At 36.9% G+C, this 64735-nt stretch overlaps 3 protein-coding genes across 5 annotated transcripts; 2 read left to right on the forward strand and 1 right to left on the reverse strand.

The window, feature by feature from the left end:
* The first annotated feature begins 636 nt into the window (after positions 1-636).
* tyms (thymidylate synthetase) lies at positions 637-6997 on the forward strand. Its single transcript, XM_058395535.1, has 7 exons — positions 637-985; positions 1481-1554; positions 3061-3235; positions 3939-4040; positions 5099-5274; positions 6567-6638; positions 6722-6997. The coding sequence occupies exons 1-7, from the start codon at positions 769-771 to the stop codon at positions 6857-6859; spliced, it is 954 nt and encodes a 317-aa protein (XP_058251518.1). The 5' UTR covers positions 637-768; the 3' UTR covers positions 6860-6997.
* A 118-nt stretch (positions 6998-7115) lies between these two features.
* On the reverse strand, positions 7116-14683 carry enosf1 (enolase superfamily member 1). Its single transcript, XM_058395534.1, has 15 exons — positions 14525-14683; positions 14192-14297; positions 12858-12973; positions 12703-12789; positions 11922-11948; positions 11708-11780; positions 11570-11608; positions 10772-10854; positions 10545-10667; positions 9437-9571; positions 9262-9303; positions 9052-9181; positions 8821-8920; positions 7783-7864; positions 7116-7520 (listed from the first exon to the last, which is right to left on the reverse strand). The coding sequence occupies exons 1-15, from the start codon at positions 14606-14608 to the stop codon at positions 7410-7412; spliced, it is 1338 nt and encodes a 445-aa protein (XP_058251517.1). The 5' UTR covers positions 14609-14683; the 3' UTR covers positions 7116-7409.
* Positions 14684-21677: 6994 nt separating this feature from the next.
* adcyap1a (adenylate cyclase activating polypeptide 1a) lies at positions 21678-26886 on the forward strand. Of its 3 annotated transcripts, XM_058394008.1 has the most exons (7): positions 21867-22156; positions 22485-22568; positions 23246-23380; positions 23612-23716; positions 24471-24602; positions 25161-25266; positions 26313-26886. In XM_058394008.1, exons 2-7 carry the CDS (start codon positions 22486-22488, stop codon positions 26319-26321), a joined length of 570 nt encoding a protein of 189 aa, XP_058249991.1. In that variant the 5' UTR covers positions 21867-22156; position 22485; the 3' UTR covers positions 26322-26886. The 3 variants fall into 3 exon arrangements, with proteins under 3 accessions (XP_058249990.1, XP_058249989.1, XP_058249991.1); XM_058394007.1 differs by lacking the exons at positions 21867-22156; positions 26313-26886 and adding an exon at positions 21678-21834 and having other exon boundaries at positions 25161-26306; XM_058394006.1 differs by lacking the exon at positions 26313-26886 and having other exon boundaries at positions 21864-22156; positions 25161-26305.
* The last annotated feature ends 37849 nt before the right edge of the window (positions 26887-64735 follow it).

Raw genomic sequence — 64735 nt, forward strand, 5'->3', positions numbered from 1 at the left:
TCAAATGCAGTATAAAGTGCAAAAAAAAATATTGTAAATAAGGAAATCAAACACAGGAAGGAGCAGAGACATATGTGACAAAAGGAGTTAAAAAATAAAGTAACAAAGAACTATTTAAGTAAATTCCAGGATTAAAACTGCATAAATGTGCAGGGCATAATAAAAAAGATGGTATGTTGGTGTTTTTATTTTTTTTATTGATTTCCGACTACAATCAGTATCTATTATTATTATTATTATTATTATTATTATTATTATTGTTGTTGTTGTTGTTGTTGTTATGCAAAAGAAATATATTGTAAATAAGGAAATCAAACACAGGAAGGAGCAGAGACATAAGTGGCAAAAGGAGTTAAAAAATAAAGTAACAAAGAACTATTTAAGTAAATTCCCGGATTAAAACTGCATAAATGTGCAGGGTCTAATAAAAAAGATGATATGTTGGTGTTTTTAAAAATCAATATCTATTATTATTATTATTATTATTATTATTATTACTAGGAACGAATCTACGTAGCTTATTATTATAAGCGCAGCCAAACCACCACGTGATCTGAAGCGGGCCAATCAGAAGGCTTCCCGCTGTCTGCTGACGAAGAGCGAGCGTACAATGCAAAGCTGCAATCTTATTGGAAGACGTTATTTACCGCGAAAGAGGAAAAAACCCGCGACTATTTAATTCACCGAGACATTCAGCAGTCTGTTATTTGCGCTTCTTAGACATTGCACTATTTTAACGCTAACATTTGTACTATTTTCCCTGACACAATGCCAGCCACAAGTGAGATACACCCAGGCGGAGAGTTTGCAGCAGAGGAAAAGAAGAAGACCCCTGATGATGCGGCTCCTTTCTCTCTGTTCTGTGATGAACGCGGATATCTGAACCAGATCAAATATATTCTCCAGAATGGAGTGAGAAAGGGCGACCGCACAGGAACAGGAGTCGTCTCTGTGTTTGGTTTACAGGCCAGATACAGCCTCCGAGGTGGGTTATTATTATTATTATTATTATTATTAGTGTTATTATTATTATTACTTCTTTCCAGTTTACCACAGTCTCTGAGATGGGAGGAGGACTAAACTTTCAACATCTTAGAGGAGATTACAGTTTCTGCTCTGAATTTTGTTCATTGTTTTTATACAGCTTTAACATTGCTGGTATTTGAACAAAACTCCAAAATAAGAGTCAAATTTGGGGGGGAAATGGGTATGAATGAAACTGGGGTCGTCCATGTTCTTTCTGACCACAAAAAAAGTGAAGAAGACATGATTGTAACTTCAGAAATGGGAAATAGGATTATTTTGATAGCGCATAAAGGGAGCAATAGTCTTGACAGTCTGAGACAAAGGCAGAAAAGGCTTGATCCAGATGCGTTATGGGTGATTATGTAGCATGGTGTTTGAGCTCCTGTCAAATATAACCCCAGCTTTTTAACCATAACATGTCCATTAGTTGTTTGTTTTTGTTTGTTTGTGTTAGATCAGTTTCCTTTGCTAACAACCAAACGTGTTTTCTGGAAGGGGATTTTGGAGGAGCTACTGTGGTTCATCAAGGTAAGTGATGATTTCATGATCACCGCTCTGTTTCCCAGACCACAATTATATCTATATATAGATATAACATAACATATAACATATATATAGCACTCACCTTTACCATTTTGAATTGTAAATGATGTTTACTTAAAGCATAAATTCAACCTTTGAGTTATATGAAATATAAATAATAAATCATGTCTATATTAATGCTTTTTATGCAAACCTGATGTATGTGTAGGAAAAGATCTAAATCAATGGAAGGCCCTGTAGCAATTAACATGTGACAGTCAGTGGTTTTCATGTTTTACTGCACCAATAATGTGGAAAATAATGCAGAAAGGATAAAATTACTATTATAATAGTTTTGTAATAGTTAAAAAAAAATATTATTAAAGTTTAATCCATTGTCTTAGAACATGTGTATTATATACCTTTGGAAACCCACCTTCTTGTCAGTCATTTTATAGACACGCCCCTAACTCCTCTTCACTTTCTTATAAATAATTTTGAGGCAAATTCGCATATTAACAGAGTTAAAACTTGGCCTTCAAATACCTCAAATATGCTTGAAAGCAATCATATGAATTGCTCAATTACGTGATTGCTGCTGTTGCTGTTTTTGCACAAGTTTCAAACTCCCACCAACTGCTGCTATACAGAAGTGTATATGTTTACAAGAACCCCTTTTCTTTATTTTGCACATTGTATTCTATAACACATTATACAGGATGTATACAGGTCAGTGCTATTCTGTATCTGTCCTGTACTGTTTTGTTTTGTATTGTCTGTTTGCACTAGGTTGTGCACGGTGCACTTTGTGTAGCTAGAATAACTTACTTTCCATTCTTAGTGTTTTATTTTGTAGCTCTATGTTTTATGTAGCACTGGGATCCTGGTTGGTCTCATTTCACTGTGTACTGCGTCAGCTATATATGGTTGAAATGACAATAAAAGCGACTTGACTTGATGAAAGTCTTTGTTCATTGTTACTCTAGTTAGTGTGCTAACCACTGAGCCTCTGTAAGTTTCAGGGGTGGAGCTTTGTGTACAAGGCTGGAAATGGGGGTTTAAAAAAAACTAGAGACCTTAATCCATTTGTTTTTGTGTTGTATTTACACACAGCTAACATTAGGACACACATTTTGGCTTGGAAAAATGAAAGCTGCCTAAGAGTCAGTGCAGTACAGCTCTTGAATTAAACGACTACTTCTGACTTTTTACAGTAAAATAATATCAAGGCTACAGCAAATTTAAGCCACCATGTACCAGGTATCAGTGTCTGTTATACTGTGGAAGATGTTGTGACTGTGCACACCCTAGTTTAAGAATTGTAATGAGAAATTAAACCTAAAAAAAATTTTTTTGGTGGTCATTGTTTGAGTTTGCTTAAGGTTCTTTGAGCATGACCTAGTCAAACTTGTTTACACGGAACCTTAACATCTACAGAAACGTAACTGGTGGCCATGTCATAATCTGAGATGCCAATAGAGGGCAGCAATCTAACACAGATCTTTCTTGTAGGGTTCAACAAATGCGAAAGAGCTTTCTGAGAAAGGTGTGAAGATTTGGGATGCCAACGGCTCACGGGAGTTTCTCGATAAGAACGGCTTCACCGAGCGTGAGGAAGGTGACCTGGGCCCTGTGTATGGCTTCCAGTGGAGACACTTTGGAGCAGAGTACAAAGACATGCATACTGGTGGGTATTATACCCTATAAAAACTATTGCAGCAGAAAAATGAAATATTTGCCAATTTGAAATACAAAAAGTTTTCTAGTCAGAAAAATGATTTGGTTTACAATTGGGAAAAAATGTGCATATTTATTTTCTGAACAAGGACAGGGCAAGGCACAGTGTGCAGGATGACATGATGTACAACACAGTGAGAGAAATACACAGGATAACAAAGCCGTATTTAGATCATTGATTAGATGGGTTAGCTGAGAAAAAGCTACACTTATGTTTATGTAGCACCAGGTCCTGGAGAAACGTTATTTCATTTCTCTATGTACTGCGTCAGCTATATGTGGTTGAAATGACAATAAAGCTTCTTGAATCTTGAATTATCTGTGCAGTTGTATAGTTACTGTTGCAGATAAAGAAATACTAAATTGATTTGAACATTTTGAAGATGATGAGCTGATTTCTTTGCATGTCTGCAGGCTTTAAACCAGGAACTTCATCTTCTTTTCATTTAAAAAAACTTTCATTTCTTTTCTACAATGGCTTCCAGATGGTTTAAAAACAGTGGCATGCCATTTGCTGATTTTAATAAAATTCATATCACGGACTGCTAGAGTGAATAACCACGACGTTAAACAGGAAGTGCTGTGCGTTTCATTAAATGCAACGTGACTTGCTTATGTATTGCAATCTATTCTGTTCTGCCTCTTACTATCAGATTACACTGGCCAAGGTGTTGACCAGTTGCAGAAGGTTATTAACACCATCAAATCCAATCCCGAGGACCGGAGGATCATCATGTGTGCCTGGAATCCTAAAGGTAAAGATTTTGACCATGCATAGTATGTAAAGTGTGGTATATTGAGCAGAAGAATCTCAAAGTGCTAATGTCTAAGGAATACCGACTTGATGTTAGAATTGGAACTCAGTAGAGGATCCACAAACACTTAAAATTCTGGAAAGTTTTCTGGAACTTTTCTCATGAACATTTCATATCGACTGAGATCAGGGGACTGAACAGCTTCCCTTGCTCTTGGGTAACATTTTTTAGGTTCCTTCATGACCTTGCTGGCTGATGATAATATAATACAGAGGTTTACTTATCGATCTTATTAACATCCCGTTAATGGGATGATTCTTAAGAGATTCTCTCTAGTTAGTATGCTCAGCATTTCTTATAATAACAACTAGATGATCATGATCACAGTAATTTGTGACTTCTCTGCACATGAAGTGCTTTTTGAGTTGTTTTCATAAAGGGAAAGTTGCTCTGACATGATTGTGGTAGTCAACAGGACCATGTACATTCACCATCCACTCTATTACGAACACCTGGTGCATTTACGCATTTAACCAATCATGTGGCAGCAGCACAATGCAAATTAAATCATGCAGGTCATGTGAAGAGTTTCAGTTAAAAAAAGTGATTTATTTATTATGTTTTTCCTGGCAGATCAAACCATTCTGGTCATTTTCATCTGTTCTGTCATCAACATGGTGTTTTCCACCCATAGAACTGTCACTCACTCAATGTTTTTTTCCCACAATTTTTTGTAAAATCTTTAGATTGTTGTATGTGAAAAATCCCAGGAGATCCCAGCAGTTTCTGAAATACACAAATCAGCATCCATGCCACAGTTAAAGTCACAGATATCACACTTTTTCCCCATTCTGATGTTTGATGTGAAGATTAACTGAAGCTCTTAACCTGTATCTGCTTGACACTGTGCAGCTGCTACATGATTGGCTTATTTGGATAACTGCATAAATGAGCAGGTGTTCCTAATATAGTGGACAGTGAGTAGAAATTCAGAAAATTGATTCATTTGGAAGGTCATAAAGTCATTTCACTTTTGTGATCTTTCTTCCTCATCTCAGATCTGCCCCTGATGGCTCTTCCTCCTTGTCACGCTTTGTGCCAGTTTTACGTCTCTGAAGGTGAGCTGTCATGTCAGTTATACCAGCGCTCTGGAGACATCGGCTTGGGTGTCCCCTTCAACATTGCCAGCTATGCCCTACTCACATACATGATCGCCCATATGACAGGGCTCAAGGTAAACATAGTATAAATAAATTACTTTCTGAATCATCAGTGTACTTCATTAAAGTCCTTTGATTAACATTCTAGTTTTTTTTTGCACATAGCATTTTTTCTGTCATCCACACATTTCATTCATAAGTTCTGTCATATGTAAGATTTTTATAAATATTGATTTCTTTAACTATAACAATACACTACTGTCAACGTTCAGAAAGCCATAATACTTCCTACTAATTTAGCAGTAAGTAAGATTCTGAATCATTTGTGCTTAACCAACCATATAAAAAGTGAAACATATGAAAAACTAGAGAAGAAAATTTATTTAAATTTATATTTTCAGATATTTCAGCATTACAATTCTAACTTAAAGATATAATCCTTCTGGACAGTTTTTGTCTTCTTATTTGTGCATCATGAAAGGTTAAATGATGCACTCATACACCGATCAGGCATAACATTATGAGCACTGAGAGACACCTGTTAGTGGGTGAGGTATATCAGGCAGCAAGTGAACATTTTTGGTCTCAAAGTTGATGCGTTAGAAGCAGGAAAAATGGGCAAGTGTAAGGATTTGAGTGACTTTGACAAAGGGCCAAATTGTGATGGCTAGACCACTGGATCAGAGCATCTCCAAAACTGCAGCTGTTGTGGGGTGTTCCCGGTCTGCAATGGTCAGTATCTATCAAAAGTGGTCCAAGGAAGGAACAGTGGTGAACCAGAGACAGGGTCATGGACGGCCAAGGCTCATTGATGCACGTGGGGAGTGAAGGCTGGCCCGTGTGATCCGATCCAACAGACAAGCTACTGTTGCTCAAATTGCTGAAGAAGTTAATGCTGGTTCTGATAGAAAGGTGTCAGTATATACAGTCCATCACAGTTTGTTGTGTATGGGGCTGCATAGCCGCAGACCAGTCAGGGTGCCCATTCTGACCCCTGTTGCACTGCTGACAGTGCCAACAATGGGCACGTGAGCATCAGAACTGGACCATGGAGCAATGGAAGAAGGTGGCCTGGACTGATGAATCACATTTGGCCGGGTGCGTGTGCGTCGTTACCTGGGGAACATGTGGCACCAGGATGCACTATGGGAAGAAGACAAGCCGGGTACCACGGCACACCTTCAGGGATCTAGTGGAGTCGTTGCGTCAACAGGTCAGGGCTGTTTTTGAAGCAAAAAGGGGACCGACACAATATTAGGCAGGTGGTCATAATGTTATACCTGATCGGTGTATTGGTTCTATTCTTGTAGTGTTTGTTGTGTATTTGTTGCGCATATTCATTTAATTTGTCTTCCATCCTCTTCAGCCTGGTGATTTTGTACATACTCTTGGTGATGCTCACATCTACCTCAACCACATTGAGCCTCTAAAAGTGCAGGTGAGGTGGATATTATATTAAAGTGTGTGCACATAACCAGCACAAATGTAGGTCTATGTTCACATTTTCTTCTCTCCTTATAGCTTGAGAGGGAGCCACGTCCTTTCCCTAAGCTGAAGATCCGTCGCAATGTGGAACGTATCGATGAATTTACAGCAGAGGATTTTGAGATATGTGACTATGATCCATATCCCACAATCAAGATGCAAATGGCGGTTTAATCAACACAATTTCTGGGTGAATGTAAGCAGCCATGGTTTTGTAATAGTTCATGTTTACTGTACTGTTAGTGTAAATATTTGTTTGTCTCCTAAAATTTGTTTTGTTAATATAAAATTCTAAATAAACACTCCATTAAAAAAAAAAAGTACAGTTATAGTGGTATATAACTAAGAGTAGACTCACTATGCTTGAATATGAATGAAATGTCATTATCAGCATGGGTGTGAATGTAAAACTTGGTCTAAAAACTGTAAATGAGATTAGAATGTAGTTTATTTTGTGACAAATTCCTAAGTAGAAAAAAGTAGCTCACATTTTCCATAGTGTCAGTCATTCAAGTTACAATTAAGGTCTCCCTTATTGCTGCCGTCATATAATTAGGATAGTAGATAAAGTGTCAATCAAACAAAATTTAATTTCTGTTAAAAACTATTCGCCTTCAGAGTATTTAGTACTTTGTAAACAATTCTGTTCTTATTGAGGAGAAAAATCTAGAAAAATGAAACATTTGCCCTTTGTTAATTGTTGTTTAGTTAATCAGCAGTCACCCTAGATTATCGGTGAGTGTTTCTGCCCCAAAACGTGCCTCCACACCTCTCCATGAGGAAACTGATGTTTCTGCACCGATGACTCCAGCATCTCACATGAAAACCCAGGATCCTAATGAGACCCAAACCAAACATGAGCTAAAAACACTGCAGAAAATTCATACTGGATTTGAATATTGAAAACCTCGATGAATAAATCGGTGTACTCTAAAAGTAACAGCGAAGTAACACTTTAGATCTGAATCACACATGCGTTATGCTAATCACAACGAGTGGCCATCTGTTGTGCATAACAAGTTAAAGATGCTTTTGCAAATTTTATGGGGATGACCTGTCACAAGCCTGCTGTCTTAGAGTCTAAAATATTGACTCACCTTAGGAGGAATGTAGCACGCATTTCTGATTACGGTAGGACTTTGGAAATGCTCGTGAAGGTGGTCCACATATTCACACATCCTTTCATAAGGAACAGTGAATGTATTAAAAACCACATGAACAATACACAAAGTTTCAGAAGTCTTATTAGTGATTTCTATCTATATTACAGAAATGCTCTGGGCTTATTAAAAGAGTACACAGTAAATATTAAGATCAGCACACAGATGTAGAGGACATACATTTTTCATATACAATCATAAATAAAATATCAATGCAGAGTCAGTAAAGTTGCAGGATAACAACAAAATGTTAATAATTGTAATAAAGTGCTTTCTGAGCACTACATTAAAAATCATTTTACTTTTTAAATCATTACAATCAAATGTACACCAACCTGCAGATAAAAAGAATCAACTCTCAGCTGGAAGTCAAAAGTCACCCCATTTTAAAGGAAAATGCACAACGTATACTTCCAATGTATGCTTAGTACACAAAGTGGCAACACAAAGGTTTATATACCGATCAGACATAACATAATGACCACTTGCCTAATATTGTGTTATCACCTTTTGCTGCCAAAACAGCCCTGACCCGTCAAGGCATGGTCTCTACTAGATCCCTGAAGGTGTGCCATTTGTCACCAAGATGTAAGCAGCAGATCCTTTAAGGCGGGGCCCACTTACACGACGTAAAGGATACTTTTGATACATAATGACCACTGCAGACCAGGAACACCCCACAAGAGCTGCAGTTTTGGAGATGCTCTGATCCAGTCATCTAGCCATCACATTTTGGTCCTTGTCAAACTTGCTCAGATCCTTACACTTGCCCATTTCTCCTGCTTCTAACACATCAACTTTGAGGACAAAATGTTCACTTGCTGCCTGATATATCCCACCCACTAACAGGTGCCATGATGAGGAGATCATCAGTGTTAATCACGTCACCTCTCAGTGCTCATAATGTTATGCCTGATCGGTGTACATGAGGCCTGTCTCTTGATCTTACCCTCATTTAGTGAATCATCCACTCACCTGTTGTCCAGGCTGGCAGACACTGAGATGTAGTCAAACAGAATGAGATGCTGAACAAGCTCGCAAAGTCCCACTCCACCAGCATGAGGACACACCGGAACTTGAAAGGGAAAGAATTTTAAACATACAATCTCTCACTACCCACAGGTCTAATAGGATCTTTATAGAAATTTTTAGAATATTGAGAGCCATATTAGAAAATTCTGAACACCATTTACATACAGATCTCACCTTTAAACTTGGCAGCCATTAACATGATGGCAAGGTTTTCGTTGACGCTGCCCACCCTACAGCTGTCAATCTGAACAAACTGCAAAGCAGAGGCTTGCAGAAATTGCTTAAACATCACCCTGTTGTGGCACTGACGCACAAAAACACACAATTACTCCTTCTTATTAAACTATACATTACAAAAAAAAGGGTTGAATCCCTCTTGCCAACCTGTTCTCCAGTAGCAACACCAATACCCAAAGGTGCGAGAGCCTGAAACACAGATATGAATGTTAATGTCATGATAACTGACTACATATCTGGGGCCACATAAAGAATAAGGTTAAAATCAATAACAGACACTTTCTCATTGTTATTCCCACACATGCTGACACTTATTGATTACCTTTGAGATGGCAGCATGTCCAAGGATGTCATCCGGAGAGGTGGGTTCTTCAATCCACAGAGGACGGAACTCTGCTAGGCTGCTTACCCAAGAAATGGCCTCATTGACATCCCATCGTTGGTTGGCGTCAATCATCTAACAGTAGTTAGGTCATGAGTCACTGAACTATTTCAATCACAAAGACTCTGTTTAGACAGGCGTGTCTTGTTGATGCAGGAAAGGAAACTATATGCTCTTGTTCTTTCCCTTGGATTCAAGTTATTCTTTTATCTTCTTCATATATAATCTTTAATAATGCAATTGGAATCTTCATTCACTTTCCAGGCCTCAGATATGTGAAAATGGATAAAAAGCTACTTGAAGAGAGAACACCTCAGATCACGATCACAAACATCACTGCTTTGTCTTGGACATTTATATTAAACATAAGCCCCCCCAAAATTTTAATTCTCTATGCAGAAAAACATTTCTGCACTGAAATAATTTATTTTAAACAATTCATTTAAAGGAATATTGAAATTATGTTTCCTTCTTATGATTTTCTTTGCTTAAGAATTATCTTTAATGGTAAGTTTCATGAATCTAATTAGGATTCTGTTTGTTCCAAATAAAATGATAGGATAATTAATAATGAAATGGATCTGAATACCAAACGTGTATTGAATAATAATAATAATAATAATAATAAATTTTATTTATAGGCACCTTTCTATTCACTCAAGGTCACCAGTTTTAAGCAAGTAATAAAATAGCAGTAAACAACAATAAAACAAAAAGCTATATTAAATGAAACAGTCATCTAACACTTAAACACATAGCCTATAATCATGTGGAGTAAGCACTTCTGAATAAATAGGTTTTATGAATGTGATTTTTTTTAATCCATATGGAGCTCTTTTACCTCCTCAGCACTAAAGGAATGCACATCCCTGCATTATTATTATACTATAACAACCAAAGTTGCTGTATGAGCAGATGTTCATGCAGTCTGAGCAAAGTAATCAGATCTGCTCATGTATAACTTGCTGTGCAACAAACAACCATATCAAATTCTGCAATATAAATTAGACTAAGCCTGCAGTCTGAACAGAAGAACGTTAAGATTTACCAGCGTGTTTTCAGGGCCGATCATTTTTCGAATGAGCCTGCATCTGCGGATGTCGTCCTCCAAGTCCGCCCCTACCTTCACTTTAAACCTGGTCCATCCTTCACCTAGTGCAGCAGAACACAGCTACACACACATACACAAGTATAATTAACCTGAATACATATGCACACTCACATTTTTCATTCCGCAGTGTTTCTCATTAATCAATGATCAAAACACAGACACACCTGTGTGAGCTGTTCATCTGAATATCCTAGCCAGGCACAGGATGTGGTGTAGGCTGGATATCCTTCCTTCAGCATCTGGTCCTCTACAAGGATCAAAGGGGTCATAATGTCATGATTAGTAGAAACTTGCTGATATGGTTGTACGGTATGGTCTGAATGGTAAGCTGCTAGTGGAAGTCACAAATGAAGTTAGACGACTGCGTGATTCCACTGTACTCTACTGTGAAAAATTCATAATAGTTGTGATTTAGGAAACTTCAGGCAAAAGTGAATGAAATTAGAAAATATGCCCATAATAGCTGTGTAACAAAAATATGTTCATCACAATGGTTATCTCATGCAGGAAATCTTGAGATTTTAGCCCGGTTTTAATAAGATGATTAAGAATTCTTGCTCATGATTTATAAGCAGGGCTGAATATATTGATGACCAGTTTTTTACTTCAATTCTCATTTTTTGCAGAGAAGTAGTTCACGTAGCTCTTCTTACACTTTGCTCTGGACTTCTGATCTGTAGAACATCAACTTGTAGCTTAATGTCATGGGTTTTGGTTGTTTGAATGGTCCAGGATTGTCCAGGATGATGAATGTGTGAATAAAGGGTTTTACATAACAAATATGAACTAACAAAGCTTGAAATTCAAAAATGAATGACTTCTGTCAGAAGCCATTTTTTTTCCCTCTCCAAGTATGCATACTCTTAGTGTGACGTCATGTTTGGTTCTACATGTATGTGATAACCTAACGTCCATTAGATATCTGTTATATCCAAAAATTAATCAGAACATGATTTTCCTACCTCTCTCCTGCTTTCCCTTGTTGGCCTTTTCCAGGATATCTATTCCCCAAGAGACAGAGAGAGAGCACAAGCTTTCTAAGCCAAAAAGGGGTCACATCATTCTGTGTAAACATCATTTAATAATACTAATGACCTTACCTAATGCTTCCTGTTCAGTAAGCGCATCAGTGATGTAAGTGAAATCTATACAGCGGATAAGCTGCCTTGGGTCCTGTGAAACCACACACATACACACACCACACACCACTTCTACAAATCTCTCTTTACATTCTCATAATATGTTAACACAAACAGAAACAAGACTGTCATATCCTGAGGATATCTGAATACTAAGGTTATACTGTCTTCTTACCATATCCACAAGGAGCTTCCAGAGGGGCTGCATTAATGAAAACAAAATGATGGGTTTAAGTTATAGATATTTAAACATCATCATTTAATCAGAATCTTGTATTTTTACTACTGCATATCTGCAATGGGTTCAGTGGCATTGGTACATACACCAACCAGGCATAACATTATGACCACCTGCCTAATATTGTGTTGGTCTGCTTTTTGCTGTGAAAACAGCCCTGACCCATCATGCACTGTGTATTCAGACACCTTTCTATCAGAACCAGCATTAACTTCTTCAGCAATTTGAGCAACAGTAGCTCGTCTGTTGGATCAGATCACACGGGCCAGCCTTCGCTCCCCTTGTGTATCAATGACCCTTGGCCGCCCATGACCCTGTCACCGGTTCACCACTGTTCCTTCCTTGGACCACTTTTGATAGATACTGACCACTGCAGACCGGGAACACCCCACAAGAGCTGCAGTTTTGGAGATGCTCTAATCCAGTAGCCATCACAATTTGGCCCTTGACAAACTCTTTTTCCTGCTTCTAACACATCAACTTTGAGGACAAAATGTTCAATTGCTGCCTAATATATCCCACCCAATAACAAGTGCTGTGATGAGGAGATAATCAGTGTTATTCACTTCACCTGTCAGTGATCATAATGTTATGCCTGATCGGTGTATTAAGAGTATAAGAAACTTCACTCTATGGTATCTTTCTGGCAAAAACTACAGAAGTTATAGAAAATTAAAAAAAAAAAAAAGGATATAATGCATGAACTGAAAAGTTTCACCTTGCCCTCTGCACGTGCCCACATATCCCAGATAGCGTTTAGGATGGCAGCCGCTGCCAGCTGGATAACCCCCTTTTCTGGACCAATCTGCACAATGTAAAGTCAGTAAATGTGGTTCTAACTGTCTATATGCCCTCACAAGGATGGTTACTTACCCATCTCATTTGCCCATCATTTGTCAGGAGTCTGTAGAATCCTCTAAAGTCACTCACTATCTCCTCCAATGTTTTTCCAATCACCAAAGCTGACAAGGCCTTTACTGCACACACAACTACACAAAGACACAATAATAACCTGAGGTGGAAAATCCTATTTCAACCTGAATAGGACAGAACCACTAAAAAACTGTTTATTTTTATTTTTTGTGACTCTAGTATTTAGACAGCATTTTAAAAAAGTAATAATAATAATAATAATAATAATAATAATAATAATAATAATAATAACAACAATAATAATAATAATAATCAGATGTTTATAAAATGGTTATAATAATCATTGCTACTACTAATTATTATTATTGTTATTAAATGATATATGTTAATCGAATGTATTCATTTATTATTATTAATAAATTATTTTTGTTTTTTATTATTATTATTATTATTATTATTATTATTATTATTATTATTATTATTATAGTGTGAGACAGTGGTTCAGCAAGTGGTTCAGTGTTCCTATGATAGGCTTAGAAATCCACCCCAAACCTGAGCAGGATAATGTGGTTAATTTATATAAATGAATGAATAATTAAAATAATTATGTTTGGAATAGTGACGAATAATATACATATGTATAATTATATATTTTTTTCTTTTGTACATAGATTTTTTTTTTATTTTCATTGAAAACAGTATGCTTACAGACATTACATATTATTATAATTATTATTATTAATAATAATAATAATAATAAAAATAATATTTATAGATTTTAGATTTTTATTTCATATGTGGTGTCTACTTTTGTTCAAAAAAACAAATATGCAGCAATATTATATTATAATAATAATAATAATAATAATAATAAAGATGTTTATAAAATGCTTATAATAATAATAATGACTACTACTAATTATTATTATTATTGTTACTTATAGATTTTTATTTAATATGAGGTGTCTACATTTGTTAAAAAACAAATATGCAGCAATATTAAATAATAATAATGATATTATTAATAATAATAATAATATGTTTATAAAATACTTATAATAATGTCTAATACTAATTATTATTATTGTTAATTATAGATTATAGATTTTTATTTAATATGAGGTGTCTACATTTGTTCAAAAAAACAAATATGCAGCAATAATAATAATAATAATTATTATTATTATTATTATAGTACCACTAGATGGCGCTTTCTCACAGACAAAGCTGTATGCTTGCAGAAACAGGAAGCAGGAGCTCTACACACTGCCAAAATGTTGCCGTAGGCTATATTTAATATAATAAAGGCAGATTTATTATTTTCCGGAGCTCACCGATCTCAGTGCCTCTTCCCACCGTGAATGTCAACCCAAATCCTTTAAGACTTCCAGAGTCTGTGTCAATCACCACATAAGCCACAGAGTAGTCCGGGTCTGTGTGCTGAAACAGATCACATGACACAAACACTTACAGTCCAAATGTTCAGCGCAGTGTACTGAAAACCTTTCAATGATCGTACCTCGATGAGTAACACATAAAACCTGCTTTTTTTTCTTTACATAATTCCAATGAACTCATACGGCTATTTATATGACTCCCGTTTTTTTATACGGAAGTAAGCTGAATCTTGTGCTGAATCTGCAAAAAGTGCGAGTGTTTATACAAACCATGGCGTCTGATCCATGCTGCTCCAAAGACGTGGGAAACCTCACGTCGCTTACTGTCACTTTGGTGATGATGGACTCCATCATGTCGCAGTCTTGTCAAGAGTTTGAAATGCTTTGGGAAAACATGTGAACTTGGACCACAGATACCGCCCCCTCCCCCCCATCCTAACACGATGATTGGCTAGTCTATAGCTGTCTCAGGGTCAGGGTTATTATTTAGCTGTAAACGCATAAATCAGCAGTTTTTCTTGCCCTCATCAAGTTATCATTGGTATAGCTTCAGGACAAAGAGAACATACACCGATCAGGCATAAAATTATGACCACCTGCCTAATATTGTGTTGGTCCCCCTGTTCCTTCCAAAACAGCCCTGACCTGGCGAGGCATCTCCACTAAATCCCTGAAGATGTGCTGTGGTATCTGGCACCAAGATGTTAGCAGCAGATTCTTTAAGTCCTGTAAGTCACAACTTACAAGACTTAAAGGATACGTACAGGGCTTAAATGACACTTTTGATATATACTGACCACTGCAGACCGGGAACACCCCACAAGAGCTGCAGTTTTGGAGATGCTCTGATCCAGACGTCAAGCCATCACAATTTGGCCCTTGTCAAACTCACTCAAATCCTTACACTTGTCCATTTTTCCTGCTTCTAACACATCAACTTTGAGGACAAAATGTTCACTTGCTGCCTAATATATCCCACCCACTAACAGGTGCCATGATGAGGAGATCATCAGTGTTATTCACTTCACCTCTCACTGCTCATAATGTTATGCCTGATCATTGTGTAAATCTTACAGTAGAGATAAACAAAAGTTATACTTTGAAAAAAAGAAGAAGAAGAACTGAAACCGTCTCTCTTAAGATCCAAATATGAGTAGTATGTTCCACTACTAATTTATTTATTTACATTAGCTGGAAATAACATACTTAAGCTGATTAGAGCAAGAAGAACCTTAACATGTCCAGGACAAATGCACCATTATGCATAACTATCCTGTTATAATATATATAGATAAATATATCATTACATCTCGTGTCTCAATGTAAAATTCCCATTCCAGCAACAGCCCCACTCAAGCGGTTCCTACAATAGTGTTAGCAGCATTGTCAGCAGACATAGGAAAATAAATAAAATATATACATTTTTTATGGATATAAGTTCTGAATTCAATTATCAAAACTCTTCAGTTAAAGATGAAAAAAGAGAAGCCAATTTCACCAGATGCACCTTTAATAGGAACGTACAAATTGTTGTAAGTTAACTAGCCACCTTGCTTTCAATGGGTGTGGCTTATTTAGAGTCTCTTTTCATTAATAGAGCAAAAATAAACAAACTATTTGGCCACATTGTGTCTGAAAGTTCATTTATTCGATATTAATTTCTTATTTCTATTAAAAAAATGTAGTTTAAAAGCAATATGCCACACACAATCATACACACATACACTATATTGCCAAAAGTTCTGTGACAACACTCGAAATCACTGAATACAGGTGTTGTTTTTCAGGGGATGGGCTTGGCTCCTTAGTTCCAGTGAAAGTTCCAGTTAATGCTTCAGCATACCAAGACTTTTTGGATAATTTCATGATCCCACAGTTTGGGGATGGTACCTTCCTGTTCCAACATGACTGTACACCAGTGCACAAAGCAAGGTCCATAAAGACATGGATGAGTGAATTTGGTGTGGGCCTGCACAGAGTCCTGACCTCAACCCAATAGAACACCTTTTGGATGAATTAGAGCAGAGACTGCAAGCCATTTCAAAACTAGGACGTCTGCCTTCACATGCACATGAATGTAATATGGAGTTGGCCCACCCTTTGCAGCTATAACAGCTTCATCTTTTCTGGGAAGGCTTTCCACAAGGTTTAGGAGTGTGTTTATGGGAATTTTTAACTATTCCACTAGAAGTGCATTTGTGAGGTCAGGCACTGATGCTGGATGAGAAGGTCTGGCTCGCGGTTTCCGCTCTAATTCATCCCAAAGGTGTTCTATCTGGTTGAGGTCAGGACTCTGTGAAGTTCCTCCACACCAGACTCTCTCATCCATGTCTTTATGGACCTTGCTTTGTGCACTGGTGTGCAGTCATGTTGGAACAGGAAGGGGTCATCCCCAAACTGTTCCCACAAAGTTGGGAGCATGAAATTGTCCAAAATGGCTTGGAACTAAAGGGCCTTGGAACTAAAGGGCCTTGAAAAACAACACCTGAATACAATGATTTGCAGGGGTGTCCCAAAACTTCTGGCAATATAGTGTACATTCTAGGATAATGAATAATGGCATGGCTGTGATTACTTCTTGATATTTAATATAACTGCGCTCTTGTGAGTGCAATATTGCTTAAGTAATTTTTTTTTGCTTGTCATGATTCTGGTGGATTCGAAGCCTACCACAGTAACACTGGGCATGATGTAGGAAGACACCATGAATGGTCTGCCATTTTACTATACACACACATTTACACATTCATTTCAGCTGGAACCAGATGCTGGAGGATTAATATAAAAAGGATACAATTATACCTTTCCTTAGCTTGATCATAAAATATCAAGAATCTGTTTCAAATGAAACTGATTGGACATGATGAAGAAGGTCCCACAATTCACAGTGCATGTCAGGCTAACTCTTAAATGACCTCCACAAATAAATAGTTTTTATAAATCTTGGAAAGGGTACAGATCCATTACTAAAGCTTTGAATGTTACCAGGAGGTTACACAGCAGGCTACATTGTTGTGAAATAGAAGAAGCTGAAACCACCACAGAGCTCATCCCAGACGTAGTTGTCTGTCCAACAATGGAAGCCTCTCCTGAGTAAGGCATGAGGCTTAAGGCAGGCACTTAAAAGACACTGAGAGCATGAGGAAGACAATTCTCTTTATGGACCCTAAGTGCTACTTCTTGCAAAAACCAGGTGGATGGGTAATGCCACCAAGAGACTATTCAGAAATAAGAAAAGGATGGTCCTTGAAGAAAACTTACTCCAGAGTGCACACAAATTCATATTCATCTTTCAGCATGACAACAACCCAATGCACACATCTATGAGAACAATGAAAATTTACTTGGCTTTAAGACAGGTTTCTGAATTTCCTTAAGTAGCCCAGCCAAAACACAGCCTGAGCCCTCAAGATGGCAGTTCACTGATTCTTCATATCCAGTCTGAGTCGGATGAGCGGATCTGCTGGGAGGAATGGGAGAAACTGTCTAGATGCAGGTATGCAAAGCTTATACAGACTTGGCCAAGAAGACTTGGAAGCTGAAATATCTGCCAAAGCTGCTGCCACAAAGTGTCTGAAAACGTATGTAAAAGATTTTAGTTTTTATTTATTTATATATATATTATTTTTTTGGTTGTGTTTCTAGATTAATTCCCAAAATCATTTAATTCCTAAAATTAATTTTGTCAATTTTTGTTTAGATTTTACATCCTTTACATCTATAATGTTCAGAATGTTCTAGAGAATAAACAGAAAAACAAGTCAGTAAATTTGCTGCCAGGTTGTGGGAGCCTGCGGTCTGACTAACACACTCACAGCTTTCTTCAACCTGTTCATTGTACACATTGACCAGCGCAGCATGCAGATAATTCCAGGTAGCACACTCTGATTAGATGTTTTTTTTTTTTTTAAATGTTAGTCATAGCTGTGTGAGAAAACGACAAAAACAAAATAAACTGAGTGCTTAATAGGAAGTGGTCTCACAGCTTTAAACCAATGCTCACTGAAGTGGTGAGAAGCATGAATATAAAAAAGATCATCTCGATAAATAATTTTTTGTCTTTATTAAAAGAAATATAGAAAGAAAAATTAAAATAAAATGGTGGTGGTAATAAAGTGGTTGATACAGTGATACAGTGGATAGTGCAGCTGGCTCACAGGTCTAGGGTCTTTAGTTTATTCCTGAATTCAGGTTATTACCTGTATGGAGTTCTGTATATTCTTTCAGTATTTATGTGGGCTTCCTAAAGGTTCACCAGTTTCCTCTATTCTAGCCAAAAAATGCATGAAAGTGCATACACTAAACTAAATTGTCCATGTGTGTATGTGCACAGAGTCCTTAATGGGGGACAATACATTGAACTGTACATAAATAAGCCACACTCAGTTGACTTAAAGTTAACCAGAATAACTAGATGAACCAGTTGCATCTGATCCCATTGCTTTCACCGTTCTAATTGTAAGTGGACTTAAAAAAGGACCAGTTTCTTTTTTGTTCCTCTTTAGCATTGTTGTGGCCTCAGACCCCTTGTTGTTTACATCGCAACACTAAAGATCTCTGACCCCAGCTATCTGTTGATATATTTTTTCTGTACTTCTGAAGTAACTCCTTTACTTTGACACAACATTGCGGTGCCATTCTGTTGTAACCTCTGTTTGCACAAATGGGGAACACTTTCATATTCTTTTAGGATCACTGATTCATAAAGGATAGCTTATGTGTAATGCAAACCTCTCTCTAAATATCAAGTGCAGTGGTGTCCTGCTAAGACCATACAACCCTACAAAACATTGTAAAAAGTTTTGTTTTTAGTAGTGATGGAAGACGACAGGTACTTCTGGCATAATGAAAAGCAAAGCAAACTGGTTTGTCTTTGCGTTCATACCTAACGAACTACAAAAGTGTTCACAAATACAAATGTTATTTGTTGTGCTCAAATGAACTAGGTGTAAATATGAGCTTCAAAATCAGTTAATTTTATTCGAATATAAGTTGCTTTTGAATAATCTGAGAAAAAAGACTGTGGAGTATTTTTTAAATGCTCTCTTAACTCTTCTCATTGTCACACAAATGCACAAAGGACAGAGATAGTCAGTATATACCTGTATAGTAAGCACCGAACAAGTCAGAAATGGTTGATTAAAGCAAAGAGCTAGAAGGAATGACTTGGGGTTCTGCAGATCCATCTTAACACAGACCATACACACAGACACCTAGCATCTTCTGGAAGATTCACCAATATTCCCACAGACCCAAAACACAAAGGCAGTTTGTGAATGTGTAAATCTCATTCTACCCTCTAACACGTAGCTATAATGCACCAATTAAAGCTTCCACTGTATTCAAGCTACACAACAAAATGTTTTAAAAGCAGCAACATAATCTGACAAGCACGTTGATTTTTGTTCTTTGTTTATTTTGTCTGTTAGGAAACCACAGTGATGATGTCATAGGGCATCTTTGGGGTGATGGATGAAGTGATCACATTCCAGTATTATGATGACTGGACATGATGTAATGAATATTCCTCCGTCCGAGCTCACTCTAATCCAGCAACATGCATAATTTAGAAAGACCTCCTACTATTCGTAGATTTTCTATTCATATTATACAGTTTTCCTCCAACAGAATCAGTATCAGTAAAAGATTAAATGGGTTAATTCTACTGTGTATCTGTTTAATGACCTCTGAGTAAGTAAATAACCTTTCTGACTTGGCTGTGGCATGTAGCACTGACAATTTCTTGGCATCCAGCAGTGACAAGCCACAAAAGAAGATGCCTGTGCTAAAGTTGAGTCACAGGAGAGAGAGAAAGAAAGAGACACCAGAGAGAGAGAGAGAGAGAGGGAGAGAGAGAGAGAGAGAGAGAGAGAGAGAGAGGGAGAAGGCGGAGGATGTAAGATCATTCTTTTCCATGGTGCCAACCAAAATGCTCTCAATTATACAATTAAATATTGCACTTAATTACGCAAACCTGCAATTACTTTCATTCAAACTGTGTGTGTGTGTGTGTGTGTGTGAGAGAGAGAGAGAGAGAGAGAGAGAGTCTACAGTTTACAACAGATTACAGTAGCTCATCTTATTGCTCATGAACTAGCTCACATTTACAAAATTCTTAAGTAATCTAATCTGGGACTGTAACCAGATCCTATCTGAAAAGTCTCTACACTAAACATCCTTGTGTGAATCAAAAAATAATGAAGTAAATATAGTCTTATCAGTTGCATGACAGGAGTCCGGCATGTTTACCGCTTCCCTGTTTGAGGTCGTCATGCCACTGGGATATTGATGGTGACTCCAGTATTAGATTTGGGCTATTTACCGGTGCGGTTTTATTTCGGGGAAGAGCAGCTCACAGAGTTCTCCAGGGATTTAGGCAGAACAAGACTCTAGAGCAGGGCTGTTGCTGGAAAACATGATATGATACAGCATAATGTTTTATAGATTTTGCCTAGGCTTATCAGACAATTGGAATAGGCTACAAAGCACAGAGCTCACTTCCTGCAACTGTATCATCCAGTTTTATTAAAAAAACAAACATATATATATATATATATATATATATATATATATGTGTGTGTGTGTGTGTGTGTCCATCATTACTAGCACACCTCCCATGATTGATATACCCATGTACTCATATGCATATGTATATATACATTCAATAAAGTATTTATTAGTGTAAAACACTGGATGGCGCGCGCGGTCAAGAAATTTGAGCCCTATGTTATCTGAGAACTGAAGAAAAAGATCGTTCCCAGAGTCCAGAGGCGTTCCTAGAACTTTAGCTGAAGTTCTTCACCTAGTACTCGGGAATATTCGTCACATGACCACATGACGTAAGAAGCCGAGTGATTCATTCACTAAAGTCTCAGCAGTATAACGGAATTAAAACAAAATCCTTTCATCAGTATGAGGACCTTTAGGAAGCTTGACAGCTACACTCACATCAGACAGATCTGTAAAACATATGACCATGGACTTGAGCTCAATTTATAATTTATAAAACTCATTTCATCTTTCTTTCTTTCTTTCTTTCTTTCTTTCTTTCTTTCTTTCCATCCACCCTTCGTTCTTTCTTTCTTTCTTTCTTAAAATAAATTGTCCTAGAACTTCCATTTAGTCTGACTAACAACTAAAGAAATTAATTAATGAATACAAATAAAGCTGAAAATCTACCTGGAACAGACAGGCTGTTGCGCATGGTATGCTTCCCTGATGTTTATAAAATCTGTTACACCAGTTTCCCCCCTAGTGTAGCCTATGCTTTCTGGTGTATGAAGCACGGGAAATACTACTTTGTATACTATCCTAATAAGATTAAATTAGTTTGAGTATCCCAAAAGGACGATTTCCAGAATGATGGACAGCTCCAAGCGCGGTACACCGGGCAGGCGGTGATGAGTCATTGAGCGTCTACCTGAACCTGCTCACGAGGGACACCACCCCATCCCCCCCAAAAAAAGAAAAGACAAATATTAGCATTCACTTGTGGTGTCAAATGATCGCCTCTGTTTTTTCTTCTACACGTACAGCCTAAGTAAATGACGAAGAAAGCGCGTCGGTCCTGGTGGAAGGAGGTGAGTGACGTCGATAGGGAGTGAAAAGGGCTCGCCTCGCCACAGCTCAATAAAACTCGCACTGCCGTCGTGATCGTGGGACATATGATGGCGATCTTTCTAGCGTCCAGCGTCGCGGAGAACTCTGAGTACCGCCGCTTATAAGTCTAGAAGTCTTGTGCGCTGCTGGTGGGCAGAGAATAGGGAGCGCGACAGATAAGTTTTATAAGAATTGGGGGGAAAGGCTGTACCGAGAGAAAGAGAGAGAGAGAGAGAGAGAGAGAGAGAGAGATTTTATCTCGCAGCCTCACCGGACTGCATCCCGCAATTTGCACCGCTGTAGGTATGTCAAAGCCCGACAAACTTCTTGCGCAAAAAAGAAGACTTGGATGAATATTTTTATACATATTTTAGCTTAAACTTATTGGATAAGATTTGAATGGTGTTAGTGATTTAAACACTAACACTACCCGCTTATCCATTCGACTTAATTGCTTAATTTCTCCTCTCTCCGCGTGGTTGAACCCGGGACACCTGCTGCGCTTTATCCATTCAACTTTAGACCGTTTTCCGATACTCCTTATAACCGTTTATAACAACATTCGCGTTAACACCTTAACGACGTGTGTGTAATGATATAGTGTGGTCTGATCTTTTTTTTTCTCCTACAGAATGATCATGTCGGGGAGTAGAGGGACTTTGGGCTTCCTCATCTACGCGCTCCTGGTGCAGTGCAGTGCGTCCTCGCCGCTCAGGTAGGACAAGACGACCGCGCGCGAGGCAAAACGGGGCAAAGTGGTGTGGGAATCAGGGGGAAATTAAGGACAAAGGATGGAACTTTCTTATAAAGTTACTTACGGAGGTTAATACGGGACCAAAAGCATAATCGATGGCGCATCCTTATAGCCAAAGAGAAATATATTTTTGTGAGATTATTTTGTGGTGCCCATAAAAGTGGCAACAGGAATCAACGCTTCTTGTAAAGGGAATAGTTCCAAACAGTGCCCTAATTTCAATAGGAAATACAGGAAGGATTATATTATTAATATATATATATATATATATATATATATATATATATATATATATATATATATACATTTCTACCTGAAAGCGATTTATCGTTTTAATTTTCTTATACATCAAAATTACATAAAAAGTAACGTGAGTTAAAGTTAATACTGTAATATTATAGTAAATAATTAATAATTGAATGAAACAATTAATTTGTGGGATGTAACACTTAGTCATTTCAGCGGCTTACGTTTATTAATCATCAGTGTCAGGTTTTTTTATAGCTTGACAGACGGAATCCCTTGGTTTTTCGATCCTGAGTCACAGATCTGTCGCGGATCAGATTAATTCTATAAGGCAAGCATTTCTCAAAAGCAGGTAAAAGCAGCATCCTGTAATGCCATGTGGTTTATTGCAGGCTGGAGACTGCAGCTTATGATGAAGATGGCACTTCATTAGCAGACATGGCCTTTGACTCAGAGCAGATCGCACTCAGAAGCTCTCCATCAGGGACGGATGATGTCTACGAGATATTTTCTCCTCCAGAAAAAAGGTGAAGTTTCAACACACTTCTCAGTTAATTTCATTCATTTAAACATTATTCGTCTTGTCCTTAAGTGTAGTATTGTCACTGATTGTTTTTGTTCACCGGTGTGTTTTGTGAAATGTCAGAGATTGTTGTCTTGGTTTTAGAAAAGTCTGATTAAGTTATTGTGGTCCAGCATGTCGATTTCGGCGTGCAGGGAATGTGACCATGTGTGTGTTTGGCGTTTTGTCACCCCAGAACGGAAAGACATGCAGACGGGATGTTTAATAAAGCCTACAGGCAAGCGTTGGGTCAGTTATCAGCCCGGAAATACCTGCATTCTCTGATGGCAAAACGCGTAGGGTAAGCGCGTAATCTCTCTCTCTCTCTCTCTCTCTCTCTCTCTCTCTCCTTCCTTGCACTCTCTTTCTATCTCTCTCTACCCTGAGAGAGAGAGGGTAGAGAGTCCCTGCCTTCTCTCTCTCTCTCTCTCTCTCTCTCTCTCTCTCTCTCTCACTCTTATTTGTTATTTGTACTTTTTGATCCTTTTTTGTTCGTCCTTTTGCTTTTTTTGTGGATGCTCACACCGCCATTCCATGTTTCAGTGTTTTCTTTCTGTCCCTGCCATACGATGAAATAAAGAAAATTCTAAGAAAAAAGAGGGAAAAAAACTGGATGTTGATTGACAGATAGATAGATAGAGAGAGAGAGAGAGAGAGCTTTGAGTTGCTTTGAATAATTTATAACAATTAAGCATTATTCTAAGTAATTAAACGTTTCCCTTTCCCACCAATCACCCAGACCTGAAGAAAACTGATGGAAAAAAAAATCAAATTGTACATCACAGTTACATTAGCGCTATGAAAATCGATTTGTTTGATTGTTATTGTGTTAGAGGCTGAATAATACGGTAGTACAACCAACAAACAATGAACCAACAAGTGTTTGTTATGATGTCCCAGGCGACTGACGTAACACTGGGCTTCGGGTGTAGTCTTAAAGCCATGCACACAAGAGCAACAAAGTATTTTCATTATTTTGCTTAAGATGGAGTGTGTATGTCGCACTAACGTGCCTGCGTTCTCTCTCTCTCTCTCTCTCTCTCTCTCTCTGTTAGAGGAGGCAGCGCTATGGAGGAGGCAGAAGCCCTGGCTAAGCGCCACTCGGACGGCGTGTTCACTGACAGCTACAGCCGCTACCGGAAGCAAATGGCCGTGCGGAAATATCTGGCCGCAGTCCTCGGCAAAAGGTACAGACAGAGAGTTAGAACCAAAGGACGACGATTCGCCTATTTTTAGTGCTTTCAAACACACACACACACACACACACAAAACAAACAAACCCACAGCCGCTTAAATCCACTGTTCTGTGCTGTCCCGGGTCAGTCAAGAGTGTTGAGATGAAGAGTGCGACCTTTGTTTCTTTCAAACATGTACTTTATGTATGAAGTAAAGACGTTGAAATGAATATTTTGATAATGACACTGTTTCTTTCTTTCTTTCTTTTTCTTTCTTTCTTTTTTGTACTGAAGCACTTGAGAGCGCACAACACTACTTTGTGGACCAATCGTTTAGTCTGACCAAATATAGTCTATATTTCCTTATTTCTTTTTTTAGACCTTTAACAAAGTGTATGTGCACTTGAAGGGTATGCTTCCGATATTTTGTCTTTTAAAATATATCAATCTACCATGATGAGTATGAGTAAATAAATTTGTCTTAAAGACAATCATTGCACTGAATGTTACCTCTCTTCTTTATTTGTTGGAACTTGAAATTAAGCGTGTAGTCTTCTTTATTTACAACAGCCCTGAAGACTTAGATTTGCACCAATTTCTACAAGGCATAGACATTGGGGAGCTCCCGGATGGGGATGAGTTTGAGGCATTTATGAGCATCTGGCTGAGGCTCCTGGTGAGTGGCTTTGCGGCTCTGGTCCATACCTTAGCCCTTTACTTTTTGGAAAAGTGCCTCTCACTCTTCCTTCTTTCTCCCGTGATGTTCTCCCCTTCTGCCATCTAGAGCTTAAATTTCATGAGCCAACTCCTTTCCTTTCTCACCTGTTCACACTCTGCTTGATAAACACATTAATTTTCACACCTTGGTATGTTCTCACTTCAGAAGATTGCTCTGAAAATAGCTCCTGGGTTCTTTTCATGAAGTAAATACGACACACTCTCTAGTACACAGTAGAATAGAGGACTCCTCAGATATGTCTGTCACTGAGTCACTACACAGCCTTTCCTATTTCTGTAAAAGTATATCCAAGCACCTGATCTACCGTTTTTCCAAGCTGTTATTCCTCACCTTTTTATCGTGTGAGTGGGAGCTTGTGAATGTGTTTACTCATTTATTCCAAGCATACAGTTCAGCTGTTATAAGTTATGGAGTTTGTGTATGTGTGTAAAATGTGTCTTATGAATTTGTGGTGGTGGAAAATTGGATCTGGGATTTTTTTTCTATTCTTTTATTCTGTATTTTTTCTTCTGTGGCAAAAAAACACACTGGGCACTTATAGATTTACAGATTAAAGTCTCTCCTTCCTGACCAAACTGGCCCTGAAATCTGCTCTTGTTAATGCCAGATATCCGCATTGTCCATGTTCATGTCTCCGTCTTCATCTTACTGCTTTGTGTCGAGATGTGATTTGGGATTTCTGGGTACTTTTAGTGTAACGTCTCTCTCTTTAGTCTTAATTAGGATGTCACAGCTGTATGAGGCTACGTACAGTCTTACTTGCAACCATATCACAGTCAGTTTGCTAATGTTAATGTTTATGTATGCAACAAGATGAGAATGAATTGAGTAAAATTGCAGAGTTAGGAAAGGATGTTGGGTGGGGGCTTAGGGGGAGCTGCTTAAAGCACACCTCAAAACTGCAGTGAATGTATGTGTGAAAGTGTAAGAGAGAGGGTGTGAGTGTGAAATCAATGTTTGTTTAATTATGCATTCTCCTGCAGGCTTTGTGACGCAGGAGGGCAGCTTGCAGCTCGGGTGCCTTTGCTTCGACTTTAAAAATGGCCACCAATCTCAGATGGCACGTTAGTGGCCCTCCAATGCTGCACATCACCTGCTCACACTCTTTCCATTTCACTGGATCACATAACTTTCATTCAGTGGTCACCTGGCCCACTCGATTTTTTGTTTGACTTCCTGCACCATTTCCTGTTCTTTGTCTTAGCTTCATTATGCCTAGTGTGAGATTGATAGCCGAGTAGAAATCATAGGACACTCACCCCTGAAATTCATCCTGTGTGTAACGTCTGAGAGCGCCTGAAGCCTTATTTTAGATGAATCTTAAATAAAGAAATCTATTTCTTGTGTAGATAAGTAGTAGATTAGAAAACAATGGGAACCGCAAAAGAGATCACCAGTAAAAAAAAAAAAAAAAAAAAAATGTCAAAAATAAGGTGTTGTAAGATTTGTATGAATAAATTTTTGTAAACAACAACAGTTTGTCTAATCTTTGAAACTTGACAAATTAAATTCATGAATTAAAAAAACAAAGAAGTGAGAAATAATAGCAATTCCAATCATGAAATGAATCATATTTATATATATAAAAAAAGCACTTCTGTTGTATCAGGAAGTGTGTATAACCATCTACATTATGCATGTAAAGCATATGGATGGAATTTCTATCTTTACGCTTTCTCTTTAGAGATAAACGTCTTACACAATATAAAACATACAGCCATTAACATATCTCCCTGTCAGATTTAGATCTTATGAAATACATGAAGAAATAAACCTCAACCTGAAGGTACAACAAGGCCATGAACAAACATGCCAGAAAGGTGAATGAAAATAATCAATGAATGAAAAGAATGTTTCAACATTCATAATTCATGAACCAGCTTGGGATATTTTCTGTATTTCAAATCTGCCAGGAAACCAAAGTGAAGGAGGATACAGGCGGATAGTGTGTCTTGTCGTGTGGTAGTGACAGACCACCCAATTATCCCCTGATTAGATATAGTTACTGTAAACTGTCTCTATTTTTTATTGGATTAGGAAGAGTATTACTAAAGACTATATACAATACAAGAGATTAATTTCAAATTAAAGCAAACCTACATTGTAAGAAGCTAAATCTAAATCAACTAACTATCATAATTTAATGAATGATTGCTATGCATTTGAATAAAATGGTTGGGATTTGATTGTGTTCATATCAAGCAAGTGTAAATAAAAAGTGCTAACCTTATCACTAACCCTAATATTAACTCTCATATCTATGTAAGGCAAACAATTACAACATAGAACCCAAAGATTATTTATATATTAATCTAACTGAGTATCTACATCTCTGTCTATCTACGTATCTAATCCATCTATCGCTAGCTATATTTTGTTTTTCAAAATAAACTCTTACATAGCCATTAGCATCACTCTCGACTTCTCTGTATGTGTGCATGTGTGAGAGAGAAAAGGAAGAGAGAGAGACGGAGAGAAAGGAGGTGTGTTGTCCTGCACATAGACTTCTACAGGTGTAAAGACCCTAGGAGTTCAGGAGAACCTTTTATTGTCTGTCAGATTCGATTAGGGTTATTAACACTCATATCACTACATCACAGTGGGAAGAACACATTGAACTTTACCTACCAGCCCACACACACACGCACACACACACAGACACACAGACACACACACACACGAAAATGTATGTATGCAGATCTAACCATGTTTAGTGTTTCATAAACTACACAAAGTATCAGGCAGTATTTCTAAACATTTATTAAATAAAAAATGTAATGTCTATGAGTACGTTTTTAATAAGTTTACATCATAGTAGTCGGTGTACACACACACACACACACACAGACACACACACACTTGCACACACATCCAACGAAACTCAATCAGCCCTCGTTGCCAGGCAACGGCTCCAGAAGGACACTGTGTCTCTGGGTGTGGCAGTGATGGACGATGCGCTTATGACCTGATTGGATCGAGCCATATGAAATTTTTCCTAAAAAGAACCACACAAAATGAATATTTGTCTGATAAGTTTTGTGAATGTCTAGACTCTTCCTTCCCGTTCCTTCAGTATTTCTCCTTTACCCACATGCACACACATACGCGCACACACACACACATGCACACATAGTACAAAGATCATTTTCACTCAATTAACCAGTTTCGCCTCTATATAAATCTTTACATGACTAAATTGTGCAAAATTAAGAAATCATGAAATTTATTACACTCCATGTCAAGATAGAAGTTAATCATGATTTAAAATAGCTGTTGTACACTAGACACTAATTTAAAAAAAAGAAGCTAAATACACTGGAGCTATTTTTGCCACAAGGAGGAAAATCTTAATTTATTGCACAAAATAAAAACAGCCAGTGAATGTTTAATAGCCATGTTTTCATCATTATAAGAAACTGTAGTGAGATCCTGTTATATGCCACACACACAGGTCTGAGACATGCACACTAACGTATGCTCTACAGTAATTAGAAGTATTGGGTTCAGGATGGATACAATAGATTTGATTTAGAAATAATGATGAACAGGTTTGGAAAGGGAATGTGTGGCCTAGAATTTTGTTGCAATGCATCACTACTTGGTACTTGGTAAAGAAGCTAAGCTAGTAAAACATTAATAATTGAATACAAAAATGAAAAAAATATATACATAAAATAATTTTTTATATTTATAATAAAATTTATATATATATATATATATATATATATATATATATATATATATATATATATATATATATATATATATATATATATTTGAATTAAATAAAATAAATTACAAAAATCTCTGCCTCTCTTGGCCCAGGTTCAGCATTGAATTTCTTGTTATGTCACACTCCACAGTGGTGTTTAAAGGCTTATATAAAATTAGAAACTCGGGGCTTTAAGAATATTTAGCTTTTTAGAAGTATTTCTCTTTTTACCTAGCCTACTAGGTGCAATATATTCTTCTAAAATCTATCATCAAAGTAAATAGTGAAATCAAACCCACTGCTGATCTCTGCGATGCCCCAAGTACATGTTCACACGCATCTAAAATTTGAAGGTGTTATCTTCAACCCACTAAAATTCTGTGTAAGGTTATCCAACAGAGGTAAAAACATCTCACACTGAAACGCCTGAATTGAGACCTGAGTGTTTTAATATGTACAAAAGTGCTATTAAGAATGTATCACCCCTTGAAGGTAGCGATGTCATTGTGTCACCAGGATAACTGACACATGGTCTGACATGCGTGATTCCTCATTAACCTGGAGTTAAATAAAAAATAATGTGTTACTAATCATAGGGTAGGAGAGAGTAGAAAGCTGACGGGGCTGAAGGAGCAGGTCTCTAGTGGTCAAAAACAACGTGAGTGGGAATTGTTTAAGCTGTCAGTTAAATTTACGCTGAATTTGACATACACGTATTACTCAAACTAACAAAATTAAGTTCATCAAATATCATGATCATGATTGTTTTATTTTCCTATTATACAAATCCATGAAGTGGGCTATTTAGAAAGATTAAAGTAGGCATTAGGGTTTCACTCATGTAGTGGTTATGATATTGTGTTTGGATTTATCTTGATCCGATGAAAGTGGATCATTAACATTTAGATCATATTTATATCTACACAAATCTAAACAAATCTAATGTTTGCCAACATATAGCATGTTTTGCCTGTTTCTACTTTAAAAGTTCATGAAGAACATACATTTTGGAGTCTGTTAAAGAATTCTCCTGGGGACCATGCCCTTCATAAAGGCACAACCCTCTATCAATAAATCTCTAGTGATGACCCTGGCTATAAAAGATTAAGCCTTAATTAATATTACACATACATTACAGCAAGATTCTTTTCTTCACATATCCCAGTTGAGGAATTTGGGGTCAGAGCACAGGGGCAGCTATGATGCAGCACCCCTGAAGCAGAGAGGGTTAAAGGGCCTTGCTCAATTGCCCAACAGTGCCAGCTTGGCTTGAACCCTGACTTTCTGAGCAACAACCCAGAGCCTTAACCACTTGAGCTACCACTGCCCACACAACCCCTGAAAGCCTTGCAAGAGAAAGCATAAGAGCTTGCAAATAAAGGATTTCTTCAGAGGCTCAGCAAAGATACATTTATGAAGCCTATTTTATTTGCTGTCAACATATTACAGTTTGTTGATCCCTGGTGGTGTTTTTTAAACTGAGTAAAAAAAACAACCTAATATGATTCTCTTTCAAGATTTTCTTCCTTATTTCCTAACCAGGGCTTCAGCAGAGAATGCTAAGCACTGGAGTCTAAAGACTAAAAGCAGACAGCTTCATATGCTGCATAGCAACATGGTAGAGCTGGACCTTAACATGAATGTAGCTAAGGATGGTCCCAGAGACCCCAGAGCCATGAAACAACATGGTATACTGGCACTCTGAATGCAAATCCCAGCTGCAGAGGGCACCTTTGCACTGCTAAGCCCTAAAGGGGTACAATAACACTGTATAGTAAAACGTGGCAGGCATAACCAATAAACACTGATGCATTTGGCCCCATCTTCTTCTGGTGCACTGACATGCCAAGTATTTGGAAAACTGCCCAAGGCCCGAGAATATGAGCACATTAATACTGTTCAGATGTATATTCCTGCATGGTCTTAAGAAGATTTACATGCAATCGATTAGCCTGATCAACCTGGGTTGGTGTATACAGTGTGTGTGTGTGTGTTTGTGTGTGTGTGTGTTTGTGGAAATCCATGCGCATATATTTGCACACATGCATTGCCCAGGTCATAATATATTATCCCAATGTTAAGCATTTGTCAAATCTACAATTTGATTAAAAATGTATACACAAGACCTTTATGCGTCTAATAATTTTCCAATTACTACAACAGATTAAACATGTCCATACAATTAAAAACGGTCATCTTGAATGAACAACTTAGGGGGGAAAAAAAACCTTAAAATCAGATGACTGCATAATTAATTATTCAGGTTTGGCTTTTTTGGCATCTGCTATTTGTTACCCCTCTATTTATCATGATGACAATGAGGAGTGTGAGCACAGTGAGTTGTGAGAGCTGCTACGACTCGTGCGAGGGAAACAGAAATGAGAGAGGACAGAGAGATGTGGATGAAGAGGCGCAGAGACCAGGAGCGAGGTCTCGGTAGACCATTGCTTTATGGCTTCGAGACATTCATTTTTAATTTAGACGAAAGGAGAGGAACAAAACAAAAAGATCATTTGTTCTCTATCACCTAGTTCTTTCTCTCCTCCTCCATGTAATCATCAGCTAAATGAGAACTTAAATCTTTAATGCCTATAGCCATGACTTCTAATGAGTGTGTGTGTGGTCATGTCTTTATATCTTAGTGGGGAGTAAGTATTCCCACAGCAGTGTATATCTGTCAATGTTGCAGTAAAAACAAGCAAACAAACTAAAAGAAAGATTCGAAGGACTAGGTTTATGTTTACATTTATGTGTAGTTGTAAAATTAATCAGCTTCATTAATAACTATGTCAGTAGAAAGTCCTCACAATCTTGGGTGTGTAAAGAAAATGGTGAAACATCCAAGAGCCAGAACATTTTGTTAACTGTGCGTACCGACTAGTGATAATTCAAGAAGCTGACTTCACAGAACTGTGAATTTTCTAAATTTGGTACAAGGTCCACTTCAGTTATTTTCAGTTCATTAATGTTATTGCAACCTAAGCATTAAGCCAGAATAGATGTTGCCTAAAGCCAGCAGCTTTCCTTTTCAGTTAAGCCTTTTGTTTAAATAGTCTCCATAAGCACCATATGGTGTTAGTATCACACACACACACACACACACGGAGTAGTGAAGCAGCAATCATTCATAGGGCTAATTGTTCCTCCCCACATGCTACACTCCTAGATATAATTAGTGAAACGTCATATAGTGATCGTGTGTGTGTGTGTGTGTGTGTTTATTGTACACTGTTAGGGCTTTACAAGAAGGTTTAGTAGAATTAAGAATGAGTGACTCAGCCTGTCACTAAACTGTACTGGATTTTTTATTTTTTTTTTGCTCCTCAGAGTGTGTTACAGTGTTAAGCTGAATGAGGTAAATGCAGTATCAATGAATTCAAGTGAAACTCTCTTGGTTCCTACTAAAGCAATTTGCACTTGATTATCGCAGCAGGATTCAGACTGCCAGACTGTTAAGAGCCTTAAAATAGCAAGAGTCTTATTACGTTTTATCAAGTCTTTACACTCAGATCACAGGAGCTGTGAATTATAGAAGTTCAGTCTTTTTTACTAAGTCATTGATTGGATTGGTTTCTGTAGGAGAGATCAGGTTTACTGTACATTAATATATACTGCATTGTCACGTCTGTGTATCAGGTCCTCTAGAATATTCAGACATCGCTGACAGAAGGTCATAGAACATGAAAGTACGGACCCAAGCGAAGTGGAACAAACAAAGAGCTTTAGTGCAGAAGGATGTAATGTACAGTAGCTGCGGATGATTTATTCCACATGTATCCAAAACACAGATGCATTTTAGACAAAGAAAGAGGCACAACTGTTGATTTTTTCTATTTTTTTGCAACAGCAAAAAAAAAAAAAGAAGATTTTTTTTTAGCAGCTGCCACCATCTGGTCTTTTCCATAAATAAATACGGGTTCTCAGCGCTTTCATCAGTGCTAGCTACAACTGCCTTGGGTAGTGAAAGTGTTTTCTGCATTTTGACTGATGTGTTTTTTCTCCTTTCTATCACATCTAAATTTATTCCCCACTTTGAGCTGATGTGAGGTCTGTATTAGACTGGATAGACAGAACAAAGAAAGTGTTGAAGAGCAAGACAAAGAAGGACTGGGGGATAAAAAACGAAAAAAACTAAACAAAAGGTCAAAAGCAAAATTAGGAAGTGATGATGTCATTCCTTCACACATATACATATCTGAAGCAAAAGGTTGTGCGGATAACGTGTCAAAAGGAAGTTGAAAGACCTGTGTGTCTGCAGGCCTGAAGAGGGGGTGATGTCACAGTTCTCCTGTTAGACTTTATTTATTGGTTGGCATGGTGCAACATCTAATATGGTCCGAACATTAATACACACATTTACTTTCTCACTAAAGTTTCTCTCTCTTCTTTATTTTGTCCTTGAGGACGACGGTCCAGATGGTAGCCGTACCTTCTGCCCACTAATTATATTGACCATTTTGTGCCATTTGTGCTTAGCAAATTCTGCTTATTCTCTTTTTCTCTCGTTCTTACTGAACCTTTAATGGATACAAGTTAAGAAGTCACGGTTCCTGTTGTTAATTAATAAAATAATTCTTTCATTTCTAAATACAGTGTCAATCTGAGATTAGCAGATTCATCTGTTCAATAAAAATGCTAGAAAAGTACGTAATTCCCATGGGAACGCATTACTACACAGATATTCTACTGTATAAATGAGTTTTAATAAGCATATTTTAGGCATGCAATACGGTTCATTTCAACATAAACCTCGCCTGAGCCGCATACAGTATATTAACATTTATAATTGTAAAATTGTGTCTCAAAACTGGGATAAGATGACAAGCGACCATTTCAAGATCAATGTCAAGGCCTCAGGTGTTTCTGCAACTTCACTGTCAGAACATTCAAGGTATCTATGCAGTTTGTTTATTGTAGATTTATCCTCCATTTGGTAATCCTTTGTATTTCTTATTTCTTTTCATATTTTTCTATTAAACCTAATAAACCTTTGTTGAACATTGACCCTTGTTTCATATTATGATCTTGATTGAGCTCAGGTTATAATCTGTAAAAACCGATCAGCCATAACATTATGAGCAGTGAGAGGTGAAGTGTATAACACTGGTTATCTCCTCATCATGGCACCTGTTAGTGGGTGGGATATATTAGGCAGCAAGTGAACATTTTGTCCTCAAAGTTGATGTGTTAGAAGCAGGAAACATGGGCCAGCTAGACTACTAAACTAGACGACTGGATCAGAGCATATCCAAAACTGTAGCTCTTCTGGGGTGTTCCCGGTCTGCAGTGGCCAATATCTATCAAAAGTATCCTTTAAGACTTGTAAGTCCTATAAGCCCTGTAAATATCCCTAAAGTCCTGTAACTTACAGGACTTAAAGGATCTGCTGCTAACATCATGGTGCCAGACACCACAGCACACCTTCAGGGATCTAGTGGAGTCCATGCCTCGATGAGTCAGGGCTGTTTTGGCAGCAAAAGGGGGACCAACACAATATTAGTCAAGTGGTCAAAATGTTATGGCTGATCAGTGTAAATACCCCATTGTCTCTGTTCTTGTAGGGTTCTCTAATTTCCCACCACTTCAAAAACCTGATTGAAGGTGTGTTGTGAAGCAACATGTACTCTCACATCCAGTGTTCCTGGGACCTTTAACTCCAGACCCACTGTGACTCTGACCAGTATAAAATTGGAACTAAAGGTGAATGAATGAATGAATGAATGAATGAATGAACATACATTAAACATACACGGTTGGTTTCTGGGATTTTCATGCACATCTGTTCCTGAGTTTATACAGAATGGCGCTACAAATAAAAACCTTTTGAGGACAGAACTTTGTTGTTGATGAAGGTTAGAGAAAAATGATCAGACTGATTTGAGATGACAGAAACGTTTGACAACACAACTCACATAACCACGCCTTACAACCATGATAAATAAATGGTGTTAGTACAACAAAAACTTTGTGTGAAACACACACACACACAGAGTAGTGGGGCAACAATCACTCATAGGTCTAAATGCTCCTCACCACATGCCACACTCCTAGATGTAATTAAAAAAAAGTCATCTAATAAAAACACATTGCATGTACATCTATCTGGCTTCCATGTGTAACAATCAGTGATTTCCTTGTTTTATTGCATGCTGTTCTTTCTAAATTAATTTTAACGGATGCAGTGTTCCCCTCTAAATTACTCCCACAGTTGTAGATGTAGATTAATTAGGTTGGATATCGAAACCTATCTCTGGAAATAAACACTTGTTCATTAGGGGTCTGTACTCTGGTAACATATCAGATGGTTAAGGTGTTTAGGAGTCTGGATGTGTGTGTGTGTGTGTGTGTGTGTGTTTTTAAAAAAAAAAAAAAGAAAGAAAGAAAGAAAAAAACAAATTAATTCTACTCATGCAACCTTAATTACCATTAAATCAATAAGACAGTTTAGGTTATAGGTAAACATCCATGTTTTCTGACCTTGTCTGATCATCCACAAAACACCAATAACTCCACTGACACAAGTAATAGCCAGCAAAGACTTTATTTTGTAATAAGCAATTTACATTCAATATAGCATGTGAATTTAAATAAACACTTTGGAGACCTACACATAAATAAGCCGATGCAAAACATTCAACTGCAAGTCACATATAGTACATTTTTCTTGGTATTGCTACACCTTTATTTTTGCATACAAATTCATTATAATTTCTTTCATTTCTTTTCAGGTCAGTGTAATATAAATGCCCCTAACATTAAATAATTAACACCTGTTGAGTTCCTCAGCTTCAGCCTTCCTTTCCATTCAACCGTCTCTCCTGAAATCTCTCTCACTGCTGCTCTTACACTCAGATAGGATGTGCATGAAAGAAAAAATATTGTAATGAGGATTGTGGTGGACCAGGCAGTGTCCTCCGGGATGACAGGATTGTTTCAGTGAGTGAAGCTTAATTGCATCTCACAATCCCAAACAGTAAATGATAGCAAACTAGCAAGGAAACACTGATGGCATTTTAATGGAAGGCAATTAAGTGAATTATAAGTGTGCAACAATACCGAGTCTCCATATTAAATGCAAATAGCAGTTTCATAATTATGCATAAACTTGAGTATGAATGTGGGAGACAAAAAGAACTGGCAGTAGAGTAGTGGTAATTTGCCTTAAAATAGTAATGCAACTGTTTTAGATAGCTGCAACAATCTTGAACACTTTTAGGCAGCATTAGAACCTGTGGGATATTTTAAGGAAGCATATAACGCTTGACATTTTAGAGGTAAAATTATGTATCATGATTTTTATTTATTTATTTTTTTAAATATATTATACAGGAAATCTAGATTCCCAACAAACCAAAATTGATAGTGGTTCCAGTGATCTGAAATATACTTTAATAGTCAGATGATCAGGGTGTGGTCAAAGCACTGTCTTTATGTTATCTAGTATGTTTCAATTCATAAAATTATTTATATATTGGTCAAATAGTTCATCATGTGACTAGGTTAAAGTGGTTTATTATCATTTTGAGTAGCTGAATAGTGACCAGGACTTGTTATGTCTTCAATAACTGCAGACAACATGGGGGAAATAGTTGATACGTGAGATCTTAGGATCAGTCTACAGTATGTTTCTTTAATATAAGCAGTATTCTAGCGGACGGTTCATCCGGTTGATGATGTTCTTTGGCCATGTTTTGCTGTTTTGATAATTTCCACCACTATAGCAGTAAAGTGAGCAAAGAAAAATGAGGTATTTATTAAGACTGTAATGAGCTCTTCTGACTTACTGACTTAAGTGCATTATGAATTGACACAAATATTTACAGTTGGAAATTACAAGGCTGCAGTCAAACTCATATGGAAATGAATATCTAAACATTAATGAGATAGGAGAATGTTTAACCAGTGCTGTCTGGTTCTTCTCTCTCATTAGTTGCCCCCCTCTCTCTCTCTGCCCCTTTCTCTCTGTCTGTATTTCTCTACTTCCCCAGACCACAAACTGCATTCATGTCACTGACAAATTGATAGCTAGATGCACTGTTGTTAGATTAAGAAAAGACTTATTGTAGATAATTAGCATATTATGCTTGAAATCTATACATTAATTCAATTCGATTTTATTTGTATAGTGCTTTTAACAATGGACATTGTCTCAAAGCAGCTTTACAGAACATAAGAAACAAATAACGTAGTGCAAAAGTCCTAGTTGTTAGACAAAATCATCCCTAGTGAGTAAGCCTGAGGTGACTGTGGCAAGGAAAAACTCCCTTAGATGGTAAGAGGAAGAAACCTTGAGAGGAAACAGACTCAAAAGGGAACCTCATCCTCATTTGGGTGACACTGGAGAGTGTGATTATAAATTATTATAAACACAGAACAGTGTGATTATGAACAATGTCCTTTCTGCAGTCATGTGATGCAGATGCAGCATATGTAGAATGTTAGTGTGTGTATTAATTACAAGTTGTTGTCATCCTCAAAGTCCACATAGGGTTTTTATCGTTGCTTTGAATACCCAAATCCTCACCAAGCAGAAACCAGCTGGATACCTCAGGATCCTCGCAGGGTTGGCCTCTTCTCACTGAAGGTCTACTGGAGCTGGCACAATCTCTAGATGCCTCAGGATGGGTAGAAAAAGGGGAACAATTATTCTAAGAAAATATATCGAAAGAGCAGCATGCTGATACAGTGGGCATCATTACTGTCTCACAGCGCTACAGTTCCTGGTCCAATTCAGAGCTCTGGTTACTATTTGTGGAGAGTTTTGTCTGGTCTCCTATTGTAGGTATGGGTTTCTCTGTTCTTGTGGGGTTCTCTGATTTCCTACCACTTCCCAAAAACCTGCTGGTAGTTGTGTCATGATGCAGCATTTATTCTCACACTCAGTGTTCCTGAGACCTTTAACTCCAGACCCACTGTGACCCTGACCAGAATAAAGCAGGCACTGAAGGTGTATGACACTTTAAACTGCTGGCTCCTTTGATTTTCAGGCAGAACAGTCCCTAGATTTTACACAGACATAATAATAAAAAACAAAAACTTTGTGAGCAGCAGTTTTGACGACAGAACTTTGTCGATGACAGAGGTCAGAGAAGAATGACCAAACTGATTTAAGTTGGCAGAAAGGATACGATAACTTAAACAGACACTCCTTACAACCATGATGAGTAAAAAGGCATGTTAGATCATACAACATGTTGAACTTTCAGGACAACACCAGTACTCTCAGCTAAGAGTAGAACAAATGAAGATTGGGAAAAGGTGACCTGGGAGCATTTCACTGCAGACGTTCAAAATGAAAATCTGTGTTAAGAGATGCATGCAACAGCTCCATCACTTGAATTCAAGTAACCTTTGTATTAGTCTTGTTCACCCTTGATCTCCAGCTTTGGAGGTGGGTCAGCTTTGTTTTCTTGCCCCTGAATAGAAGAAGAAGTCACAGGTTTGAGTAATGATGCATAATTGTCTTGTAAAAGACTGAATTGATTTAAATATATTTAAAGGACCAAATTTTGGACTTTCTTTAACTAATGAACTTGTGCAAAAGAAGTCTCAGGGGAACAACCAGAACAATTGCAATGGGCATAGATATGCAAATGGCCTGCATCTGTTTTCAGCTTGGGACTTCACTTTCTGTGATGAACTTGTGCTCCTTCCAGGGTGAGGAAATTTTCATATAGTCCTCCCAGGAGAGATAATAGTTTAAGTCATGCTGTTTATCAGAACAATAGGAATTTTCCAATATCTTTATTCAGACATTCATCTCAACTATTTATTTAAAGGAGACAGATGTAAATTGTATTCCCATATCAGTAATGATGTAAACTAGGATTCCATAATATATAAGGACCTCCTTGAACTCTTCTCATCTCTTTTGCTTCTCTAGGGAGGGGAGGAATTTTCAGACAACATGGTTTTGAGAAATTGTCAGTCACCATAAATATGGTGGTGAATCTTTGATAGATGAAGTCTAGTAGCCATGTGAGACCAGGCAAAGGGTTTTTAAAGTCCTGAGGGTAGATGGTAGGAAGTTGTGGTTTGGATACATCTGAGCTTTCAAGGGTGTAATTTGTAGTATCATTGTTAATATCACAACCATGGGGGGCACCAGAATTTGTTAGTTACAGTGAAACAGTCCTTTACCTCATGGACTGAGACACAAAATGTTTGTTCAGTGAAAATAATTAGTCCATGATATCCCATTGGAGGGGAACTAAGATGGGAGTTGGTGGAAGGATGATCTGGTCCATATTGGATGTTTTCTTTAGCAGTTTTAGAGAGAGTGTTCATGGACCCAGGTCTGTTTTTAAGGGTAAACTTAAACAACAAAAAAAGATTTCCCCCTATGCATTAGTCAATGATTTAGTTTTTTTTTTAGGTTGTGGTGGTTTGTGAGGATGAAGAGGTGTGTTCGGCTAACTCTAGGCAGAACATCTGTTCTTCCAGAACTGCTTCAACTCCATATGTCATACTATCATTGGTAATAACGAGTTAGGCTATCAGCTCGCAGTTGTGAATCATGTGAAATGAAAATGAAATGAAATGAAATTAATTAATTATGACTTGAAAGGTGTGGAGAGCTGGACTGAATCATCTCAATTTAGGAATTTGAACTTGTCCACGAGCAATGATGTAGGGAAGCCATTAAACTGAAGCCCTGGATGCACCATGAGTAGAAATAGGAGAACCTACTGTATGAATGCTACTATGACTTGGCTTGATGGTTGATGATTTTCCAGGAGGTTATTTCCATCAGGACCATTCAGAAGTATTGTGCATGTTCTTGCTTGAAATATGAGAATATGAATCATCTCATAGTATTCTGTTCATGAAACGTTGCAACACCGAAGGGACACTGAACAGCCTATAATATGCTAGTGAATATTCATAGTGACCAGATGCTGTGATGGATACTGCCTTTTAATCATCCTCTTCTCTGATGCAGATAAGATTGTATACACTGCATAAATCTTGGTCACCTCTGTAACAAATGCACTTTTCTCTATGGAGAAAAAGCCCAGTAAAAAGCTGCTGGTAAGCAATGCCTCTTGCACATAGTCCTTAATGGTACAGGCATCTGGGAATGACAGTTGGCGGACCCAGCTACATGAAAGTGATGCTCCAGGCAGGAAGACTATTAGCTTTACTCTTGCTTTGTCACATGGTGCATTATCTTGCTGGGATAGACATTTAAAGATTGGCAAATTGTGGTCATAAAGGGGTGCACATATTTAACAACAATACTCAAATAGGCTGTGGCATTCAAGGGATGATTGATTGGTATTAACCAGATCAAAGTGTGCCAAGAAAACATACTCCACACATTTCTCAAACCACCTCCACCAGCCTGCACTGTTGACACAAGGCAGGTTGGATACATGGATTCATGCTGTTGTGCAATTTCTGACCCTACCATATGTGTGCCTCAGCAGAAATTGAGATCCATCAAACCAGTTAACATTTTTCCAGTCTTTATATGTGTAGGTGACGTGAGCCTGTGCCTACAGCGGCAGATTCGACAGAAGTTGTAGCCCAGCTGCATCAAGGCTTTATGTGTTGTGCATTCTGAGATGCTTTTCTGTTCAACACAATTGTACAGAGTGGTTATCTGAGTTACTGTGGCCTTCTGTCAGCTCAAACCAGTCTGGCCATTCTCTATTAAACTCTCCCATTAACAAGGTGTTTACATTTACAAAACTGCTGCTCACTAATTGTTTTCTCTTTTCTTCGAATTGTGCCATTCTAAGTAAACTCTAGAGTCTCTTGTGCATGAAAATCTCAGTAGATCAGCAGCTGTAGAAATACACAAAACAGCCTGTCTGGCACCAACAGTCATGCCGTGGTCAAAATGAGATTACATTTTTTCTCCATTCTGATGGTTGACTTGACTTGATGTTAACATAGAACACCGAAGCTGTTGGCTCGTACCTGCATGATTTTATGCATTGCATTGCTGCCACAGTGATGTGCGAGAGAGGTGACAGTTTTTGACCCTCATGCTCCTTTACATTTAGCAACTCTTAAGTGTTATTATCTGGTAACAGCATGAAACAAATTAATTAGTAATTAAGCAGTTGGTAAGTCAGTGAGGAGGGGAAGAGGGGAACTGTCAATGATTCCCTAGACATTAGGTGGTTATAGGCTGCCAGAAAAGTGTCTATTGTCCATATTTGTTCGTTTGCTCATTCATTCATTCATTCATTTAATTAATCTGCTAAGTTATAATACATTTATAGTACTGCAGCTCTATTAACAGAAAATTTTACTTATACAGAACTCTGACCCAGCTTGATTCTCTCTCTCTCTCTCTCTCTCTCTCTCTCTTACTTTCATTTTCTTCTCCCACCACCCACTTGTCATCTCTCTCTCCTTCTCTGTCCCTATCTCTCTCCCACCCACACATAATCTCTCCACCCCCAATGTGGCTCCTTTTCTCTTCTCACACCATGTCTGAAAGGTTTGCATGGCCAAAGACGCATTATATTACTCAAGTATTTATTTAATGTTTAATGATCTTTTCCATATTGAATTGAAAACATTGTTATTTGATTTCATTACAATGAAATGTTTTGATTGATAGACATTTCCACTAAATTAAGCTGTCTGTTAAATCATAAAATGTAGGAACAGTTGGTATAAAGTGTTTGTTTGTATCTGGAAGTATATGTCTCTTTCTGCGCATTTCAGTTTTCTATGAAAAACAAATAAAAAACACGACTGAACCATGCACTCTCCCTATACTGACACAAACGAACACCACAGAGGTGGGGTTCACCATGTACCAAGAAGTCAACAGATGGCAGTGACACCATTGCCTAGCAACCACTCATCAAACTGTCCTCACACCCTTGTGAAAAAGTCCTCAGATCGACTCAGAATGCTTATTAATTCCCATTACAGTTTATTTAAACACAAAGGCTCACAAACCTCTAAACACCACTGAGAGGGAAACAGTGTAAGAGGGAAACAGGGAAAGAGAGAAAAAAAACACACTGATTGAAAGTAAGGAGGCCTAGAAGTGACAAATAGGAGTGATCAGCAGGAAGTCCCAGTGGAAGGAAGAACAGAGTTAATTAACACTCTAAATATAGACAGAAGTATACAGTGTGTGTGTGTGTGTGTGTGTGTCATGGAGGGGATTTATTTATTTATTTATTTATTTATTTATTTATTTATTTATTTATTTATTTATTTATTTATAAAAAGGCAGCCTTTGTACTGGTATTAAGGGTTTTCCACAGCATTTAATTAGCTGAATTAATTAATTATGTCAGTGGATGAGCCTCACAAATATAGAGGATAGTAAAACAAAAGTGTGTGTGTGTGTGTGTGTGTGTGTGTGTATGCATGTATGAAGTAAATGATGTCTTACGAGAGAAGAGACTGACAGAAAGAGACAAGTAAAGCCCAAATAAGTGTATAGATAGAGAAGGGGGGATATCAATTCTTATGGTACTGCCTGTGTGTGTGTGTGTGTTAGTGAGTGAGTGAGTGAGTGAGTGATTGTATGATTAAATGAGTCAGAGATGTCCCAGTCTCCCCTGGCAGGATGCTGGTGTGTGTGTGTGTGTGACAGATAGTATGACCCATCCAATATTACAGCAGGGCTAGTCAGAAGTAATGAAAGAAAACCCTTGTTTACACAACACTGGTATATATTAACTTATACAGTTCTATCGGTGTATAATCTGTTAATAGATAGCATTTGTTCACAGATCAAGGGACTTTTCTACATATGATTCTCTTGTAATAACATTCACCTTGCTCCCTGATCTAATAATGCCTCGTTGTAACTCACTCATATTGTGGTTAGTTTCATCCAATCATCACAATTACTCCCTGTTTCACACAGAAAATAAAGCTGCAATTTGAAGCTTCTGTTCTGGGAGCAATGCAGAAGTTACAGATGTTGAATGGAAAACATAATTTGTATATAATTTGACTTACCTCCTAACTTTTTATATCTTTGTTTGAGCCAGAATATATTCTCAGATATTTGCCAGGATGGCACAATAAAATATTTGCTTCTGACGTAAATGTAGTTAAAACTTTACAGTACTGTTTAATAACTCATTGGTGTCTATGCAGGAACTTAGCAGGAACACTTCTTATATAACAATCATCTTATAAACTAGTTAATTAGTTGCTAATTAAGTATGTTAGTAGGAGTACAGTATTAACTATGCTGTAATTTATCTTACGCTTAATCTATCTTAAGAAGTCCCACATTTTTTCCCAGCAGAACTACTAACCACCCACAGCTCACTGTCTCACTTTATAATCAAAAGTGATTATGCTGCAATAAAGTTTATATTGTTATGACCAACTATAATATCTGTAACACTTACAGGGTGCTACCTCTTGCAATATATTGCTTAAGCTGTCACTGCACTACTGTTTATATTGTTTATATATTATTTCCTTATTACTGTTTGCTCACTTATTGTCTTTTTAATATAAGGTGTCTACAGTTAAGGTGATCAGAAGGTTGTGGGTTGTGAATCCCAGCCTCACCAAGAGGCCACTCCTGGACCCCTGAGCAACCCTCAGCTGCATAAAAAATGAGGTACAAAAGTCACTCTGGATAATGTGCATCTGCCAGATGCCAGAAATGATAAGGTAAATATATGTAAAGTTCATTCATTCTTCTGATCCATTACTAATCACACCAGCATTAATTTCTAATAGCTAAGCCTTCCAATGTCTCGCTGTCTATAAAGTTACAGAGGAGAACATGCTCAGTGTTTCTATAACTCACACCTCTTCTGTGTTTTCCCCTAATCAGCATCCCTACTTAAGTTCTTTGGTTTCTTTGTACCTCATAGCCTCGTTTCTGTTGGTGTCATGTTTGTTTGTTGCTTTGCCCGCCATAGTCTCTGTGTGTGAGTGCTGTTTTGTGTGTACTCACCACATTAGCTGTTATTTTCACAGCCTGCACAATAAAGGTCTGCACTTGCATCTATCACTTCTGAGAATCCCTGGCATACAGTACATTCTATTATGCTCATAAGTTTAGATTAGTTACAGTAATTAGTAAGTTGTAATTAGATTATTATACTGTAGATTTTTCAGTCTGGAAATTCTTATAGAATATGAGCAAGTGTTTTTGTATTTCATTTCATTCAAATTAGGACAGCAACCTCATTTCTTGTGTGAATCTGCCATCATTACCAAATCTGAAATCACTGTGATTTCACTCTTATAGTAACTGTACTATATATCGAAATATGAGGGACATGATGGCTTAGTGGTTTACCTTGCATCTCTGGAGGTTGGGGGCTTGAGTCTTATTTCCACCTTGTGTGCACTGAGTTCTTCTCAAGCTTCAGGGTTTTTTTTCCTTTTTCTGGGAACTCTTTCTTTCCCTGTTCAAACACATACAGTTGCAGGCTGATTGGCATCTCTAAATTGTCCATAGTGTGTGAATGGGTGTGTGATTGTGTCCGTGATGGGTCGGTGTCCCCTGCCTTGTACCTCAAGTCTAAGACTCCAGGCTCCCTGCAACCCTGAGTAGGATAAGCACTACAGAAAATGGAAAAATCTAAAAAAAAGTACCATATATCCTGCAAAAGTCTTGGGGATATGAAGACATTGAAGGTATGTGTTACTTCGTGTGAACTTTGAAGCTTAGACTACACACAAAAAAAAAAAACACACACACACACACACACACACTTTAAATAATCCCTTCCTTTTAAGTTAGGTGTAGCATGACACATTTCCTCCTCTCCTTGTTTAGTTCTCCTTAAATCTTCTCCATTTCCAGTTGTCCTTTTTCGTTTCCTTCTTCATTAACTTCCTTATTATCTCCTGGTAACTAGCTTTCTTGTCTCCCTTCTTTCCTTACGTCTCTCCCTTCCCCTCCCTCCTGTTTGTCAAGCTAAGAAATTTCTAAAACAACCGACAAGTTCACAGCAAGTGACCACACTGAAGGCTGAGGGGGGGAAAAAATGCTCAAACAAAAATAACCAAGCCTTGAACCCAATTAAAGGTACACACCTGCTATAATGTCATTTTCCCCCTCTTTTTTATTGATGTATTTCATGACACAAGAGTCAACAACAAAATATTAAAAACCAAGGGGGGAATCCCTTGAGATATGATGTGGCTGATGCCCAGATCACACAACTTCCACTGAGTCACTGGATATATCTGTATAAATAGCATTGTCTAAAATGGCAATATGATTATAAGTGAATAGAAATCAATTTTATTTGGAACAGATCTAAAGAGAAGCTTGGACATGCATCATAGTCACTTTATAAAGGACAGATTTTCATTACATCATGCACGTCAATTTTTTTTTTTCCAGTGGCTCCTTTAACAGCCTGTTCCTGACGTGAATGTGCAATAATCAAAACTGAGTTATAGGAAAAGCTGATTCATACACAGAGCACAGCTTCCCTGCTGAAAAAGGTACTGAACTAGTTATTATTAATAAACATATTCAACTTAAAACATATGATAATGTAATAGAGGGAAGCGTTAAAACACCAGGGCACCTCTGGACTACTTGAACCGCAGTGCCTTAGTCTGCCTAGTGTCTGAACCCGCAGTCTGATCTCAAGGTTTTCCAAGGTGTGATATGTAAAACGTGTGATACGTCTCACTGTGCTGAATAGTATAATGACAATAACGGTCCATGATTTCAAATTTCTTTTGTTCATATAAATGTTTTCCCACCTTGTGCACACATTCTCAGTGTTTGTGAAGGAAACTCGTCTCTGTGAAGTAATTAAAGATAATCAATAAAGATAAACCATAGCAATTGCCTTTATAAAAGCAATTAAAATTCTGTTTACAGTGTTGTTCCAGGTGAACTCCACTAGCTCATTAACAGTAGACATGACAGACAGTAAACATCAAGCAGAAGAAGATTAATAGCTATTCATTTGTAGAGAAAGTAAGTCTAAAACAACTGACAAAGGCTGTATCACTGTGGGAAAGACATAAAACCACAATTCATGAGTGGCTTCAACTTTGACTTCTAATATCCTGCACTCTGTTTAAACAGTTCAAAGACAGTAGCATGCATAATTCAATAATTACGTAATTCAGTAACTCGCCTTTTTAGTCGTTGGTCTATATTACAGCTTCTATTGTGTTTAGATACTGTTAAACAGTCAATAAATGTAAAAAGGTTCTCTTGCTATTGAACATTTTGGTACTAAGCACCATGAATAACACATACTAATCCCATACTGATTTAATTTGGTCAGTGTTTGATACATATAGTTTCTGACCAGTTTGTGTTTTAGGGTAATTTTGTGTAATGATCTTTCCTGCCTTTTCTGAATTAAAATTATACGTTACACATTACAAAAGACTTAGCAAATAGCAAATGAGGAAACGTTTATTGAAGTAGCGGAGTGAGGGGAGGATACCACACTAATACAAGACTACAAAAATTTCACCTTTTCTTTTCATGACTAAACTGTTAGTGACGTCAAGGCACTTTTGACGGGCACAAAGGGACAAAGGTTTTCTTATGAGTTTGTCTTACTGATTGATCTCTCTGATTGATCTCTGGAACGAAATGAGATGCTCCATGGAGATGCAAAGAGCAACACACACACACACACACACACACCTATGCCTGTCTGATTATCTCAAACAAAAAAACAAAGTTTCCTTAGACACCAATGCAAGCTGAAGTCTATTCTATTCTATTCTATTCTATTCTATTCTATTCTATTATATTATATTATATTATATTATATTATATTATATTATATTATATTATATTATATTATATTATATTATATTCTGGTTAGATGCTAACTGTATTTCGTTGCCTTGTACCCACATGTGCAGTGACAATAAAGCTGAATCTAATCTAATCTAATCTAATCTAATCTAATCTAATCTAATCTAATCTAATCTAATTATATTACATTGTTGTTTATTTTTTAATACTTTCTTTATTTTTATATATTGTATAATGATAGTCTATTTTTATATTATATTTTGTATTATATTCTTTTTATACTTAATTTAATTTTTTAGTTTTAGTTTCTTCTTTTCTTCTACTGTATTTCTTATATTTTATATATATTTTTATTTATATTTTATATTCTAGTTTAACATTTTTATTTCCATCATAGGACAGTCATTTAAAAAAAACATTTCAGTAAAGGTAGTATTGAGTATGATTGTGTATGTGACAAATAAAATGTCAATTGGAATTTGATGAATAAGAGTACCTCTTGCTCTCGAGTAGTCGCATTTACACTTTTAATATTTCTCACCAAAAAATAAAAATAAAAATCATGTGTATGTGGATGGATGTCTTCCTTAGTCTATTTCTGTGTGACAACAAAACCTATGTGTGAAATCAAACTAAAAGACACATGCAAACACACACACACAGTTAGTATTTGCTTATGTTCTGCAAATTCCTCAGTGTTTTCTAGTGTTTTTGTTTTGGCAAAAAATTTATAAATAGTTGGAAAACTAACAGATTCAGCCACACTGTTTTATGTTTTATGTCTATAATGCATCTATTTTTATATAACGTATTGTTATCTTTTTATTTTATTCACTCTTAACCTAAAGTAACACATTGTGGGTGATTACTCACTAAAACCTGTCTAAAAAAAAAAGTATGAAGTTCTTCTTAACTACTTACACATCATTACTACAGTGTATCTACACATCTGGACAGATGTTCCGATTTAGTTTAATTCCAGAGATTATGAGTTTGAAAGCAAATGGTATCTATCATATTTTCATATATTCACTCTATACATTATAGTGAGGTTCTCTTGTGATGATTTATCTTCTTTTTCATCCCTTGGTCACTGTCCTTCGAGCCGGTCTTTTCAAACTGACAGTTTTACATAGAAAAAAACAAGAGCAGGATTTATTGCTTTTTATAGTACCTTGTCTCAGATAGATGAGTGTAAGTTTGTTTGTGTAACTGTGCCAAACATCCCTCATATTAAAGAGTTATGGATTACTATCTAGTAATAATGTTCCATTCCACATCAAACAGGTTTACAACGGTGACAGGTGCATCTGTGTGTGTGTGTGTGTGTGTAAGATGCACTCACTAAAACAGTACTCCAATGTATTAAAATTGTCCTTTGTATTTACATTGAAGATTCTTTAAGGTTTTGTTTTTAATGCCGTTTAAAAATAAACAGTTAAAATTCCTTAATGTATTAATATTTCTTATACAGATTAATATGTATGCATTTTTGTTTAATAATAAGCGCTTTATTGCTTTGTGCCTGGCACCAGCAGATACATGTATACACAACTGAGTTACACATATTGTAATTTCCAAAAGTAAATGTAATATCCTGCTAGTGTTGATAGTAATATTTTAATGACTGTTGGGAATGCTAGATGAATATGCACTTTTGGGTAATCTAATAAAATGAGCCTTGGGTTGATACAGATGGCACGCTGCTTGAAAGTAAACAAAGTGATGTGCGCACAAGCAAAAAAGCTTACTAGTATACTGCGGGGAAAATAAGTATCAAGCACGTCACCATTTTTCTCCGTAAATATATTTTCTCCGTAAATATATGAAATTTTTCACCAGATGTTGGTAACAACCCATGCAATCCAGACACATGCAAAGAACTCAAACTATAGACATCCATAAATTAAGTTATGTGTAATAATGTGAAATGACACAGGGAAAAAGTATTGAAGACGCATACTGAAATTTATTTAATACTTTGTACAAAAGCCTTTGTTGGTAATGACAGCTTCAAGACACCTTCTCTATGGAGTTGCATGCGTTGCTCAGGTGTGATTTTGGCCCATTCTTCCACACAAACAGTCTTCAAATCTTAAAGGATCCATGGGCCTCCTCTATGAACTCTGATTGTTTAGTTCCTTCCATAGATTTTCAATTTGATTTAAGTCAGGTGACTGGTTGGGCCTTTCTAGTAGTATTTTCTTTCTCTGAAACCAGTTGAGAGTGTATGTTTGGGATCATTGTCTTGCTGAAATGTCCACCCTTGTTTCATCTTCATCATCCTGGTTGATGACAGCAGATTTTTGTCTCGATAAATTTTTCCATTCATCCTTCCTTCATTTCCTTATATGAAGTTTGCCAGTGCCGTATGCTGAAAAACAGTCCCACACCATGATGTTCCCACCTCCAAACTTCACTGTTGGTGTATGGTGTTTTTGGGGTGATGTGCAGTGGCATTTGTGTGTATTATGGCATCCAAAGAGTTCAATTTTGGTCTCATCTGACCAGATTATATTCTCCCAGTATTTCACAGGCCAGATGTTGTGCAGCAAACTCAAACATGCTTTTTCTTCAGCAATGGAGTCTTGCGTGGTGAGAGTGCATACAGGCCAAGGCGGTTGAGTGCATTACTTATTCTTTTCTTTGACACAATTCTACCGGCTAATTCCAGGTGTTTCTGAAGCTCTCCACAAGTGGTCCTTGGCTCTTGGACAACTCTTTTGATAATTCTTTTCACTCCTCTGTCAGAAATCTTGCAAGGAGCACCTGGTCATGGTTAGTTTATGGTGAAATGATTAATGACTTCCAGATTATGACCCCAACAGTGCTCACAGGAACATTCAGAAGTTTTGAAATCCTTCTGTAAGCAATGCTTTCAGTATGTTTTGCAACAATAAGGTTGTGAAGGTCTTGAGAGAGCTCTTTGCTTTTACCCATCATGAGGTGTTTCTCGTGTGACACCTTGGTAATGAGATACCTTTTTATAGGCCATCATTTGGGATGGAAGCAGATGATATTAATGTGCACTGATAAGGGGAAGGATTGATTTCTAATTGCTGATTGATTTCAGCTGGTGTCTTGGCTTTCTATGCTTGTGTTCAGTTCTGTTTCCCTGTGTCCTTTCACATTATTACACGTAACTTAATTTATGGACATCTATGGTTTGATTTCTTTGCATGTGAAAATTTCATGTCAATAGCAGCATTAGAAATATATTTACTGAGAAACATTTTTGAACAAATTATTGCAATTGAGAGACAATTTTATACTGTATATTGAAACAGAAATCAGTGCGTTAAAATCCAGATTAAGAACAAAAGATCTTCTGTTGTCCAAAGCCTAATGGAGCTGGAGAGGTTTATATGTTTCAAGTACTTGCTTCTCAGTTACAGTTTATTTGAAAATAGAAAATTATTTTGTTGTAAGTATTAGTGATGAAATACTTATGAGTCTGAAACAATTCAATAAGTCTGTTCGAACAGATAAAATAGATAAAAATGTATTTTTCACTGCAACTTTTACATGTAATAAGGTCCAATTATGTAAAGCACTCATTTCATGTTGTGTTATTTCCTTTCTGTATTACAGGTTGGCCAACAGCTTGTATACTTGTACTTATGAATTCTCACAAATTGTTAAATCTGTAAATATGTAAAACAAACTTTTTGTTAAGGTTTCGGCTGTGTGACTTCTACATATCAGTGATAATGTAGAAAATAAGACCTAGATGTTCCATATATATTGGAATTATTTTCCTTGTATGATTTGTTGGGAAAAAAATTTTAAGGTGTGTATATCTTTATAATCCATAAAGATATCATTTTCTTTTTCAAAAACCGCCCTTGACTGATGAGATCATGCTACACATTTTGGGTATGAGTGGCATTTATGAGTCAGTTCTGAAGGGCAGGGAATGCATGCTGGCGCCCTCTGTCTCCTGCTACTTTTCTTATAATAACATTATGTCTGTACAGTCTAGCCCAGTGGAGAAATTTTATTGGATTACCTAAAGCACAATAGGACCCTTAATCATCATAAACTTGATGCTTTCAAGAAATTCTTGAGAAAAGGAGGTCTGAAAAGTGTGTGTGTGTGTGTGTGTGTGTGCGTGTGTGTCATATATATAAATCCAAAGAGTTGTCATTTGTCTAAGTATTTTTCAATAATTCTTTATTTCTGATATCAGAGTTTCTAGATGGAATTATAAACAACATATTTTTAACCCTTCGGCTCTAAATATCAGCACTTCAATATACTGTATGCCAAATGTTATCTGTAGCAAAATTACTAAACCTGCCTTAATATCTTGCTGGTTTAGATGTTGGCGGTCCACATCATTTTTTCATTTTTTTTCTCTTAGTTTTAGGGCCAAGAAGACCAGAGATTTTCCTCTGAACAGATTTATTGCATTTAGTGTCAGAAGCAGCTGAAGACTGTGAAAGTGAAAGAACTTAAAATGATTGACTTTCTATTTATATACACAGTAAAAGGCATGTATTGTGATATTTCACAATATCTTTGTTCTTTGCACAATATAGCATGCCAGTATATCACACTAAATAACATTGAGTGCTTTTACAGCCAAACACAAATAAATTTGTGTTAGAAATGTTTTATGTGGACTCTACTGTCTGTGAAGGTGGGCACTAGTCGTATAGTATTAGACTAAATTATTCATAGTATCATTCTGTTAGAAAACACAGTGTGCATTTCTATTTATTTTGACAGCTACATAATAGTAATATTTTATGGTACTCCCTATTTTTCGAAAAGGCAGTCATTACTGGAACTACAATTCCCAGATGACACCGTGGCCTGAAGTGAAAAAAAGGAATATTCAGTCAGTCAGACTCAAGAAAGGCTTCATGGTATGGGTTTTCATGGCCAAGCTGCTGCATCCAAGCCTTACATGACCAAGTACAATGCAAAAGATGCAGTGGTGTAAATCATGCTGCCACCAAACTCTAGAGCAGTGGAGACGTGTTCTCTGGAGTGACCAATCACGCTTCTCTGTCTGGAAATCTGGATGGATGAGTCCGCGTTTGGAGGTTGCCAGGAGAACGGTACTTGCCGTTGTGGTTAACCCAATGGTTACTCTGCATTGTGCCAAGTGTAAAGTTTGGTGGAGGGGGGGTTATGGTGTGTGGCTGTTTTTCAGGGGTTGGGCTTGGCCCCTTAGTTCCAGTGAAAGGGACTCTTAATGCTTCAGTATACCAAGACATTCTGGACAATTTCATGCTCCCAACTTTGTGGGAACAGTTTGGGGATGACCCCTTCCTGTTCCAACATGACTGTACACCAGTGTACAAAGCAAGGTCCATAAAGACATGGATGAGCGTGTTTGGTGTGGAGGAACTTGACTGGCCTAAATAGAGTCCTGACCTCAACTGCAAGTTGACTGCAAGTCAGGTCTTCTCGTCCAACATCAGTGCCTGACCTCACAAATGCGCTTCTAGAGGAATGGTTAAAAATTCCCATAAACACACTCCTAAACCTTGTGGAAAGCCTTCCCAGAAGAGTTGAAGCTGTTCTCTGAACTCTATATTAAACCTTACGGATTAAGAATGGGATGTCATTAAAGTTCATGTGCAGGTAAAGGCAGACATCCCAAAACGTTTGGCAATATAGTGAATGAAAAGATGAGATAAAAATATTATGTTTCTCAACAAAATTATTTCACTGTTATACTAAACAATTTAGACTTTTACTTTAAAACAGGTTTCTTAATTAGTAGAAATGAACGTTACCAAATTACATTGTAAAATCTGAGCAGGATGTTGCCACCGATTGGAACTATAAGTTAAGTATTAAATGTACAGTAGGTACCCAAAAATGATAAAAATGAAAATTATCATAAAATGATAATGTGGCTGTTGCTGTTTTGATTCTCAGTTCAGGTGAGAGCTTGATGTTTATTTTAAAAATACACTCTCAAATCATCTTGGATGTAAGAAAATTAGTTTTTAAAAAAATTGTTATTTATTGTTTCTTCCTGGTTATGATCTTGTTCTGATTTTCATGCATTTGCTATTCCCTGCACTAGTTCACCTTGTTTGTTCATTGCTTGACCTTCGCCTGGAAATCAATATTGCCCTTCGATTACATTCTCTGTTTTTGTTTTCTACCTTTTAATAAACATAGAATACCTGTACTTGCATCAGTGCATGCAACATGACAGTGTCTAAACAGTGTCTTACAATTACAAAAATACAGTCCTCCTCAACTTCTCAGAAAAAATCAATGCCAAGATTCTGGAAAGGAGACTTCATGTGATATTTGAATCCATGATTCTTTTAGACCAGCTCTTTAATTTTGTTTAAACCAGTCTATGTCTGTTTTGTAGACCATGTGCCACCAACATTTGTTGTGGGGGTGCTGCAGGACTATGGGGTATCTGGGTTAATACTTTGTGCAATCTGTTCTCAGTATGAGCGCTGTGAGAGTTGTGTCTGCAGTCTCATTTTTAAGTCAAAACTGTTTAAGTTGAGTGTTGGACTCAGTCAAGAAGAAAGAAAGAAGCTTTTATTTTGTCACATATACATTACAGAGAAATTCTTTCTTCACATATCCCAGCTTTGGAAGTTGGGGTCAAAGCACAGGTTGAGCCATGATAAAGCACCCCCAAAGCAGAGTGGGTTTAGGTCCTTGCTCAAGGGCCCCACAGGTGCACCTTGGTGGTGCAGGGGTTTGAACCCCAATCAACAACCCAGAGCCTTAACCACTCAAGCTGCAACTGCCCAAGGATGAAAGTTGTCCAATATTGGAAGATAGAGTTAGCATGCCTGCTACTGATTTTGAGGATGATTTTTAGGAAAGCTCAGATGCACACTCTGTGATGTAAGTCAGCATCTCCAAGTACAAAGATATGGTTCTCTCTTCACAAGAGTAAAATGTTTTCTTCAAGTGTGGAAAGAGACCTTGCCCTTAGTTTAAGTATACTGGGCTCTGGATGTAAAAAGAGAGTGAAACTGAGTAAAGGAGCTGTGGGTAGTGACCGAAAGAATAAGGGCAGTTTGCTGTGTTTACTGTCCATGAAAGAATATGGAGTTTAGTCATCTGTGAGAGCTTCTCAGTAAAGTTACTGCTCCTTAGAAACAAGAGCAGCCAGATGAGATGGTTTAGGCACCTTTACAATGCTATAAATCATAGAAAGAATCTTCAGAGACAAAGGAGGAAAAGTTTAAAACAACCTTTCTGGCTCAGCCATGGACTATTACAAATGGCACGGTGTTGACTAGCAAATAGATCCAGCTGTGTTTTGACAAATCTTTCCCAGGTCTGGTATACCACCTCTGTGTGCAGATGCCAGTCTACAGGAAGTCCCAACTCACACCCTGTATTACTAGGATATTTGCCAGGCTGTTGAAACATGTGAACCACTGTGAAGCTCTTATTAGCTTCTAATATTTTTCCAGGGTCCATTGGTGAGTCCAGACCACTATTTTTTTTCATTCTCAGAACAACAGACTTTTTCTTTTTTTGTCTATTGTAGTTACTTAATAGTATAGTATATTAAGACTTTCAAGGGCAAATGTAAATAGCGGCCTCTGTTCAAGAGGGAACAAACATTTTGGGACACAGTGACAAATTTGTTGTGGTCTGATATAGACAAGGCCTTCAGCCCTGAATAGGCTGTTGGCCAGCACTAGAATTCTAATTTGTATCCCTGTGACATGTACTTACCATTCAGTGATACTAACACTCATCAGATAGCATAGGATTAGAGATACATATAAACCAAGTCAGCAGCAGGCTGACAAATCGTGTTGACACATTTAGTTTATAACCTGCCACATATAGCAGGTTATAAAGCTAACACCTTTTCTCCGAAGCTGAGAAGCTGCTAAGAGTTGAAAATGGGGACTCAACTAGGTCATCATCAACCCAGTGAAACCTTCTAGATATGGCAATATTATAGCTATAGCATGCTCATGCACCTCTTATGAAACGGTTGAAAAGGATGATATGTCTAAGTGAGCCTAAATCACAGCAATGCATGTGTCAAAATGTGTTTTAGGCTGATGAGACGAATGTAGGCAAAAATCTACAAATTATGCTTGCTGCTTTTCACCCAAACAATACCATACCTGCAGTGATGCAAGGTGGTGGCAGCATCATGCAATATGAACAGGGTTGATAGACAAGATAAAGCAAATCATTAGCTCTAAATACCTAGCAATCTATTCTGGCACACAACCTGCAGGCCTCTGCTAGTCAGATGAAGTTTGTCAGATGCTACTGTATTGTTGTGGTTGTGTTGTGGACCAATCCCCCATAAGAAAAGTGTTAAAAGTCAGAAGCAAAAAATAAATAAACAAAAACAGCTTGCAGAAGAAGAACAATGATTTCCAGAGTCAGAAAGCTGCATCGGATTTAATATAGATATACAAATGTATGAAAAATAATAAGCTAAAGCAAAAATGTTTAGAGTTTTAAATCAGTAATCGTTTTGGGAAAAAAAGTTATTTCATTCACATTACTTGAATTTGAATTGATTTTATTTTGATAATTAATATTTTCCTTGTTGATTTTATTATTTTATTTTACAAATTTTAACACAAAAGTAACTACATGTGATATCTGCTGGTGATGGACACTACACTGAACAAGGGCTATGGGTGCGAGCGATCAGTTGATTGAGGAAATCAAGCATATCATGGGTATAATCAGAATAGATGAAGCTCTTCTGGAACCATTCATAATCATTTACTATGGATCTTTTTTTAAAGCAATCATAGATTTCCTACTATTATAATATTGGAGTATTTAGCCCTGCTGTCCTTGAAAGACAGAGAGAAAGAAAGTGGGATATCGATAGAGTAATACACTGTTCCCATGGAAACTGCTCGACCCCCACAGCAAGGTGTAAGATCTAGCAGCTTTTTTTTTCCCAGAAAATGCACTACAAAATCACTTAACTGCAAATATTTTAAGAAGTAACAAGCACTTGCAATGATTTTTTGGCATCTAATTCTAAACATGATCAGTAAAAGAAAGTGATATGTTGATCTACTTCAAACACATGTGATTCTCCATGAGACACTCATCAATATAAGGGTCATCATTTCCACTTACATATTCTGATAAATTTCAATTTAAATTCAATTCAATTCAATTCAATTTATTTTGCATAGCGCTTTTAACAATGGACATTGCCTCAAAGCAGCTTTACAGAAGTATAGAAACATGCCTAACATTTATCCATAATGAGCAAGCCTGAGGTGACAGTGGCAAGGTCCCCCCAAAGATGTTTAATGGCTTTAAGTCTGGGCTTTGGCAGAGCTGCTCACGGACACTCAGAGACTTTCCCTGAAGCCACTTCAGTGTTGTTTTGCCTATAGGTTGAAAGGTGAACTGCTTTGGAGCATGATGCTGCCACCACCATCTTTCACTATAGGAATGGTATTAGCAAGGTGATATAATACTTGGTTTTCCGCCCAAAGTGTTACATTTTGCTCTCATCCGACCAGAGAGACCCATCTGTGCACAGGACCTTTAGAATTGACTGTTTCTACTTCAGTACTACAAATTAGATCAGGAATTATGTACATTTTGATTACATTTTAAGTTAAATTTGATATCCAATATTCTTGATAATATTCTTTGCAGAATTACCAATTCATAAGATTTCTTAAGATTATTGTATACTCTATAAAGGAAGAGGGAGAGAGGGACAGAATGTCATTACAGGGTAGAGAAGTGATATACTTTTGGAAATACTTATTACCCCCAAGGAACCTTCTCTTTTTGCTAGATGTGTGTCATTTCTATGTGGTTTTATACTGTGTGTGTGTGTGTGTGTATCTCTGTATGTGTGTTTCTGCTGTTGATCAAATTGGGGTCTTTCAGTGTTGTGTTTACTCAGTTTCTTCCTGACACAAAGATTATATATTAGGTTGGAATGACATATCAGCATACACATCATATTCTTCACTCCTAGCTCTGCAATATTAAGCACAAATTGCAATCTCAACACCACACAATCATGCAGGCTTATACAAAACTTCCATGGCACTTCATTTATATTTATTTTACAATTATTGTAGTAGTTTCTGCTTGGGCCAGTATTTTTCCATTTTATTTTTTATTACTTGATTTATTTTTTATTTATGTAATTTCCAATTGTTGCGTAATAGGTTTATACACCACAAGTTGTACAAGCACATCATCCACGTCATCAAGCAGATCTCTTTCAATATCTGCAGAAACTTTAAGTAATATGAATGATTACTGGATTCAGTTGAAAGGAAAGCAATACATATTAACATTATACTTGCCCTAACCTTAGCCAGAGTAGTTAACTTGTTTGAATTCTTACTGTGAAGCTATGTTGTGCTCTGTATGCAGGGTATGTGGATAGAGAACTTTCTGGTTTCTTGGTTTTGACTTATTAACTTCAAAAGACGCGATTAAAGAGAGGCTGGTAAGGGAATGACTACAGCTACTATAAAGTAAGTGATAACATGAACTAATTGGTTTCCTGGATGTTCCATAAAATTAAATGGTTAAAAAGAATAACACATTTATTAATAAATTAAAAATTGTAATCACTGCCAAATTGTTGAGCTGTAAGAAATCTGTAATCTCTACTATCTCTGCTGGACGGGTCCTACCCTCTCTCAGGGTACAAGGTAGGTATACGTAAGGACTCTTTCTGTTCTGGCACCGAAATGGTGGAATGAACTTTCCCTAGATGTCCGAACAGCTGTGTCACTGGCCGTCTTCAAACACCAGATGAAGACCTACCTCTTCCTGAAACACTTAAACAACAAGCTCTTATTTTCCCTGTTTGTTTTATGTACTTAAAAAAAAATTTATATTTCCTCCCAACTCTGTTTTTAGGTTTCAAGTCTGTGACCAATTGAAGCAGAGTTGATGTATTAATTGATAGAAAAGCACTTTTGTACATCGCTCTGGATAAGGATGTCTGACCACATTATTACAACATTATATCTGCCAATCAATTCTTAATAGAGTCTAAAATAAAAATTTGCACATCATTAATTAATAATTAAATAATAATTACACAACAGATGCTTCACTAATTTGATCAGAACAAGTGGCTTTTCCAAGACAGTTGATATTTAGCATAACATCACTGGTAAATTTCACTGTTTATATATAGAAATTGTTTTTTTTTTACATTAAAACCATTATTACATTTACTATCAGTCTATACATTGTACATCACAACGCAATGTTTTAGGCAGCTGTGGCTGCTTTGTGATCTACGGTATTTTTCATTGAAAGAGCAAAAAAAACTATATATCTGCTCATATTGTGTCCATCCATCCATCCATTTTCTATACCCGCTTTATTCCTAATTAGGGTCACGGGGATCTGCTGGAGCCTATCCCAGCACACATTGGGCGAAAGGCAGGGGTACACCCTGGACAGTTTGCCAGTCCTTCACAGCCATATTGTGTCAGATATCAATATTAATTTCTTGTTAACAGAGCTGTTGTAATATAAGAAGCATCATATTGTGTCTATGGCTGAATCACAGCTATGCTGATATTCAACAACACACTTATTTGCATGTTATTTCTTAATCAGTGAATCCAGTTAATCGGATCTATTTTTATTCATTTCGTTAATTAAACACACTGCTGCACAAAATACTAATATCAATATGTTTAGTTTAAAAACTATCACCTACTGTGGGCTCCTCCAATTTGAATGGAATTATGTGTGGCAATATCACACAGCGAAAGGTTTTTGTCATTTTTTTCTGAACAGCATGTTAAATGCCACTGGCCAATTAGCCTCTTGTGGGTAGAACAAGGTATACAAACACACACATACACACACACACACAAACACACACACAAACACACACACACACCTTTGGGTTAAAGTATACTGTACTCACATCTTTGTTAATTAGCTTGAGTTGAAAAGGGCAGTATTATACAGTGCACAAGGCATGATATGGACAAACACACACTCACACACACACACACACACCAACATAAACACATTAGTATTGATTTTGAAGAATCATTCACTTTATTATTCTCGTAGGATATTTGCTATGAAAAGCCTAAACACTAAAGCTCTCTAGTGCAATTTAAGAAAATCTGTAATATAATCAGTTTCACTCTTTCACACTTTCCTCTGCTTGTGAGAGTAAATGTGACATTTCCTTCAACCACACTTGGGACTATGAAGGTCTCATTAATAATTCATGACAAATCCAGGAGCAGTTGTTTTATTAGCAAGCTAGTCCCCGCTAATCAGTAATTCTGCTTTCCATTTATTTCAGTCAGCATTTTTTCCTAGTGAAAGTAGTGAACTTTCAATGACTGCAGTTGGATGCTTTACTCTTCCTCTACCTGGGAATTCTTGCTGTTTTATGACTCATACATCATACTCAATATCTTTGAGAGTTAGAGTATGCTAGCAAATCAGGTGCTGGAAATACGTTTGGAAAGTCATTCATTCATTCATTCATTCATTCATTCATTCATTCATTCATTCATATTAATTAATTTATAATTTATGGACCAGAATCAGTTGTTTCGTGGTCAGTGATTGGACAAGCATGTTTTGATTAAGCTGAAATTTAAAGCTGAAATTCTATGTATTATAATTTCCAAGAAAATAGCTGGAAAAACACTTACTGAGTTAGTGTTAATATATCAATAATATTAACTATTGCCCGCTATTTCACCATTTGACTTGTACACATGCTTAGATATCATGCTCAATATATTCTATGGTTAACTGGAGGAGGTACAGTGGAGCAGAACGTCACCATCTCAGGTTTATGTAAATGCAAGCAAGCAGTGAACTGAGTTGGTACTATAATTTGACCAAAAAATAAAGTTAACACTAGCATGGTGTAATTATGGAATCAGAAAAATTCTAATAATGATGAGATACATGAGTTTAGATTCACACATGGAGAAGAAAAACACAATTTACACACCTACTGTATATAATAATAATAATAATAATAATAATAATAATAATAATAATAATAACAATAATAATAATAATAATAATAATAATAATAATAATAATAATAATAATAATAATAATAATAATGCCATTTTTCAAACATATTTAAGACATATCTGTTCATCACTACATCATACTACTACTTTCATTTAAAAACATAGAATTTACTTCCTTCAGTCAAGGAAATCCAAGGCAATAAATATATATGTATTCATTTTGGTAGTATGAAATTGTCATTGTCTCCTTTATCATACATCACTGATGTATGATAGTATGTATGAATGATATGTATGAACTGGCAAAAGCATAACCTGAGAATTTGATATAATAATATGTAAATTGAACACTACAGTTTCTGAATTCCAAGATAAACGCCTGAATACGAGTTTACATATTTAAAATTACAAGAATTTAGGAATTTTAACAATTCTAGTGAAATTGTGCAATTATTTGTAGTGCTTCTATTTACATTTTATTTAGATTTCAGTTTAAAGAAGTTACGTTCTTCTTAATTTCATCATTTAAAAACACCGACTTTTGAAACATTATCTGTACGTTCAACTACATATCATTTCTCAGAACCTTGGTTTGTTATTTATTCTTAGGTTTCTGTATTATTTTGTTATTGAGAGAGAAAGACAGGGAGAGAGAGAGAGAGAGAGAGAGAGAGAGAGAGAAGAATGGGGGTTTTGATTTCCTCTTTTTGTTTACACTCCACTTCATGAGCAGGTGTGCTGAGTGCTATGTGAGGTGCAGGAAGCACCAGGTTGCATTTAAAAGAGAATCCCCTCATGGTCCTGCATCACAAGTCACTCACACACACACACACACACACACGCCCAGATGCACTCATCCTTTATCTCAAGCATTCAAGCAGCTTCATCATTTCACTGGATAGGTTTATCATTATTACATGCTCATTATAAATCACTATTATATATTTTGTTTAGAAATCTATAAACATAGACAACAGAACAGAACTATAACAGAAATATATAACTACTCTGTGATACAACGATGAATCCTTTGATCCGACTAGGCTTTATAGTTCCATATAGTATGTGAGTGTGGTATAGCAGTAGCCATAGAAACCTACAGTTCAAGCTTCTAAGTGCAGTATTTGGGCCAACCACAAAAAAACAGTGAAAGCTTTGACTTTCTATACGCAATATCTCCAGATAACCCCTCATGACATAACAATACATGGCACAGTGGGGAGGTGTACATATAAATGGCTGTTCTCTCTCTCTCCCTCTCTCTATCTCTCCCTCTCTTTATTTCTCTCTCTTTATCTTTCACAGATCAAATGTCTCCTAACTGTGTCATGAACATGAGTCAAAAAAACATCAGTATCGTCATACTAAATTGAATCATGTTACATTGCCAGTAGCATGCAGTAACATCCATGTTGACAGTGTTATTTATCATAGTATGAGCATAAGGGAAGCTGGAAAGCATGTCCAGCCACATCTGTGCTGTCACACTGTGGCTGGAATCATTAGAACCTGGGCTTCCATCAGTCTTCAAGTTTTCAAGGGATCATCCAATAGACAGTCAACTTACTGGTGTGATGGACAGGTACTGTATGCACAACACAGCTAGTCCCAATAAAATTCCTCAGTGCACTGTAAAGATCTTCAGCCATACACACACCTACAGACTAGATGACTTGGAAGTCACAAAGCATTTGTAGACACAAGAGTCATAAACTTAAGGCTGGATCCAGCATAGGTGTTACTTTCTCACATGTTTCACCAGTTATGATGTGGCTGACAATCTCTGGCCGAAAAATAGTGACTTGACAAGGTGATGCTTATGCGATCCTCTCTTTTTTGGGTTGTTTTCTCAGTACAGAAATAGTACAAATGTTATTTATTTTTCTTGCTGATTAAAAAATGTATTATTTAATATCTTTTTTTCGGATGTGAAGAGCATTTGTGTTTTGCAATACAGTGTTACTTTGTGACTAGAGTGCATGTGGGTATGTGTATAATTATGACTGGATTATTTTTATTTCTCTTTTTTTGTTGTTTTGGTATATAGTGATCTTGAGAGAAATGTCAGTATTTGTCTGTTTGTATCAGATTTTGAGAATAAACTATATGATGCTTGGTGTTTGTCCTTTTAAGAAATGTGTGTATTATTCTGAGAAATGTGTACATCCAACTGGGGGGAAACAACTGTAATAGTGATAGAAAAGGATCACTAAAGAAACTTTAATTTTAGTCTAAAAACCAGGCAGGACTGTCGAACAGTGGATCAGCGTAAGAATCTTCAAGATCTGGGGTTTTTCTTACTAGACCTGGCTCTTTTATTGATCACTGAGACCTACACAATGCAGGTTCCATGATGGGTGATATATGCTGCCCCATTCATATTTAATAGAAGTGACCTGCTTGAATATATTCCATAGTGAGGTAGTAGAGGGGTTAGGTTAGTAGAGGGGTCAGCCTTCTCACTTCTTTTGAAGGATGCAGGTGTTGATATCTAACTGAACATTTCCCTTATGATTTCAATTAATACAGATTTTATGCACTCTGTAGAATGTAATTTTGATTCTAGATTTTAGACGTAAATAAGAAGTAAGACAACACTGAAATACAATAATAATAATAATTATTATTATTTATTCAGTGTTGTATTGCACTGGCTGAACTTCATGGACATCATGGTGTCAGTAATTTATTCTAGTAAACTGAATAGGTTATCAGATGATTGGCCACACCTCAAAAAGACTTATTTATTTTTTTCCTCCCAATAGAATTAGGTTCTGTTTAATCATGTTTACATGTTACAAGTCTACTTAAAAAATAAATTACAGAAATACTTTCATTTGAAAGTGATTTATTGACTGTTTTAGACTAAAAAAAGAAGGCATCAGATCTCTGGTGAGGATATCAGTGAAATTAGAAATGAATAATGAATAAATAAATATGTAAGCGATGATGAGTGAGCACAAACTAATGTGTTCAGCCTCTGCAGAATTCCAGTCCTGTTTGCTTCTATAGTTGTATTTTAATTTAATAGATATGTTTTTCTGCTCTTTTTTTAGTGTAGTATATGTGTATATGTATCACTATAAATAAGCAGTCCATAACAGAAATAGCAACAATTACAGTAGCCATTGTAGAAACTTTATTTTTCTATTACCTCATTTATTAAATTATTTTAAAATACTTTAATCATACTCTCTATATCGGAGAGTTTCCGATGAAACAGAACATTTCAGACGAAAGTCCTTTGTTAGCCATCTAAACAGAGTCTGGAAAAGCATTACAAAAGAAAAATACAACAGTTTGACGATGCCAGTTGGTCACCAGTTTGATGCAATCATTGCAAGCATGGGAAATGCAAACAAATAGTAAGTGCTATTTACTTCACTGTAGCTTAACACTGGCTGTTCCAATACTTTTGTTCAGCAACATTTGGGTAATCTGCCACTAAAGGTGCCATGCTCTTTGCAAGTTGTTTCACACATTTAGGTTTAAACAATGCAAAATACATGTTAAAATTCTGATCTATTTTGTAATGTTCATCTTTTGATCTCAAACCCAAATATCTGGCAAAAATATATATATATATATATATGTTACACTACTTTTGGAACTATATATAATGTATCCTAACATTACCATAAAAATAATATCTGTTTGGTGCATAACAAGGTTATAACTTGTATGTAAGTTAAGTATATGCATTATGTATTAAAATAAGTATATGCTGATATATGCATTGTTTAATTAACTATACTTAAAACGTAATTAGTTCTAAATCTGATGAATATTTTGAAATGCATAAATGAATTATCGTACAACAAACCGAAAATATGAAGTCAAACAGTGAAGCAAGTTCTGTAAATGAGTTTATTTATTTTGAAAAGCACACAACCAAAATAGCTTTATATGATTCATCACATGATACTAATTAGGAGAGAAAATTTGCTGGTTCATGCCTATGGGGTATCCGGATGCTAATTATAGCCGTTATAGACATTAGTGGTGCATTGAACAGATGAAAAACAAGCAGGGAAATACACATCTTTTCAGAACTTAGAGACTTCAGGCAATTAAAAACTTGCATGGACAAGTTCTAATTGTCAAAAAAGCATACGACTGTCAACACTTATTTCTTTGTTGCTCAGCAAACTTCACATTAAGGCATTTTAACACTGGATAAGATCAAAAAAATAAATCAACACACAACAATACCTCTCTTTCCTGGTCCCTGTCTCACAAAAAACTCCAGTTTGCAGACTGGAGAGGTAAACACAAGCTTCTGCTTAACATAATCTTGAAATAAAACTGTTTCTTTAGAGGCTGTTTGGAGTAAAAAATCTCAGGTCACACATTTTCCACATTCTGAGGTTTGATGAATATTAACCGTAGCTCTTGACCATGATTTTATACATTGTGCTGCTGCCAGATGATTGACTGCATAACCACATAAGTATGCAGGTTGTTCTAGTGTTACTTTTAAAGAGAATGGTGAGTGTCTACTACAGACATTCAGCCATACATACGACCTCAGGGGTTAAGATGCTATAAGACAGAAACAAGGTTAAATAGAATTCAGAAATAGTTTGTGTTCTAACGAAAAGCCTCACACACTCACTGCACTTCCCTGGTGGCTGAATACACCAAGCTATTGTGTTAACAATCACATACTTGTGCAGTATGCCACATTGTTGACAAGGTTATATGCATTACACAATTCCACTGTCATGTAGGAGCATGCTACATGCAGCTACAGTGTGGTGAGAAGGGCTAGTGTGGAAAGTCAGAGGGTAGCAGCACCTCATTTTGTCATTATTAATCATTACCAGGTTGTATTTATCCATTGCAGCTGTCTCCTTCCCAGATAAGAGTAAATTGGTAGGGTGGAGTAGCAGCAGAAGAGAGTGCCATGGCTCAGACTGTGGATAGAATACTGTGAAAGGGCCTACTGGAAACCAGCTCAGGGGCTCAAAGTGTCAGGGGGTGGCAAAGTCGGATCTTCTACATAAAGCTGCTCTTTATGTATAAATA

Source organism: Hemibagrus wyckioides, linkage group LG07 (genome assembly GCF_019097595.1).
Source record: "Hemibagrus wyckioides isolate EC202008001 linkage group LG07, SWU_Hwy_1.0, whole genome shotgun sequence".
NCBI lineage: Eukaryota > Metazoa > Chordata > Actinopteri > Siluriformes > Bagridae > Hemibagrus > Hemibagrus wyckioides.

What these genes read in the sequence shown, in the direction of transcription:
- tyms (XM_058395535.1), top strand. Translation starts at nt 769, where the DNA reads ATGCCAGCCACAAGTGAGATACACCCAGGCGGAGAGTTTGCAGCAGAG. An exon ending in GTGTGCCTGGAATCCTAAAG is followed by an intron (nt 4,041 to 5,098) that starts GTAAAGATTTTG and finishes TCCTCATCTCAG; the next exon opens with ATCTGCCCCTGATGGCTCTT. An exon ending in CCCATATGACAGGGCTCAAG is followed by an intron (nt 5,275 to 6,566) that starts GTAAACATAGTA and finishes CATCCTCTTCAG; the next exon opens with CCTGGTGATTTTGTACATAC.
- enosf1 (XM_058395534.1), bottom strand. Translation starts at nt 14,608, where the DNA reads ATGATGGAGTCCATCATCACCAAAGTGACAGTAAGCGACGTGAGGTTT. An exon ending in ATGATGGGCAAATGAGATGG is followed by an intron (nt 12,790 to 12,857) that starts GTAAGTAACCAT and finishes TACATTGTGCAG; the next exon opens with ATTGGTCCAGAAAAGGGGGT. An exon ending in TACTGAACAGGAAGCATTAG is followed by an intron (nt 11,609 to 11,707) that starts GTAAGGTCATTA and finishes CTTGGGGAATAG; the next exon opens with ATATCCTGGAAAAGGCCAAC.
- adcyap1a (XM_058394007.1), top strand. Translation starts at nt 22,486, where the DNA reads ATGATCATGTCGGGGAGTAGAGGGACTTTGGGCTTCCTCATCTACGCG. An exon ending in AGTGCGTCCTCGCCGCTCAG is followed by an intron (nt 22,569 to 23,245) that starts GTAGGACAAGAC and finishes GGTTTATTGCAG; the next exon opens with GCTGGAGACTGCAGCTTATG. An exon ending in CTGATGGCAAAACGCGTAGG is followed by an intron (nt 23,717 to 24,470) that starts GTAAGCGCGTAA and finishes TCTCTCTGTTAG; the next exon opens with AGGAGGCAGCGCTATGGAGG.